Source organism: Nerophis ophidion, linkage group LG08 (assembly GCF_033978795.1).
Source record: "Nerophis ophidion isolate RoL-2023_Sa linkage group LG08, RoL_Noph_v1.0, whole genome shotgun sequence".
Taxonomy (NCBI): Eukaryota; Metazoa; Chordata; class Actinopteri; order Syngnathiformes; family Syngnathidae; genus Nerophis; species Nerophis ophidion.
Window position 1 is genome coordinate 44,574,369 of NC_084618.1, and position 72,089 is coordinate 44,646,457.

Consider the following 72,089-nt stretch of genomic DNA (forward strand, 5'->3'; position numbering starts at 1 on the left):
TATGAAATTGCATTAATGCATTTCCAACAATCGATTATATTTGTCTTTGCTACACTCATTCCAATACATGTGCTTAGATATTTTTGTCCCTCCTCTTCCGGGGGCTTGTATACATTATTTATGTGTGCCCATATTTTGGTGTTACACCTCGTGAACTCCATCCATCCATCGATTTTCTACCGCTTATTGCTTTTGGTGTTGCGGGGGGCGGAGTACCCGGAGGGAACCCACGCAGTCACGGGGAGGACATGCAAACTCCACATATAAAGATCCCGAGCCCAGGATTGAACCCAGGACTACTCAGGACCTTCGTATTGTAAGGCAGACACACTATCCCCTCTTCCATCGTGATGGCCCCTCGTGGACCCCAATATGAGTATTACCTATCTCTCGGAAATGCTTTTTTCATTTTATTTTAGTTTTTTCATTGCAACATGAAAGTGTTAATATGCGAGCAATACGACACCATATTGGTAGAGCTATACGTTGCTGCGTCTTAATGGGGGAAATTCAGGGTGCAAGTGCAACAGACTTTGATTAAATTCTGATGTATTTCAACTTGTGTTGTGAAATTATTATTTTTTTAAGCCAAATTCATCCCACATTTGAACTTGTGATCATGCATAATCACAAATTGTTGAATATTATTCGAATCATTAACTCAAGTTTCTCTCACTTTGCTACATTTTTTCACATTTTGTGAATGTTGGATTTAAATATGAATGTTAAACCTAGATGTTTTAACGTCTCGGCAAGTGCAAGGCTAATATTTAGAAAATATGCAAATTTCTCACTGTTCCCGCGCCTCTCAGCCCGCAAAGACACGCCCACATCTCTGCCTGTAGCGCAGTGAATGCGGAAGTACATGTAGAGCGAAACACGGCAGATAATTAATGATATAGAAGGCATATAACGATGCATGTCGTGGACAAGTTTTTGTTCCAAACCGGTGTGTGTACATGGGGTGTGTGGTAAAGAGATGAAAATTGACGTTTCCGCCTTGAAAGCGATCAGACAGGAGTGAGCGCTTTACTTCAGACCAACGAATGTCGTTGAAGAAAATAACTCCAACATGTGCATTTAGTTGTGCTACTTCATGATTGTGTCACCTGAGAACATTAGTTTGCTGGAAACTATTGCGGTAGTGTTAAATTGTCACCAGCGCTTTAAATTCTGATATTAGTATCTTAATCTTGTCTTCAATGGACTAAAGCAGTGGTTCTCAACCTTTTTTCACTGCAGTCATGCCAGCCGCACTTAAATCTGAAATGTGCCTATACGTTAGACATTACGGTAATTGAGCTAGTAAATTCATATAAAATATGTAAAGCACTGAAATAAAAAATATAAGAGATGTATCTCAACCAACTCATATAGGACTATCATCCTGTAATGTTTGGGGTCAATAGGTCACATGACCTGGAAGCTATTGAGCTAAAAAGTAATAAAAAAAAGTAATACATTCATATAAAATATGTAAAGCAATGAAATTGATATATAAGAGGTTAATCTCAACCAACCCATATAGGACTATCATCCTGCACTATTTGGGGTCAATAGGTCACATGAACTGGAAGCTATTGAGCAAAAACGCTAATATTTACACGAATAAATGTATATAAAATGTGTAAAGCAATGAAATTGAAATAAAAGAGGTGTATCTCAACCAACCAATATAGGATTATTATCCTGCAATGTTTGGGGTCAATTGGTCACATGACCTGGAAGTTATTGAGATAAAAAGCTCATATTTACAGGAATTAATTCATATAAAATATGTAAAGCATGGAAATTGAAATATAAGAGGTGTATCTCCAGTAGCTCATATAGGAATATTATCCTGCATTGTTTGGGGTCAATAGGTCACATGACCTGGAAGCTATTGAGCAAAAACGCTAACATTTACAGGAGTAAATTTATATAAAATATGTAAAGCAATGAAATTGAAATAAAAGAGGTGTATCTCAACCAACCCATATAGGATTATTATCCTGCAATGTTTGGGGTCAATTGGTCACATGACCTGGAAGCTATTGAGCAAAAACGCTAATATTTACAGGAGTAAATTTATATAAAATATGTAAAGCAATGAAATTGAAATAAAAGAGGTGTATCTCAACCAACCCATATAGGATTATTATCCTGCAATGTTTGGGGTCAATTGGTCACATGACATGGAAGCTATTGAGCTAAAAAGCTCATATTTACAGTAATGAATTCATATAAACTATGGAAAGCATTGAAATAGAAATACAAGAGTTGGATCTCCAATAGCCCTTATAGGACTATTATCCGGCCACGTTTGGGGTCAATAAGTCACATGACCTGGAAGCTATTGAGCTAAAATGCTAATATTTAAAGAGATATATTCACATAAAATATGTAAAGCATTGAAATTGAAATAAAAGAGGTGTATCTTCACTAGCCCATATCGGACTATCACTTTGCACTGTATGGGGTCAATAGGTCACATGAACAGGGAGCTATTGAGCTAGGACAAATCACCACTCACACACACATCTTCATACACACAACACCACCACACACACCGATTATATTTCTATTTCAATGCCTTACATACTTTATATGAATTTATTATTGTAAATATGAGCTTTTTAGCTCAATAGCTTACAGGTCATGTGACTTATTGACCCCAAACATTGCAGGATAATAGTCCTTCAAGAGCTATTGGAGATACACCTCTTACATTTCAATTTCCATACTTTACACATTTTATAGGAATTTATCTCTTTATAAATCAGCGTTTTTGCTCAATAGCTTCGAGGTCATGTGACCAATTGACCCCAAACATTGCAGGATAATAGTCCTATAAGGGTTGGTTGAGATACACCTCTTATATTTCAGTTTCATTGCTTAACATATTTTATATGAACTAATTCCTGTAAATATGAGCTTTTTAGCTCAATAGCTTCCAGGTCATGTGACCTATTGACTCAAACATTGCAGGATAATAGTCCTATATGGGTTGGTTGAGATACACCTCTTATATTTCAGTTTCATTGCTTTACATATTTTTAATTAATTTATTCCTGTAAATACGGGCTTTTTAGCTCAATAGCTTCCAGGTCATGTGACCTATTGACCCCAAATAGTGCAGGATGATAGTCCTATATGGGTTGGTTGAGATACACCTCTTATATTTCTATTTCAATGCTTAACATATTTTATATGAATTTATTCCTGTATATATGAGCGTTTTTGGTCAATAACTTCCAGGTCATGTGACCCATTGACCCCAAACAGAGCAGGATGACAGTCCTATATGGGTTGGTTGAGATACACCTCTTACATTTAAATTTCCATGCTTTACATATTTTATATTCATTTATTCCTGTAAATAATAGCATTTTTGCTCAATAGCTTCCAGGTCATGTGACCTATTGACCCCAAACATTGCAGGATAATAGTCCTATAAGAGCTATTGGAGATGCACCTCTTATATTTCTATTTCAATGCTTTACATATTTTATATGGATTTATTCCCGTAAATAATAGTGTTTTTGCTCAAAAGCTTCCAGGTCATGTGACCTATTGACCCCAAACAGTGCAGGATGATAGTCCTATATTGGCTAGTGGAGATACACCTCTTATATTTCAATTTCCATGCTTTACATATTTTATATGAATTTATTAGCTCAATTCCTGTAATGTCAAACGTATAGGCGCATTTCAGATTCAAGTGCGGCTGGCTTGACCGCAGTCTTTTTTCAATGATGTACCCCCTGGGAATTTTTTTTTAATTCAAGTGCCCCCTCATCAGAGCAAAGAATTTTTGGTCAAAAAAAAGGGATAAAGAAGTAAAATACAGCACTATGTCATCAGTTTCTGATTTAATAAATTGTATAACAGTGCAAAATATTGCTCATTTGTAGTGGTCTTTCTTAAACCATTTGGGAAAAAATAACTAAAAATAACTAAAAACTTGTTGAAAAATAAGCAAGTGATTCAATTATACATAAAGACTTTTACACATAGTAGTAATCATCAACTTAAAGTACCCTCTTTGGGGATTGTAATAGAGATCCATCTGGATTCATGAACTTAATTCTAAACATTTCTTCACAAAAAGACATCTTTAACATCAATATTTATGGAATATGTCCACAAACAAACTAGCTGTCAACACTGAATATTGCCATACTTGCCAACCCTCCCGGATTTTCCGGGAGACTCACGAAATTCAGCGCCTCTCCCGAAAACCTCCTGGGACAAATTTTCTCCCGAAATTCAGGCGAAGCTGGAGGCCACGCCTCCTCCAGCTCAATGCTGACCTGCCCGATGACGTTATAACTGTAGAATGATCGAGGGCGAGTTTTTGGTTTCTTATGTGGGTTTATTGTTAGGCAGTTTCATTATCGTCCTCCCAGCGCGGTTAAACAACACACAACAGCAGTCCTAATTTGTCTACCTAAAGCAGTTCGTCTGCCGAACAGCAATGTGTTTTGATACTCTTAAACAGGACAAATACTGCCATCTATTGTACATGCATATGGTTAGAAAAACAAGGATGGAATATTCAACCCTCAACTCAACAATGAGTAGATGAGTGTTATGTGTGTGTAAATAAATGAACACTGAAATTCAAATATTTTTTTATTTATATATACATATATATATATAATACAATAAAAATAAATATATATATATAGCTATAATTCACTGAAAATCAAGTTCTTATATTATATATATATGAAATACTTGACTTGGTGAATCTATGAAAATAGCGGTAAATATACTCCTCACTTCTTAACCACGCCCCCCACCTCCCGAAATCGGAGGTCTCAAGGTTGGCAAGTATGCATTGTTACATATCTTTTCACAGCTTATGAACTTACATTCATATTTTGTTGAAGAATTATTCAATAAATATATTTATAAAGGACTTTTGAATAGTTGCTATTTTTAGAATATTTCTAAAAAATCTCACGTACTCCTTGGCATACCTTCAAGTACCCCCATTTGAGAACCACTGGACTAAACGCTGTATGGTCTTATCAATGAATATGATGTCACAATTTGGCAAGTGGTTCGAAACATGCCGCCTTTCTTTCTTACAGTTACTCCACTCGATTTTCAGCAAAATTGAAATCATTCTTTGGTTGAAGACATTTTATTTTCAACAAGACTCAATGCCGTCAGAACTGAGGAAATGAACCACACAAAACATGAATATACATCCCATGAAATGACACGTTTCATATACTTCTTGTATAGAAAACCTCTTTGGCCACATCAGCTGTAGGGGAATAAGGTAGAAATCTTCTTAACGGCAACTTTGTGACTTCTCTGAAACACATTAGTCAGACATCCACCATCTTTTGTTGCTCTCTGTGTGCCACACCTACTCTTGGCCGCCCTCTCGGAAACGGCACAAAAAAAAGTCCCCCTTATTTACAAAGTTGCATGAATATAACAAATTTGCATCAACATACATTCACTGTGTAGGTATTAAGTTGGATGTATCTATTTGTATTATTTGCACTCTAATTAAATCAATTAATTTACATGTATTCTATCAGGAGCTAGTTATTCTTCCATCTCACTGCACATCCCTTCCACATCAAGGCAGTCAGGTGTGGGCGTGTCTTTGTGCCCTGGGAGGCGTGGTAAGTCGGATATTTGCATATTTAGATTTAAATTTCACGAGCCTTTTAGTTCTTAAGATCAAATTTAGATGCATTAATTTCTACTTCGAATGTGAAGAAAATGTGCTGAATGTAAGTTAAACGTAAAAAATATACATTTGACAAAAGTCAGCAAAATGTGAGAATACATAACCACTCGCTATACATTATGCCTGAATTATGATCAGGATGTACATTGTATCTAATCAAATTGCCAATTTGATGAAGAGGTATCTTAAACGTACCGATCGTTGCTTGTGAATAGAGATGCCCGTCCCTATAGTAAGTGTGTGTATGTACATTTGCATGTTTGTTATTCAGTCGTGTATGTGTGAGTGCCAAGAGTCCTCACAAATTGTATTTTGCTTAATTAATTGTAGGTAACTGAAAAGAAAAATGCGATTGCATTATTTTTATAAGATAGAGATATGATGGAATAAACACCAAGTTCATTAGTCACAAAATGTAGAAGGAGAGTAACAATGAGTAATTACTCGCAGTCCATTCTGACATTACCAAATTAGCGCCGATAAACAATTAGTGGACAAACTTAATTTTATCTTTAATTGTTCAAATCGGCTAAAGCAGCTTCATGCCTGCTTATCTTTACATTGGGGAATCTGAACACTGCAGTCAACCATTTGTAGTCTGCCTGTGATTGGTTAAATGTTGCAAATGGTGGGATAGGAAGTATTGTCTATAATCTATAAATTACAAAATTAAAAGACAATTAAAATCAAGTAAAATGTGTCAAAGAAAAACATTTATTCCCAAAGTCAATGTTTTTTTCCAATTGTACATACTAACCTTATGTAGAACTACGGCAAACATTTCTGGAAAAATACACCTACATTATAAGCATTTTACACTTTCCATTGTCACTTTTTGCTTCAGCACTTGTCAAGTGTTCATGAGCAGATTTTTTTAAACTCAGTTATTCATGTGTATTTTTGTCCCCTTATTAAGGAAGACATTTGTAGAAGATCCGTTTGGTTGTATAAACTATGCATGGACAAGCCTGCGATGCCTTTTAAGGCCGTGTAAACTGGAAAAAGCTTTGTTACAGACAGCACAAACATACGGCCTCTCGCCAGTGTGAGTCCGCATGTGCAACGTGAGAAAACACGACTGGACAAAACCTTTTTCACAGACGCCACATTTAAAGGGCCTTTCTCCGGTATGGTATCTGCGATGGATCTTAAGTTCTGCGGCAGATCTGAAAGACTTGTCGCAGTCGTCGCACTTGAAAGGTCTTTCGCCTGTATGAATCAAAGTATGCCTCACAAGAGCATCTTTACCGAAAAAACCCTTTCCACAGTGCTCACATGGGAAGCGCATGCCTTTGTGGTGGAAGTTATCGTGTTTCAGGAGGCATCTCCTTGAGGTGAAGCTCTTCCCGCACTGAGCGCATGCGAATGATGGCAGGGCTTTATCACTCAGCGGTTCGCCAGACTGATGCACGCGCTCGACATGCCTGGTCAAAGTGATGCCATGTCGGAATTTCTTGCCGCACTCCCAACATAGGAATGGATACGCCTTGGTGTGTTTTTTCTGGTGCTCCAAAAGGTCGGAATACGATCGGAATCTTTTTGTGCAGTGGGGGCACTGAAACGGCTGGTAGCCAGTGTGTTTCCACTCATGTCTGATGAACCGCTTTAAACTGGCAAACGTTGTCTGGCAGTGGGTGCATGTAAAAGGCTCGGTGGGATTATGGACGTCAATGTAGTGCTTATGCAGCGACTTGAACACGGGGAAGTTCTCGTCACATTGGTTGCACTGGAACGGCGTGTGCGATTCCTTGTGCATGGACAAAGCCTCCGAGTCACGCACAAGTTTCATGCACACCTCGCAGTAGAGCGGGTTGTGCGTTTGCTTGTGGGAGTCTAATGTTGATTTGTACTTGAAAGCCTTGTCGCACTCATTGCAACGAAAACAGTGCCTAATGTCATCGGGTTGATCGGGGTCCACCTGCTGCTCGTTGTAGCAGATGTTTCGTAAATGAAACCTAAACGTTTGCTTGCACTTGAACTCCACACTGCAGTGAGGACAGTAGAATGGACCGTCTAAAATACTTTTTGTGTCATCTGGGCTGTTTTCTCCCAGTTCTTTGGCAGACATCTTTTCTTCAGCGTGTGAGTAATCAGAGTGGTCTGCAGCCAATTCTTCATTAGCTGGATCACAAATACGTATGCATGACTTGTCGTCTTCTTCACCGGTCACATCCTTGTCTGTCAGGGCTTCAATCGGATTTGTCCCACTTTGACATTTGTGTTGCTGTAAGTACCGATGACTCTTGTAACTTCTTTGACACAGTGTGCAAGAGTAATGTAGCTCTTTTGAGTGCTGAGTCATGTGGCGCTCCATGAATTTGACATTACTCAGTACTTTGCCACAGACTTTGCAAGTTCTCTCATCCAGGTCATTGCTTTCAGCTGGGTCAAGGGACCCCGAGAACCTTCCAGGGCTGTGGCCACCACTGTCGGCAGGTGTTTCAGATTTTCTCCACTGGGACAGAAGGCGCTTCATCTTGAGCCCACGGTTCTTTCGCATTGGTCTTTTTAGCAAATCAATATCTGGATCCGTTGCACCAGCTGGCATTTGGAAGTCTTCATCGTCAAGACGTTTTTTTTTCCTACCACGTCTGTTTGGCGTTTTTCCTATGTTGTCAAGCACTGTCACTTTCCCATCCTCCCCAATGATCAGAGTTTCAGAAAGTTGTTCATGGTGGTCGTCCATTTCACAATCAACGCCATCTGTGCCGACATCCGCTTTCCCCTCATTACTGATTCCCAACCACGGCGTTTGCAGATTCTCTTCAGAAAAGGCCATTTTGTTCTCAGACTCAACCTCCATCTCTTTGCCAACTGTATAAACAAGGCGACTCTCTGTATCCGTTCCTGTCTGCTCATTGACGATTACAACTCTTTTTGCTGGAGGAAGACACAAGGCGGACAAGATGCCGCTATCAACCTCGCAAGAATCTGCAAAGAAGAACAGGGTAAAATTAACGTTCATATACAGTATATAATCCAAAACGTAGGAGCCTGCACGCTGGTATAAACTGGATATTAAAGAAAATCACAAGTCTTTATCCCTTGAAAAGCGGTAAAAAGTGTGATCACACAAGTACACCAATGCAGTAAAATACCACTTAAAATTCAGCAATTTTTGGTTGGTAACACCTAAAAAAATCTTGTCTAAAGTGAATATCAAGTTAGGCTGTCCCAGCACTTGAGTTAAAGGTCCGATAACACGCTGAAAAAAAAGTTAGTTTTGGTCTGTAAGAGAGGTGGGAATCTTTGGGCACCTCACCAGTTGAGTAAAATTCAGGGGCTACAATACATTATTAAATCGATTTATATATCTATAATTATTATATTTTAAAATGCAGCTGAGATAAGCTACAGCACCCCCCGCAACCCCAAAAGGGACAAGCGGTTGAATATGGAGTAATGGATTATTGTATATCATTATATACTCTACAGTTGTGATCAAAATTATTCAACCCCCACACAATTTTGGTGTTTTAGCAAGTTGGACATTTGTTCCTTATTTTGTTTATAGTCATATCAAATAAAGATGTGTCAAATAGACAAATGCAACTTAAATTGTAACACTGTATTTGACAAAATACCAAAAAACGACATTTTTCTTAATATCTCATTGACAAAATTATTCAACCCCTAGTTACATGCATCTTTAGTACTTAGTAGAACACCATTTGGCAGTAATTACATCCAAACGTGATACATAACCGGACACAAGCTTCTTGCAACGATCTACAGGTATTTTAGCCCATTCCTCTTGGGCAAAGGCCTCCAGTTCATTCATATTCTTGGGCTTGCGTGCTGCAACTGCCTTCTTAAAGTCCCACCACAGGTTTTCTATAGGATTTAGGTCTGGCGACTGTGAAGGCCACTCCAAAGTCTTCCAGACTTTCTTCTGCAACCACTCTGATGTTGATTTGGAGGTATGCTTGGGATCGTTGTCCTGTTGGAAGGTCCAACGTCTCCCAAGCCTCAGCTTCGTCACTGACTTCATGACATTTGCAGCTAATATATCCTGGTAGGAAATAGAATTCATAATGCCTTGAACGCGCTGGAGATTCCCGGTACCTGAGGCAGAGAAACAACCCCAGAGCATGATTGACCCCCCCACCATGCTTAACAGTAGGCAAGGTGTTCTTCTCTTTGTAAGCTTCATTTTTTCTCCTCCGCACATAACGATGATTCATAGGCCCAAAGGGTTCGAGTTTAGTCTCATCACTCCATAGAACAGTTTACCAAAACCTTTGGGGTTTGTCCAGATTATTTATGGCATACTGGAGTCTATTTCCTTGTGCCTGGTAGTCAGAAGTGGGGTGCGCCTGGGAGTTCTGGCATGGAGGCCTTTATCTCGTAGTGCGCGCCTTATTGTCTGGGACGAAACCTGCAATGTCCTGTTGTAGTTCCTCAGCTGTGACCCGGGGGTTTTTCACCACTGTGCGCACACAGCATCCTCTTTCTACCACGCCCAGGTAGTGTTTCCACTGTGCTTTTAGCTTTAAACTTGCGAATTATGCTCCCAACTGTGTCTCTTGGAATGTGTAATGTCTTTGGTATTTTCTTATATCCATATCCTTTGTTATGAAGAGAAATTACCTCCTCTCTTGACTTCTTTGACCACTCCCTGGACTTCACCATGTTGCAAATACACCATTGACCATCTACAAGAAGCTGAGCGTCACAGTCTTTTTCAATCAGTTTAATTGTTGCTCGTTATGGTTCTAATCACATCTACAGATGTTTCCAACACCTGATTGAAAAGACCTTATTCAAATTCTGTTCTTAAAGAGTTATGATCTTCAACGGGTTGAATAATTTTGTAAATGAGATATTAAGAAAAATTTCCTTTTTTGTATTTTGTCAAATACAGTGTTACAATTTAAGTTGCATTTGTCTATTTGACACATCTTTATTTGATATGACTATAAACAAAATACGGAATAAATGTCCAACTTGCTAAAACACCAAAATTGTGTGTGGGTTGAATAATTTTGATCACAACTGTATGTATTACATTAAATTAATAATACTGTGTCTAAAAAGCTCCTCCTTTGGCTACTCGCACAGCATATTATACACACACACACACACACACTATATATATATATGTATATATATATACCGTATATATATATGAAAATCATATGAAAATGGCGGCGCGCATGGACGCGACGTTTCAGGCTCTCCCCTTAGGTGCATTGTTTTTATTGTTTTTATATAGTTTATTACTAGCCCAGTCAGCAACTTGCTGGGCGAAGGTTATGTACAGCCGAAACGATTTGTTGGAGATTGGATTGCGGTCTGAGCAGACTATTTCGGTGGATTTTACAAGCCGACACAACATCCCAGAGGAGTTAGCACGTAGCCCTGGAACTCCATGGCTACTGTGCCCGGCGAGGAGGAGGCGGAGGCGAAGACGCCGTGGCCGAAGGGGCGGCGTGTTAGCCAGACTAAAAATGAACCCAAACAGACCACCGATACCAAGTCTATTCCTGGCTAATGCGAGGTCGCTCGCTCCTCATGGTGAAGAGAACAAGATGGACGAGGTGAGGCTCCGTGTAGCACTAAACACTGTGATGGACAGCTGCGCCCTATTGTTTACGGAAACCTGGCTAACGTCCTCAATACCCGACGCTAGCATGGAGCTAACCGGTCACACAGCACACAGACAGGACAAAAACGCAGTGTCTTCCGGCAAGCGGCGTGGGGGTGGACTGCTAACCTACCTAAACAACAAGTGGACTTCTGATTCAAAGGTAGTTAACAGCCACTGTTCCCAAGATCTGGAATATTTTACAGTTAAATGCCGACCCTTCCATCTAGCCAGGGAGCACTCTGCTGTCCTGATCACAAACGTGTATATAGCTCCCGATGCTAACGCTAGCACGGCTGTAGCTCTGTTGCACGATACAATCAGTGCACAACAGAACAAATATCCCGACGGCATCCACATCATAGCGGGGGACTTTAATCATGTCGACCTGAAAAAAGTGCTCCCCAAACTTCACCAGCATGTGAAGTGTGCTACGAGGGGAGCTAACACACTGGACAAAGTCTATTCCAACATAAAAAAAGGATATAGAGCCAAACAACTTCCCCAATTAGGCAAGTCTGACCACATATCCCTGCTCCTTTTGCCAGCTTACACACCAATAAGAAAAAGTGCTCCTATCACAACCAAAACGGTCAAAACATGGCCGGAGGGAGCCATGGAACAGCTGCAGGACTGCTTTGATACAACAGACTGGTCAGTTTTTGAAAACCCAGACTTGGAGCAGTACACAGAAGCAGTCCTGGGGTACATCAAACACTGCATAGACACTGTCACAGTGGACAAGCGCATCCGAGTCTACCCCAACAGGAAGCCCTGGATGACAAAAACAGTCCAGGGCTTACTCAAAGAGAGAGACAGTGCCTTCAAAGCGCAGGACCTGGCACTCTACAGTGCTGCCAGAGCCAATCTGAAGAGAGGCATCAGAGAGGCAAAAGCCGAACATAGGAGGAAAATGGAAGCCCACCTGCAGAGCAACAACACCAAGGAGGTATGGAAAGGAATAAAAGACATGACCAACTTCAGACCCAGTAACCCTTCGGCTGACGTTGACGCCTCTCGAGCGGGGGAGTTAAACAGCTTCTTCGCCCGATTTGAGAGAAAAACACCTGCAGCCGTCACAACAGTTCCACCCAACACCCACAGCAGCTGCACCCTTATACTGGAGGAGCATGAGGTGAGACGCACGCTGAAGGCAGTGAACCCGAGGAAGGCTACGGGCCCAGATGGAGTCCCGGGACAGGTACTAAGAGACTGTGCAGACCAGCTGGCCGGAGTATTTACGAAGATCTTCACCCAGTCCCTCTCCCAGGCCGTCATCCCATCATGCCTGAAGACCTCCACAATAATCCCGGTGCCGAAGAAGAACTCTGTCAGATGTCTGAATGACTACCGTCCAGTTGCACTTACACCTATAGCTATGAAGTGCTTCGAGAAGCTGGTACGGACCCATATCACCTCAGTCCTCCCTCCCGAGCTCGACCCACACCAGTTTGCCTACAGAGCCAACAGATCCACAGAGGACGCCATCGCCACAGCCCTACACTCCTCCCTGGGTCACCTGGAGACGGGGGGAAGCTACGTGCGGCTGCTTTTTGTGGCTTATAGCTCGGCATTTAACACCATTATTCCTGATAGACTGGTGTCCAAACTGTCAGACCTGGGTCTCTCGAACTCCATCTGCATGTGGATTAAGGACTTCTTATCCAACCGCCCCCAGAGGGTGCAGTTGGGTCGCCACATGTCATCAAGCCTGCACCTCAGTACCGGCTCTCCACAAGGCTGCGTGCTGAGCCCCCTTCTCTACTCCATCTACACATACGACTGCACACCTGCCCACTCCAGCAACTCCATCAAATTTGCGGATGAAACCACCGTAGTGGGGCTCATCTCGGAGGGAGACGAGGCTGCATATCGGGATGAGGTGGAGAAGCTGTCGGATTGGTGCAAAGTCAACAACTTGGCCCTGAACACCTCCAAGACCAAGGAGCTGGTCATAGACTTCAGGAGGAAAAAAACGGACATCCTGCCCCTGATCATCAGTGGTGACTGTGTGGAGAGGGTCTCCGACTTCCGCTCCCTGGGAGTCCACCTGGCCAACGACCTATCCTGGAGCACCAACACCACGGCTACCATCAAGAAGGCACACCAGAGACTGCACTTCCTGAGAATACTCAGGAACAACCACCTCTCACAGGAACTGCTGGTGTCCTTCTACCGGTGCTCCATTGAGAGCATCCTGACCTACTGCATCTGCGTGTGGTTCAGCAGCTGCACGGCCGCAGAGAGAACGGCGCTCCAGAGAGTCATAAAGACCGCCCAGAAGTTAATCGGATGCCCCCTCCCTCCCCTGGCTGACCTGTACAGCTCCCGCTGTCTCAGGAAAGCACAGAGCATCCTGAAAGACCCATTCCACCCCGGGCACAGCCACCTGGAACTGCTACCCTCAGGCAGACGCTACAGGGTGCTAAAAGCGAGCACCAATAGACTAAAAAATAGCTTTTACCCAAGAGCCATAGTAGCACTAAACAGGCACTGAGTGTCCATATGTCCATCATGTCCTCATGTGTAATGTTTAAATGTTTTTCTATTTTTTTGGACTACAATGTGAAATAATGTTTTATGTATGTATACATAGATACATCTGTCATCTCTATCTTTTTTATTTTTTTATTTTTTTAATTTATTTATTTATTTATTTTTTTTTTTTTTAATTTATACTACCATATTGTATATGCACCTTAGGAGGAGCTGCTCCAATTTCGTTGTTCTTTGAACCTGTTCATTGCAATAATGACAATAAAACTCTATTCTATTCTATTCTCTATATATATATATATATATATATATATATATATATATATATATATATATATATATATATATATTAGGGGTGTAACGGTACGTGTATTTGTATCGAATCGTTTCGGTACGGGGGTTTTTGGCGCGCGGGCGTATCGAACGAGTTCGGAAGCAGAAGTCTTTACAAGCTGCTCTGCTTTCTGCCTCTGTCTCATTATCACAAAAAACAGCGCTACCGAAAGTGGATTTAAACAAAACACACGATATTGACTGTCAGCATAACTGCGATGTGGACGTAAGTTTAATATATCCCAGATATACACACAGACTGCCATCTACAAAATGTACAAATAGTAAGAAGACAGTGGCGGCTTTTAAGAAGAGAAAGCCCAACTGGAGCAGCAGCGCGGAGCAAGTGTGACATCATGCTCGCTGCAGCTTGGCTCTTTCGTCAGGGACATCGACGGGCGGAACATGAGTCTCTAAACACGAGTACACTTTATAATAACACCAGAAAAAGATGCTACATTTCTTGTTTTTAATAAAAAAGGCATTAAAAGTTTATTGATAGTCGAAAAATTCTTAAATATATTACACAATAAGCTGCAAAAATTCACACTATGGCAAAACCATATACAAATATATCCATCCCCATCCATCCATTTTCTACCGCTTAGTCCCTTTCGGGGTCGCGGGGGGCGCTGGCGCCTATCTCAGCTACAATCGGGCAGAAGGCGGGGTACACCCTGGACGAGTCGCCACCTCATCGCAGGGCCAACACAGATAGACAGACAACATTCACACTCACATTCACACAGTAGTGCCAATTTAGTGTTGCCAATCAACCTATCCCCAGGTGCATGTCTTTGAAAGTGGGAGGAAGCCGGAGTACCCGGAGGGAACCCACGCATTCACGGGGAGAACATGCAAACTCCACACAGAAAGATCCCGAGCCTGGATTTGAACCCAGGACTGCAGGACCTTCGTATTGTGAGGCAGACGCACTAACCCCTCTGCCACCGTGAAGCCCATACAAATATATGTTAAAACCAATTTATAAGAATAGACTTGTTTTCAAATGTATGTTTACATTTTTTGTAGCCTTTTTAAAGAAAATCATTAGGGACGGCGTGGCGCAGTGGGGAGAGTGGCCGTGCGCAACCCGAGCGTCCCTGGTTCAATTCCCACCTAGTACCAACCTCGTCACGTCCGTTGTGTCCTGAGCAAGACACTTCACCCTTGCTCCTGATGTGTGCTGGTTGGCGCCTTGCATGGCAGCTCCCTCCATCAGTGTGTGAATGTGTGTGTGAATGGGTAAATGTGGAAGTAGTGTCAAAGCGCTTTGAGTACGTTGAAGGTAGAAAAGCGCTATACAAGTACAACCCATTTATCATTTATATAGCAGATTATGCAAACTATGCGATGACATCATGGTGATCACACCCATAAACACGCCGCCACAGGTACCTTGGCAGTTTATGGGAAAACCTGTCAATTATCTGCCAAACTAAACTTCAACATTACGACACGGCAGATTAATATGTAAATACACCAAGTGTGTATAAAGTGCACCCTTTGTGCAAGGCTGACAAAGTCCTGACAATTAATAGTATTCTTTATAACAATGGATTATTGTGTCTTAAAATATTCTCACCAACATCCTCCAACTGGCTGAGGTCTTTGTGAGTGTCCAACACGGTTTTGAGCCCCTCAGATGCAGTAAAAGACTCTAAGCAGTCTTTCAGAACTGAAGAAGAATCACTGAGCAAAGACGCGATCTGACAAAGAGAAGGCAACAGGACAATTTTTGAGTTTGATTTGAAACAACGGGGTCAAAACATTTCTCGAAAACTTGAAATCTCTTGAGCGGTTATGTTGATCACATTTTATAACTCCAACAAAAAAGGTCCAAACATTCAACCATTTAGTCATAAAAATACACCACATGTTGACAGTGTTATCAAACTCAAAACTTTGACCACATAAATCAGGCCTACTTGAAATGTTTCACACAGCTCAATGAGCTCTACACTGTAACTTTGGGTTGTTTGGTAGATAACTTAAGGTGACAGAAAAGCATGTCTGTAAAATGTATACAAGATTGGATGGGAAAGCCTCAACCAATCAACCAAAATGACATTGCAAAGCACGGGCAGGACTTGGGAGCTAATGCTGCATAAGTCATTGACCCTTATTTTTTTAATGATTATAAATGTTTTGGCCCTGCGACGAGAAAACATTCAAAAGGTTGATTTTAGGGCTGGGCGATATATCCATATACTTAATTTATCGCGGGTTCGTCTCTGTGCGATATAGAAAATGACTATATCGTGATATTCGAGTATACGTTCTCATGCAGTTGCTTTTAGCTGCTGGCATTACACTACAGGCTCTCCTCGCTCTTTCTAGTCTCTTCTTCTCACTGACAGCAAGTGCACCTTACATACGTCACATATAGTCACGTCATACGTCACATACTGTACGTATACGCCCTCGCGGAGCAGAAAGGTAGCAGACTGGGTAACGTTAGCTGTGATGTTAGCTGAGCCGTGCGAGTGGTAATACGAGAGAAAGAAGGAGCGAATCTAGTAACAAATGAAGGAAGAATTAATTCCCAAGAAAAACAGCAGAGGGTTCATCGTCTGGCGGTGGTTTGGCTTCAAGTGGGAATATGTCGAACAGACAACCGTAATTTGTCAAGTGTGGGGCAAAAGCGTTGCAATAAAAAGTAGCATTACTGATAATATGTAGCATCATTTGAAAAATCACCTGCAAGTGAATGAAGACTGCTTACTCCACATGTCAACATCACCATTCGATGCCACATGCACACACCATCAAAATGCCAAGGCAAACATTTCCACATGAACACCGTATGAAAAAAATAGTGATTTTTTTTAGCTGTGATTTCCTTCTCTGCATGAAAGTTTAAAATGAGCATATATTAATGGAGCATGAACATGAATGTTTTCATGTAGACACATAGAATCATCATACTGCTGTGATTATATGTATCAAGTGTTAATTCAAGGCTAAGGAAAAATATCGAGATATATATTGTGTATCGCGATATGGCCTAAAAATATTGCCCAGCCCTTTATTACCTTTATTACCATAGCATTATGAGCAACACCCATAGGGGATGCCACAAAGGTAATTTCCATGGTACGTTTTTGATAGTTTCACAAGAAATATAACCTACCTGATGAAGAGACTGACTTGGCAGAAGCTTTTCAAGTCTGGAGAGAAACAGCCACATCAATGTCTGGATTGCTTTGTCATAGGTAGGGCCAAAGTCTTCAGGAAACACATCCTGCATGCACAGATGAATCACACGAACGATCATTTAGGAAAACCTTGTCAAATAAAGGACATTTACCTCAATAAAAATATACATTATAAACTACAATGTAACTATGTAGTTAACGTAAATTCCGGAGTGTAAGCCGCTACTTTTTTCTTATGCTTTGATGCCTGCTTATAAAATGGAGGACTAATTTGTGGATTTTTCTTTGCTGACGGCCATAGAGCAAATAGTTTTCATTTAACACATGCAAAGACACAAAATGGGTTGTTTGTCCTATGGCACCATCTTTAGGACAAATTCGCTCAGTGCAGGTGCAGCAGGTTGAATGCAGTTTAAAGCTTTGAACAGGAACTAGAAGTACCGTTGTGTCTTCTAAATGTCCATACCGTTTCTACTTCTATAGATTCTTCATTCATCACTCCAAGTACAGTATAACTAAAATAATTTTAAACCATCCAATGTCTGATGTCTATAGGAGTGTTTTCATGCATATTTGTACATGCTGTCATATATATATATATATATATATATATATATATATATATATATATATATATATATATATATATATATATATATATATATGTAGTCCTCCTCCACTCCCCTGTATCAGATTCACCTGTGAGGTCGTTAGCTGCATAAATACACCTGTCCACCCCATACAATCATTGAGACCCAAACATTCAGCATGGCTAAGAACAAAGAGAGCTGTCCAAAGACACCAGAGACAAAATTGTACAACTCCACAAGGATGGAAAGGGCTACAGAGAAATTGCCAAGCAGCTTGGTGAAAAAAGGTCCACTGTTGGAGCAATCATTAGAAAATGGAAGAATATCAATCTCAATAGGAGTGGAGCCCCATGCAAGATATCACCTCATGTGGTCTCAATGATGCTAAGAAAGGAGAGGAATCAGCCCAGGACTACGCGGCAGGACTTGGTCAATGACCTGAAAAGAGCTGGGACCACTGTTTCCATGGTCACTGTTGGCAATACACTAAGACGTCATGGTTTGAAATCATGCATTGCACGGATGGTTCCCCTGTTTAAACCAGCACATGTTAAGGCCCGTCTTAGGTTTGCCAGTGACCATCTGGATGATCCAGAGGAGTCATGGGAGAAAGTTTTGTGGACAGGAGACCAAAATTGACCTGTTTGGTCAGAATTCCACTCTGCGTGTTTGGAGGAAGAAGAATGATGCGTATCATTCCAAGAACACCATCCCTACTGTGATGCATGGGGGTGGTAGCATCATGCTTTGGGGGGTGTTTTTCTGTTCATGGGACAGGACGACTGTACTGTATTAAGGAGAGAATGACTGCAGCAATGTATTGTGGGATTTTGGCCAAAAACCTCCTTCCTTCAGTCAGATCATTGAAGAAGAGTCGTTCGTGGCTGGATCTTCCTACATGACAATGACCCAAAGCACACAGGCAGGAAAACCAAGAAGTGGCTTCGTAAGAACCATATCAAGGTTCTGGAGTGGCCTAGCCAGTCTCCGGACCTAAATTATATTGAAAATCTTTGGAGGGAGCTGAAAGTCTGTGTTACTCAGCATCAGCCCAGAAACCTGACTGATCTAGAGAAGATCTGTGTGGAGGAGTGGTCCAAAATCCCTCCTGCAGTCTGTGCAAACCTGGTGAAGAACTACAGGAAACGTTTGACCTCTGTAATTGCAAACAAAGGCTACTCTACCAAATATTAATGTTGGTGTTCAAATACTTATTTTCAGCTGTATCACACAAATAAATTGTTAAAAAACAATCCATAGATTGTGATTTCTGAATTTTTCTTTATAGGTTATCTCTCATACAGTGGACATGCACCTACCGTGAAAATTTCAGACCCCTCCATGATTTCTAAGTGGGAGAACTTGCAAAATAGCAGGGTGTTCAAATACTTATTTTCTTCACTGTATATTATATATATATATATATATATATATATATATATATATATATATATATATATATATATATATATATATATATATATATATATATATACACACTTAATTACTTAGTGTGGACTATTATGGCAAAAGTAATAAACACAATTATTTTTGTTTGATATTCTAAACTTGATTAATTAAACGATTATTCATTAATTTGTAAACATTAGTATTTGTTGTACCACCAAAACTCAACTTAAAATAAAGTTTTAAAAATACTGGATATAAATTAGTAACTAATAAACCACAAAAAGTAAAATAATACATTTAAAGAACAATAGCAATATAAAAAAAACAATAACACTTAGCTTTTTCTATTTTGTTTTTTTAGATTTAGTTTACCACGTTAAGAATGTCTAGCATTTTGTGTAAAAAAATAAATAAATGTAATGAAATGTTTGTTAAATGCAAAAATCCTCACATTTAGTGGTGCAATACATCTTTGGACATTTTTTTTTTTACCAGATTAAAGCACAAACCTTTTATAAATGTGTCAAAGGGTGCGATTACTACATTATGCTTGTGCAAGGTACTTTTTTGAAACCTTTTTGTTTTGTCAGCACTGTTAAACTGGATGTAGCGCACTACGCTATTATTGTGACGGGGGGAGTGTGTTGTGCTGTTCTCATCATGACAAATAAAGCGGTGACTCACTTCAGGCTGTTGAGAAAGAAAAAAAAGAGAGAGCGCCTCTCAAGTTGTCACCACGGATCCTACATCAATGATGTCGTTCACCACAAGCAGATGAGATGTGTTGTGGTTGTATGGATTGTTCTGGTTAGCTTTAGCTTTGTAGTTTAGTCGCTGTTTCAAGTGGCCTTTTCGACATTGTTTAGTTCAGGACGGCCAGCGTTTGAGTGTGTCGGTGATTAAGGAGCGCTATGGACACGGTCACAAGCTCTGGAATTTGCAGACACAATGCGCATTAATAGTTTTTTTTCCATAATTATGTTTTCAAAATCGTGAAAAGCCATAATCGAAATTTAAATTTGAATAATTGTCCAGCCCTATCATGCCGAACAAACTAATGCAGCGGCTTGGTGGCTGCAGTGAGCGAGTAAAAGCTCCATCTATGACCTTTTATTAATGAACAATATTAATAAAAACTGCTTTGACATCATAACTGCTCACTAATTACTTTATAAGAATACAAAACACATTAAAGTTCCTACTTACAAAATAAAGTCAATCGGAACACTCCCAACACTGGTTATCTCGCCATAAAACTGTGTGTGTAACATTCAGGTCTACATAAATAATAAAACTTAAAAACTGCAGTTTATTGGCCGACAAAGGATTATTGACTTACAGGAGCAGCTCCACATGGTGTATGGACAAACAGTAAGCTGCTTAGCCACCTCTGTGACATCTATTTTTACCGGTCAGCAAACTAAGCATCGAAAATGAGAATCCACATTTAAAAATTCAGACGATTCCAGGAGAATCAAAATGTAAGACTAAGTTTCCATCAATGCCCGATGCCAAACCCTAGATCTGAAATGTAATTTCTTTGGGGAATAAAGATTAAAAAATATAGTTCTTTAATTTTTATGGTAATCAAACATGTAAAAATACATCAATATCATCCAATAATTTAGCAAATTCGCCAATTTTTTATACATTTCTTGATTCCTAAGTTCTATAACAGATCACTACCAAGGAATGTTAAAAACACATAAATGAACAGGGCATTATCTTCTTTCAAGCAAAACTGAATACCTGCATAAGCATATCAAAGAAAACTTACTTGATAGAAGTTCTTTCTTTCTTCAGAATCTCGCAGAAGATTTCGCACCAGGCCCATAAAATGAGAGTCACAAATATCTAGTGCTGCACTATCAGTCTGCAAAAGGAGGAGATCAAAAATACAAATCATTAAAGAAATTCAGGTTGGTAATTCAGTGCGGCCGTTGAATCCCACAATAGGGCAATTCCTTCTATGATATTGTGCAGGAAGGAGTGTTACAGCAGATCATTCTTCCCCATAGCCATAAGAAATTATAACGCACACACACTTGCGAATAAATTGTATAGACTAAGGTAGGGCTGTTTTTTTATTCAATCATGATTTTGGCTGCCACGATCAAATGAGATATTAACATCTTACAATCTGTTGTTAAAATCTGCGATATTAACATCTAAAAAGCAGACCATCAAATCAGATCATATCAAGCACTTGCACAACCGCAGCAGCTGAGAATTGCTCTTTGAAAAGTGTGCCTGTCCATGCCAGAGGCCATTGTGTAGGGGAAGGAAGGGTTTTGATGGTAGCAAGGAGTGTATATTGTAGCATCCCGGAAGAGTTAGTTCTGCAAGGGATTCTGGGTATTTGTTCTGTTGTGTTACGGAGCTGATGTTCTCCCGAAACGTGTTTGTCATTCGTGTTTGGTCTAGGTTCATAGTGCGCCGCATACATGTAACAGTGTTATAGTTGTTTATACGGCCACCCTCAGTGTGACCTGTATTGCTGTTTATCAAGTATCCCTTGCCTTCATTTATGTTTGTGTAATAGCCACATACATTGTGTGACTGGGCCGGTACGCTGTTTGTATGGAGGTAAAGCGTACGTCACAACAGGTTGTAGAGAACGTTAAAGGCAGTGCTCTTAAGGCACGCCCCCAATATTGTTGTCCGGGTGGAAATCAGAAGAAATTCGGGAGAATGGTTGCCCCCGGAGATTTTTGTGAGGGGCACTGAAATTCGGGAGTCTTCCGGGAAAATTGGCAAGTATGCCTTCAGCTAGTCCTATACCCCAGTCTAACAGACACCACACCTTAGTCATAGGGGACTCCATCATCCAAACCAACTATAATTAGGGGTATTTCCAGGGCCCGAGCATCCAACATTGAAGCTAATCTTAAGGAGCTCAGCCGCACCACTAGCTACGCGAAGATAGTTGTACACGTCGGCTCCAATGAAACGATGATGAGACAGTCAAATATTATAAAGAGGAATTGAAATCCAGGACTTGAAATCTTGATGGAAAGAGGTCTCTGCATCGAGTACTTATCTCTGCCCCCCCCGCTTGCAAGAAGCATTGACGAGAGGTATAGCAGATTAGTCTTGCTTAACAAGTGGCTGGATAGTTTTGGTAGAGAACAAAAAGTACCCATGATTGTCACACACACACTAGGTGTGGTGAAATTATTGTCTGCATTTGACCCATCACCCTTGATCACCCCCTAGGAGGTGAGAGGAGCAGTGAGCAGCAAGCGGTGGCCGCGGCCGGGAATCATTTCTGGTGATTTAACCCCCAATTCCAACCCTTGATGCTGAGTGCCAAGCAGGGAGGTAATGGGTCCCATTTTTATAGTCTTTGGTATGACTCGGCCGGGGTTTGAACTGTAATTGGCCCTCTTTCTGTGGCAAAACAGGGCTTGCGGAGGAGGGATTGCCTTCACCCTAAGCAGGACAGCGCCATCACTCTATCAAGAAACATGGATTACTAGTTGAGTCACACTTTACTAACTACACTAGAGCAAGATCGGACACAGGCAATTACAGTGCCTGTCAGCACGGGTGAGGAGTCAGTTAAGCTAAAATTAACCAGCGCCAGGCTGGAAAATTCCTGCACACAAAGCATTTCTAATAAAATAATACATGACTGTTTTTTCTTTCGTGACTGTGCACATGTATTCTACTGAAGTGGCAAATTATTAATCGTTAAATCTATCGTTGCACCAAGCAAAGAATCTCAAGATACCCACCATAACAATTCTGAGACGTGATTTAAGGTGCAACATGCGAAATAGACATAATATTAGTACTAAGGACAGCCCACTACCTACAGGGTTTCCACAAAGGCTGGGTACATGGTTAAAAATGCATCATTTGCAAAGAAAACTATTCTATTCAATTCTATCGTTGATAAATATAAGAAAATGGATGGATGTATGTATTTAACTTCATCACTGAACAACACAAAGTCTTTATTTAGTAAAAATGGATATTTTCATCCAAAGTATCGGAAAATATCTGTACCCAGACTTAATGGACACCCTGTATAATATGGTCATCTTAAATATCACATCATTGCCTCCCAAAGTGCTATTAATTAATGACGTAAATAGAGACAAAAATCCTATCATTGGTGTCAGTGAGACTTGGCTACTAAAATCAGATGAATTTATTCTACTTAACGAGGCATCTCCTACTAACAATTCATCAATCAAACTTTATTTTTAAAGCGCTTTTCATACATAAAAGAAATGCTACGCAAAGTGCTGTAGAGTTAAAAACAATACCCCAGTGACCCATACCCCCCAATATCACATACATACGCACAGACACAGATACCAAACACAAACACACACACAACATACACACATATGCAACTACCATATTTCCTTGCATTGCCGCCGGGGCGCCAATTAATTTAAAACCTCTTCTCACTCCTGCGCTTACCAAAGGCATGCGGTAAAAGTAAGCATGTGCTAATTATTTTAAAACCTCTTCTCACTCTGGCACTTACCAAAGGTATGCAGCAAAAATTTAAGAGTGATGTAAGCTTGGACCTTAAATCCTACTGAATAGCTCTTAATCTTCTTCCCATTATGCGATTTCAAATTACCGGTATTGAAATTAGCCTTCTCCATTTTGAAAATGATGACAGGGGAAGTGTCACGAGTTTGACCAGGCGATAATACTAAGCATGCTCTAATTATTTTGGGAAGCGAGTTTGACCCGGCAGTAATTCAAGGCAGGCGCATACTATATGCCCTGCGGCAATTCAAGGAAATACGGTATATGGACAAACGATTGCATGGCTGAGTACAGAGGAGACATGTGAGTAAACATTATCACAGGAGCCATCTGCACCAGGAGGTCATCAGACCAAGGCCACCAGGACACTGACACAAAGCGCCCTATAAGCACGGCCGATAACCCCTGAGGCAGATGGCTCATCTGAGGAACGTTGGAAAATAAAAATAATACAACTTGTAAAATAGTAAGAACCATTAGAAGAGATAAAGAATAAAATACAAGCAAGATATATGAAGAGAAATAGAAAAAAATAAATTAATATACATTAAATAAATAAATAAAAAAAAACATAAAATCTTGCATAACTAATAGGATAAAAAGTAAAATACAAATGACTTCAATAAAATAATTAATAACAGGTTAAGGCCAAATCAAAAATGTGGGTCTTAAGTCTGCTCTTAAAAACATGAACGTTCTCCGCAGCCCTGAGATCCTCTGGCAAGCTGTTTCATAGACGGGGGCCATAATGGTGGAGGGATGCCATCCTGTGATTTTTTGAATAATTAGTAGATGAGTGCCGGAGGATCTCAGGGCCCGGGAATTTTTCCAAGATGGCGGCACCCGGAAGGGCTGTGACATCGAGGAGCTCCTCCTAAAGATGGAACATTTGGCAGAAATACCGGACAATTCTACAAACTTTATGGCTGGCTCACATCGTGGTCACTCCGTGATCACGTACGACCGCCAGACACTTCTGGATGTGGACATATCGGGCCGTTTTGGACTGATAGACGCGTGCTTGCTAGACCTGCTAACTGGCACGGGAATACGTCGACGGCTATATCCAGCGGCCTGTGAAGCAGGGGAGTATAGTAGCAGCGGGGGCCGTCTAAGGAGCAGACGCCAGCGGTGTGATCGGAAACGCGGATGCCGAGCGGGGCTAAAAACAAAGCAGAAGGCTAATCCCCACAGAACACCACTTCCCTCCATCCTGAAGCCGGATTTAAATGGAAGATGCGAGACTACTGGTCTGGGTAAGGAGTCAGTTAAATTAGAACAAGTTTTTTCTGCTTTGAGTGTTTCAGAGTTGGACATGTGTTTTACTGAGGTGGCTAACTATGATGCGTGCAGTTTATCAAAGCAACAAACAAACAATCGGAAAATTCCCGTCGTATCAATTCCTAGATATGGTCGTAATTATACTAAATGCACTGGGCATAATAAACACAACATTATTAATATTGCTACTACGGATAATTTGATCAAAAATTCCCTAAAACAGCCCACTGCCTATAATATAGGTTTTTTAAACATAAGATCATTGTCTCCCAAAACGTTGTTAGTTAATGATATCATCAGAGACAACAATCTTAACGTCATCGGTCTCAGCGAAACCTGGCTTAAACCAAACGACTTTTTTGCGCTAAATGAGGCTTGTCCTCCTAACTTTACACATGCGCATATTGCTCGTCCTCTGAAAAGGGGTGGGGGGGTCGCACTAATATACAACGAAAACTTTAACCTTTGTCCTAACATAAATAATAAATATAAATCGTTTGAGGTGCTTACTATGAGGTCTGTCACACCGCTGCCTCTACACCTGGCTGTTATCTACCGCCCCCAGGGCCCTATTCGGACTTTATCAATGAATTCTCAGAGTTCGTTGCTGATCTAGTGACACACGCCGATAATATAATCATAATGGGGGACTTTAATATCCATATGAATACCCCATTGGACCCACCGTGCGTAGCGCTCCAGACTATAATTGATAGCTGCGGTCTCACACAAATAATAAATGAACCCACGCATCGCAACGGTAATACGATAGACCTAGTGCTTGTCAGGGGTATCACCGTTTCCAAAGTTACGATACTCCCGTATACTAAAGTATTGTCCGATCATTACCTTATAAAATTCGAGGTTCAGACGCATGTTGGGCAAACTAATAATAATAACTGCTATAGCAGCCGCAACATTAATACGGCCACAACGACAACTCTTGCTGACCTACTGCCCTCGGTAATGGCACCATTCCCAAAGTATGTGGACTCTATTGATTACCTCACTAACAACTTTAACCACGCCCTGCGCGAAACCATTGATAACATAGCACCGCTAAAGTTAAAAAAGGCTCCAAAAAAACGTACCCCGTGGTTTACAGAAGAAACTAGAGCTCAGAAATTGTTATGTAGAAAGCTGGAACGCAAATGGCGCACGACTAAACTTGAGGTGCACCATCAAGCATGGAGTGATGGTTTAATAACTTATAAACACATGCTTACCTTAGCTAAAGCTAAATATTACTCAAATCTCATCCACCGTAATAAAAACGATCCTAAATTTTTGTTTAGTACGGTAGCATCGCTAACCCAACAAGGGGCTCCTTCCAGTAGCTCCACCCACTCAGCTGATGACTTTATGCAATTCTTTAGTAAGAAAATTGAAGTCATTAGAAAGGAGATTAAAGACAATGCGTCCCAGCTACAACTGGGTTATAGTAACACAGATACGATTGTATATATGGCGGATACTGCAAATATCCAAAATAGTTTCTCTTGTTTTGAGGAAATAAAATTAGAGGAATTGTTACAACGTGTAAATGGAATAAAACAAACAACATGTTTACTTGACCCACTTCCTGGGAAACTGATCAAGGAGCTCTTTGTATTATTAGGTCCATCAGTGCTAAATATTATAAACTTATCACTTTCCTCGGGCACTGTTCCCCTAGCATTCAAAAAAGCGGTTATTCATCCTCTTCTTAAAAGACCTAACCTCGATCCTGACCTCATGGTAAACTACCGACCTGTGTCTCACCTTCCCTTTATTTCAAAAATCTTCGAAAAAATTGTTGCGGAGCAGTTAAATGAACACTTAGCGTCTAACAATCTATGTGAAACCTTACAATCCGGTTTCAGGGCAAATCACTCCACGGAGACAGCCCTCGCAAAAATGACTAATGATCTATTGCTAACGATGGATTCTGATGCGTCATCTATGTTGCTGCTCCTCGATCTTAGCGCTGCTTTCGATACCGTCGATCATAATATTTTATTAGAATGTATCAAAACACGAATTGGTATGTCAGACTTAGCTCTGTCTTGGTTTAACTCTTATCTTACTGATAGGATGCAGTGCGTCTCCCATAACAATGTGACCTCGGACTACGTTAAGGTAACGTGTGGAGTTCCCCAGGGTTCGGTCCTTGGCCCAGCACTCTTCAGCATCTACATGCTGCCGCTAGGTGACATCATACGCAAATACGGTATTAGCTTTCACTGTTATGCTGATGACACCCAACTCTACATGCCCCTAAAGCTGACCAACACGCCGGATTGTAGTCAGCTAGAGGCGTGTCTTAATGAAATTAAACAATGGATGTCCGCTAACTTTTTGCAACTCTACGCCAAAAAAACGGAAATGCTGATTATCGGTCCTGCTAGACACCGACCTCTATTTAATGATACAACTCTAAAATTTGACAACCAAACAATTAAACAAGGCGACACGGTAAAGAATCTGGGTGTTATCTTCGACCCAACTCTCTCCTTTGAGTCACACATTAAAAGTGTTACTAAAACGGCCTTCTTTCATCTCCGTAATATCGCTAAAATTCGTTCCATTCTGTCCACTAAAGACGCTGAGATAATTATCCATGCGTTCTTTACGTCTCGTCTCGATTACTGTAACGTACTATTTTCGGGTCTCCCCATGTCTAGCATTGCCGATTGTATTGTACCATATGTCCCAGCAAGAAATCTGCGTTCAAAGGATTCCGGCTTATTAGTGATTCCCAAAGCCCAAAAAAAGTCTGTGGGCTATAGAGCGTTTTCATTTCGGGCTCCAGTACTCTGGAATGCCCTCCCGGTAAAAGTTCGAGATGCCACCTCGGTAGAAGCATTTAAGTCTCACCTTAAAACTCATTTGTATACTCTAGCCTTTAAATAGACTCCCTTTTTAGACCAGTTGATCTGCCGTTTCTTTTCTTTTTCTCCTATGTGCCACTCTCCCTTGTGGAGGGGGTCCGGTCCGATCCGGTGGCCATGTACTGCTCGCCTGTGTATCGGCTGGGGACATCTCTGCGCTGCTGATCCGCCTCCGCTTGGGATGTTTTCCTGCTGGCTACGCTGTGAACAGGACTCTCGCTGCTGTGTTGGATCCGCTTTGGACCGGACTCTCGCGACTGTGTTGGATCCATTATGGATTGAACTTTCACAGTATCATGTTAGACCCGCTCGACATCCATTGGTTTCCTCCTCTCCAAGGTTCTCATAGTCATCATTGTCACCGACGTCCCACTGGGTGTGAGTTTTCCTTGCCCTGATGTGGGCCTACCGAGGATGTCGTAGTGGTTTGTGCAGCCCTTTGAGACACTAGTGATTTAGGGCTATATAAGTAAACATTGATTGATTGATTGATTGATAGGCTAAAAGCAAATCTGAGAAATAAAAAGGTCCAATACCAAAAAAAACATTTATAAACCATGAGAAGAACCTTAAAATTGATCCTGAAACACACAGGGAGCTATGCAGAGATTTTAAAACTAATGTAATGTGAGCCCGCCTTCTGGTAATTTTGGAGTAATTGCAAAGGTGTAATAACTTATTTAGGGAGACCAGAAAGCAGGGCGTTACAACAATCTATATGCATGCAAAGAACTCAGTTTCCCATTTGGCAACTCTATCCTTTAGCCATGCCCCTTCTAGTAACATACTTCTGGTGTTGTGACCTCTGTCAACATCTGTCACGTACCTTCTCGCTGGCTACTAATTAGTGCAGAACAATTATTTTTTTGATTTTGATTATGGCTTTTCACGCACATGAAAATAAAATGATCGTAAAAAAATGTAATTAAATAAACGATTAATGGGCCGCAAAACGTGCATGCAAATTCCGGAGCTTGTAACGGTGAAATGGATGAGTGAACGTATGAGTGTCTCCGAGAAGTTTGGGGTCTCAACCATGTTAGTACTTTTTATTTGACACAGCGCTAATCAATAATGACTAAACACAACAAAAAAGGTAAGGCATATGATTTTCGCGTTGAAGTAACCGCGGACGATGTCCCATAAGTCAGCCCAGAAACACGTCCTGAACTAAACAATGTTGAGGCAGCCACTTAAAACAGCGACTAAACTACAAAGCTAAAGCTAGCAAGAACAATCCGTGCACGCGCACACACACACTCTTTACTCGTCAAGCTGAGAACAGCACAGCACATTTACCCCTTCACGATAACAGCGCTGTGCGCAACATCCGGTCTGATTGCGCTAGTACCTTAAAGTACCTTACACAAGCATTATGTACTCAAAGCACTTATTGATACATTTATATAATTATTATGCTTTGACCTAAAATATTGGTCAAAATTGTCCAAAGATGTATTGCACCAACAAACAGGAGGATTTTTGCATTTTATTAACAAATATTTTGATTTGACAACAAAAAGCACACATTCTATGGTGGTATAATTGGCGTAAAAGGTAAAAAAACGGAATTATAAACAATTAAAATGGAAAAAATTAAAAAGGTACTGTTTTTTTATATTTTATTGTATTTTAATGTATTGTTGTTTCTATTATTGTACTTGTTGTGGTTTATGTGTTATTAATTTATATTGTAATTAAAATTTTAATGTAGGTACAATAAATATTAATGATTCCTCCCACCTTCAATGACATGCACCTAGAGATAGGCTGATTGATAAAACTAAATGGTCCCTAGTGTGTGAATTGGAGTGTGAATGTTTTCTCTGTTGAAGCTGTGATGAGGTGGCCATTTGTCCGGAGTGTACCTTCCGCCAGAATGCAGCAGAGATAGGCTCCAGCCACCCAGGCGACCCCCAGAGGGACAAGCGGTAGAAAATGGATGGATGGATGGTTTTCAAATTAATGAATAGTTTGTGTAATTATTGTAAATACAACATCAATCAAAATAATTGTGACTTAATTTTTTTTTTGCCATAATCGCCCAGCCCAACTACTAATAAATGTCCTCCTTTGACTCATGTCCTTACACGCTATAATATTTCATTAAACGCGGAAGTGATATTGTGACGCAAAAATGGACGTTTAGAACAGCGGATTTCTGTGTTTTGGAAGACTTATGTCTGCACTTGACTTTGTTCTGTCAGATTTTTTTATTTGTATTTAATTTTACACAAAGTTATATAAAATAACTCACAAAATCACACAATAATGTATTAACAAGTTGGTGTTAACACCCACCTCCACTTTCCAAAGAGTTTGGAGGTTTTGCATTCGATCAAGGTGTGGTTGAATGATCTGGAAGTTGGCAGTCTCCTCTGAGCGGCAAAGCTCCAGGATAAGCTGTAATCAAAACATATGAGAAAAAAGCCTGTAAATCATTGCTACTTACAAATGTTCATCCTTTTTAATAACCATACAAATGATTTAGTTCCAAGTTAGGATATCTGTGCAGTGGCCACAACGCTAGTACCGGCTTAATTACTAATGCTACGTGGCAGCAGTGGCAAGCTGTGCAGACTGTTCGCAGTTTCCGTATAATCATTTGGGTGGCAAGTTCGTTTTTTTGCCGGTTGTTCTACATACCTTGTTCGGCTGGATTTCCATGTCCGCCACACAACTGACACTGAAATAGCGTTTTTTCTTTATTAAAAAAAAAAAAAAAAAAAAAAAAAAAAAAGTGTAATCTTTCGAGGATAGCAGAAGTAACGAGATTGCCCAAAAAATTATGAACTAATTCAGAATTGCAATAATAGGTTATCGTACCGATAAAATCTTACTGCTAGACAACCTTACACACCATACTTTTTTGTCAGCACCTCCTTTGCTAACCTTAATGTGAGTGAATTTCACTATTCTAAACATTTATTATTGTAGCAAAATGATTAAGGATTTTTGTTATTTCTGATTGTTTGTTAGGGCACCAAAAGGACTGCTTTGTGTGTGCGCCTGAGAGCAGCGCATACAGGAAGGTTTGGCTTGTCATGTTTGTTGTTTTGGCTCGGTACTAAATAGATAGTTGATACATCAATCACCTCCTTGTTATGTTTGTTTGATGTACAGTACTGTATAGCACTTTTAATTGTGTTCAAAGTGTACAAACCTTCACCAAAATACAGACGCTTGTCGAGGCTGAAACCCATTATTCCTATTTAAATTGTTTCTTATGAAGAAATTTGTTTCACTAAATGGACTGATGTTTAAGGATAGTCTGTTTTTGTCAAAACATATTTTTAATTTGTTAATTTATTCTGTTATTATTTGTATTAGCTTCTTTGTGTTCTCTCCTGAACAAAACGCAGTTGTATCATCCGCAAATAATACTAACTTTAAATCTTTTGTAACTATACAAATGTCATTTGTACAAAGATTTAACAATTATTCTGCTATTATAATGAATAATTGACAATTTTTTATCATTTAATGTTGCTGTTATATTGTTCATCTGTGTAATAGAAAATGATTTCCAATATGGCTGAAAAAATTTGTATCTGGCTCTATATCATTCTCCAAATCCTGTTTTTTATGATCTTTGTTGCAAAAGTTTTTCAGTTCCATATTTTCTTGTTCAACAATCTTTGATGTTGTTTCAACAATCTCTATAAGTGTAGGTGGATGCACTCCTAATTCTAGGTCTCATTGTTTAGTGGTCTCTTAGTACATAGTAGTGTTGGTGTTGAAATTAGGTGTTTGTTTTCCGTCAGACTCCATTAAAATTGTCGTTGTGGAAGCACTGTAAACTTTAATATTTGTCCAGGTCCTTGATGTCACGGACAACACGTACTCTTGCTTCTGGACCTCCATTCAGCTTCATTTAGATTTTACAGTTGGCGCTCCAAGTTCACAGAATTTTTTCCAGCTTTTTCATGTAGCGTTGCTTTCTCTGCGATTTCAGCATTCCTTTTTGTGAGATGCTAATTAATGTACACATTTGTTCCCTTCAGCTTCTTTCCCTGTTTAAGCAGTGCCATTTTAGATTTTCTGTTTACAAGTTTCATGAGGATGACTGGAGTGGTGGTGTCATTTCTTCCATTTAGTGGGATGCATGTTTTGATGCTGGTGCCTATCCCATCCCCGTGATCCCAAGAGGGAAAAGCGGTACAAAATGGATGGATGGATTAGCACAAGTTAAACAATAACAAGAACAAATCCAGGGTTTTCCGCAGCGCTTTGTTGTTAAGGCGGCCGCCCTAACAACAAAGAGCCACCGCCTAAACTTAAGTCTCAGCAAACTGCTCCGCTTAGTTCTGCCTCTGCCTTTGTCAGTACGTCTCTGCAGCGCCCAGCATTGTCCCAGCCACAGAACCATTTGATTGGTAATACGAAGAATGGTAACAGCCAATCAGCAGTGCGTATTCAGAGCACATATAACAGCCAATCAGCAGTGCGTATTCAGAGCGCATGATCAGTGATCCTGCGGGGGGGCGTGCCGGAAGGTGTTTAGCAGGTGAGCATAAGGCAGCGGACTCTACCAAAATTATAATAAACACCTCCCAGTCAACTTCTAGTAACAACACTTTGAGACCGTTGACGCTCTAGAAACATAAGCGGCAGCTCGGCTCGCTCGCAGTCCTTGAGGCGAAAGCTAATTAACTTTTAGCGTAACATTAGCTCATTTAGCGATGTGTGTGCGTGCATGTGTGTGTTTTACAGACAGCAAAGCCCTGTCTGTATGAGAGAAAGACAAGCATTATAGACCTACAATTAACAACCAAGTTAGTTCACTTTACCTTTTTCTGTGTTGATTGAGCTGTGTTGAAGCAGCAAAAAAGGATATTATGTTGAATGGAGAGTTTCCTGAAGCTGTCTCTGATAGTTGATATAATAATGTAACTGCATCGTAAAACCTACATGAACTCCTTGGTGTTCAGGGATAAATAGCCTCTCCCATTGCTATTGTACTGTTTTTTCAGCTATAGTTATATTAATCCTTATTAATGTAGCAGCCTAGTTTTGAATGGCAGGGTCCCTGCTTTCACATGTTGAGAAAAATATAAAATTTACATAATAAAAATCAACTACAGGCTTACCAGATGCTGTAATAAATTAAGCATGAGTTGTATACATATATAAACATGTGGACCCACTTTTAACTCTGTTTTTCAAACGCTTATTGCAAATGCTTGCTTTCAATAAGTCATTAATTTGACTTAGCAAGTCATTATTTTTGTCATTATTTTGACTAAGTAAGTCATTTTGACGCAGTAAATTACTACATCAAAATATTGACTTACTAAGTCATAATAATGACATACTTAGTATCTCAGGTAACTAGGACTGTTTTGTTTTTACTTAACGGAAAAAAAAACGAGATTAGGGCCGGGCAATATATATCGATATACTCGATATATCGCGGGTTTGTCTCTGTGCGATATAGAAAATGACTATCATGATATTGTTTTATTTAATTTTTTTTGTCATGAAAAAGGGAGGTTTTTTGGGTTGGTGCAGTAATTGTAAGTGTATCTTGTGTTTTTTTATGTTGATTTAATAAAAAATAAAAAACACAAAAAATGTATATAACATTTTTTTTTAAATGTATAAAAAATTCTGCAGCCCGGTACCAATCGACCCCGGTGGTTGGGGATCACTGGAAAAGACTACTTTAATTGCTACATATTAGCATTACTGATAATATGTAGCATCATTTGAAAAGTCACCTGCTAATAACTAATAAATACAGTTTTGGTAAATTGACTAAGTTGTGATTTCCTTCTCTACATGAAAGTTTATAAGTAGCATATATTAGTGCAGTATGAACAAGAATGTTTTAATGTAGACACGTAGAATCACCATACTGCTGTGATTATATGTATCCAGTGTTCATTCCAGGCAAAGGCAAAATACTGAGAAATATATCGTGTATCGCGATATGGCCTAAAAATATTGCGGTATTAAAAAAAGGCAATATCGCCCAGCCCTACTATCAAGTGTTAATTCCATGCTAAGGCAAAATATCGCAATATATACCGTGTATCGTGACATGGCACAAAAATATCGAGATATTAATAAAATGCCATCTCGCCCAGCCCCACATTAGAGAGACTTGTGATTTCATGCACGTATTTTTGCTGTATTTATCTGGCACAAGTGGAAAGCCAGTCTCTGAAAATAATGCCTAAATTAAACAGGTCCGTAGTGCAAAAAAGGTTGGGGACCACTGGCTTAAAAGGATTGGAAAAATCTAAAAAAATAAAAAAGATATGTTGTGTATTGCGATATGGCCAAAAATATTGAGATATTAAAAAAAGGCCATATCGCCCAGCCCTAATCGAGATATATATATATTGTATATCGCCATTCAGCAAATGGAGCGGAAAACACAACCAAAAATTGTAGGCTTCTTCACGCGACGAATGCGGCCTACTTCGCCGCAGTCTGTAGTCTATTGCCCCCCAGGCTTTAGTGGCAACAGGCCGAGTTACACCGATCCTTACACCCACCCAGCCCCTTCCCCTGTCTGTCCGCTGGAGAGACACCACGTTAACTAACACATTTTCTGGGGGGAAACACTGACCACCAACATGATGTACTGTATCATCTAAAAGCAGGGAAGTCTTACCAACACCTGTTTATTTTTTTTTAAGTCTTAAACAAGTCATGATGTGTGCAGTGCAAGGCAAAATGTAGTTATGTCATCTTCTTTTAAACACCCGACAGATCCATCACTGATTCTATTTATTACAAGTACACTCAGCTGGAAATATTTATATCAGGCATGCATGTGAGCACAGGGTTTTCCCTCAATGTATTTGATTGCAATGGTGCACCACGCCACACCTAACAAAATGAAAGTAACAGTGTATTGTAGCATGGAGAACAAAGAGTCTGACACTTTTTTTTTTTTAGCATTTGTTGCCAATTTTATGATAACAATGAGCTCAATTCTAGCAAGTATTTCCTCCGTGGACACGTCTGCCTCCATGCTTCATTCCTTGACACACAACACTTGTTCATTCTCCACCGATACGGTGTGTTCACCATGGAGCGACAGAAGTAAGGGTCTCTAAACACAAGTACAGTCTTCAAAAACACCAAAAATAGATGCTTGATTTGTTGCCTGTTATTTTTATAAAATAAAAGAGTGGCTTAAAGGCCTACTAAAACCCACTACTACCGACCACGCAGTCTGATAGTTTATGTATCAACGATGAAATCTTAACATTGCAACACATGCCAATCCGGCCAGGTTAAATTACTAAAGTGCAATTTTAAATTTTGCGCCGAAAAATCCTGCTGAAAACGTCTCGGTATGATGACTCGTATGATGACGCCTGCGCGTGACGTCACGGATTGTAGAGGACATTTTGTGCCAGCATCGTGCCCAGCTGTTAAGTCGTCTGTTTTCATCGCAAAATTCCACAGTATTCTGGACATCTGTGTTTGTTAATCTTTTCAAATTTGTTCAATGAACAATGGAGACATCAAAGAAGAAAGCTATAGGTGGGAAGCGGTGTATTACTTTAGCAACACAAACATAGCCGGTGTTTCATTGCTTACATTTCCGAAAGATGACAGTCAAGCTTTACTATGGAACAGAGATGTCAAGCGAACACGGTTGGATTGAACGACACACACTAAGTACAGTGTATTATGCAGCGATCAATTTGACCATTCTGTATTCTGAAGGCAATCTATGTCTTGTGCTACTCCAGCATCAATATCAGCAGCGTCCTCCTGACCGTCACTGTCGGGTTCAAAGCGGTATGGGTCTATCCCTTGTTGCGGTTGGGCCTGGCCGAGTCGTCCTGCCACCCCCACGGCTGCCACGGCGCATCTCACAGCGTCTTCCCTATCTGAATCACTCCCACTGCCCCCTAGTCTTTTTTTATTTTTTTTTCTCTAGTCCTTCACTCTCACTTTCTTCATCCACGAATCTTTCATCCTCGCTCAAATTAATGGGGAAATTGTCACTTTCTCGGTCCAAATCGCTCTCGCTGCTGGTGGCCATGATTGTAAACAATGTTCAGATGTGAGGAGCTCAACAATCTATGACGTCACACGCATATCGTCTGCTACTTCCGGTACAGGCAAGGCTTTTTTATCAGCACCAAAAGATGCGGACTTTATCGTCAATGTTCTCTACTAAATCTTTTCAGCAAAAATATGGCAATATCGCAAAATGATCAAGTATGACACATAGAATGGACCTGCTATCCCTGTTTAAATAAGAAAATGTCATTTCAGTAGGCCTTTAAAGCAGTGGTCCCCAACCACTGGTCCGGGGACCAGTACCGGCTTATGGCTCATTTGCTACCGGGCCGCAGAGAAACATTAAACCATCTATAAACGACTGCATTTTCTCCAACTTAACTTTCGCCTTTCCACTCATCGTAGGAAGTTGACATTTGTTATATATTTTTTGTAACATTATATAATGCACATTAATGAACAAATAAAATATAATACTGACATTGTAACCAAAGGCTGATTTCCATCTGCATCTCATTGCAAAGAAATAAGCCCAGGGCTCCCATTAATTCAGCATTAAAAGTAGGGCTGGGCAATATATCGATATACTCGATATATCGCAGGTTTGTCTCTGTGCGATATAGAAAATGACTATCGTGATATTCGAGTACCGGTATATGTTCTCTCACAGTTGCTTTTAGCTGCGGTCATTACACTGCATGTGTTTCCCACTCTTTCTTCTCTCTCCTTCTCACAGAGACTTAAACCAAGCGCACCTTCTTACACACGTCACATGTGCAACGTCATACGCCCTCCCCGAGCATAGAGGTAGCTACAAGGGCAACATTAGCTGGGTATCTTAACGTTGAGGTGCGAGTGGTAATACGAGAGAGAGAAGGTGCCAATCTGGAAACAAATGAAGGAACAATTAATTCCCAAAGAAAAACAACACGGGGTATATCGTCTGGCGGTTGTTTGGCTTCAAGCGGGAATATGTTGAACAATGATGCGGCAAAAGCGTTGCTACAAAAAGTAACAGCAGTGCTTTTTGATTTCCTAATATGCAGATCATTTTTATTTGACACTTATTGAAACATCTTGTGTGACATCATGCACAAAAGTGCACTATATTTGTTTTATACTATTGTCGTGGCGTTCTGTATAAAAAGTGCACTTTAATTTAGTGTTGTTTTGATATGTCATGTTTGTGAGATCATGCACACAAGTGCACTATTAGCTTGTTTTAAAATGTCTCTGACAATCTTGCACTTTGTTTGGAAATGACATGAATGTTTGTGCATTGCTTAATAACTGTTTAATACATACAGTTTTGCCAAATTGATTTAGTTGTGATTTCCCTCTCTGCATGAAAGTTTAAAATGAGCATACATTAATGCAGTACAAACAAGAATGTTTTAATGTAGACACATAGAATCATCATACTGGTGTGATTATATGCATCAAGTGTTCACTCAAGGCTAAGGCAAAATATTGCAATATGTATCATGTATCGTGACATGGCCCAAAAATATTGAGATATTAATAAAATGCCATATCGCCCAGCCCTACATTACAGAGACTTGTATTTTTCATGCACGTATTTTTGCTGTATTTGTCTGGCACAAGTGGAAAGCTTCAATTAAACAGGTCCGTAGTGCAAAAAAGGTTGGGGACCACTGGCTTAAAGGATTGGAGAAATCTCCCCCCCCAAAAAATCTCAACAAAGTACATAGTACAGCACAACCAGCAGCAAAAAAAAAAATATATATATATATATATATATATTACGTAAAAAAAATATGTATGTTAATACGATACTTAAATGTGTTTAAAATGTATATTCACGTTTTTGCCTTTAAGAATATATGGATTACAGCAAATCTTGCAATGACGTCATATTGATCGTGTCCCCCTAACTACGCCGCCACCGCCACAGGTATTTGGCAATTTAGGAGTAACCCTGAGAGCACATACCTTTTACATAATATATCATATCAAATATACCATATAAATCAATACAATGACTTAGCATGTTATGTAGATGTGCATTTAGTAACAATAGGAAGTGTTATTTGCGCACAAACGTATTTGAGTGACGGACCGGAAACATATTACGGAACGGAAACATATTGAGTGTTGCGCTACCGATGAGTGTGTGTATTTTATTAAAAAAAAGAAAAAGAAAAAAGACTCGATCGTCTAGTTTGTAATCAAAAGACAGAATGAACTGAGACACATTTAAGCAATAGGTCTTTTAATGCCACACAAACGCACCACAATGGAATGACATCAGACGGTAACTAGAGACCTGTCGGTCACAGCAAATGCTATCTTGCATCACAGCCACTTTATGGATTATTATATTACCTCAAAGTTTCACTGTTTTGAGTGGATTAATATTGGCCGGTAGATTAATTGATGGCGAGCAGGACGGTTAATATACGTGGTCGAGACTCGTCGTGAGTAAAGTGCTTTCACTTCAACCTGACACAGCGTGCGTGACTTTGAAGAGGAAATATTGTTGTTACAAACTTCCTTATTTTGTCAATTTTAATAACAGATTTTATCAAATAGCAGCGGCAGCGTGTCATAATTACATCGGTCAGCTGGAAGAAAAAAATCTCAAAAGAAAGATCGTTAGTTCAGAATCTTCTTGGTCCTCATGGACCGACCAATTTAGGACCCGGTGCCAAAAAATACTGGTACTCGGTATACATCCCTAGCCATGTGTGTGTGTGCCCTTCGAAAAGAATCTGCTTAAAGGCCTACTGAAATGAGATTTTCTTATTTAAATGGGGATAGCAGGTCCATTCTATGTGTCATACTCGATCATTTAGCAATATTGCCATATTTTTGCTGAAAAGATTAAGTAGAGAACATCGACGATAAAGTTCGCAACTTTTGGTCCCTAATAAAAAAGCCTTGCCTGTACCGGAAGTAGCAGACAATGTGCGGGTGACGTCACGGGTTGTGGAGCTCCTCACATCGTTTACAATCATGGCCACGAGCAGCGAGAGCAATTTGGACAGAGAAAGCGACGATTTCCTCATTAATTTGTGCGAGGATGAACAATTTGTGGATGAGGAAAGTGGGAGTGAAGGACAAAAAAAAAAAAAGAAAAAGAAAAAAAGGCAAGAGTAGTGGGAGCGATTCAGATGTTAGACACATTTACTAGAATAATTCTGGGAAAAACCCTTATCTGCTTATTGTGTTACTAGTGTTTTAGTGAGATCATATGGTCGTACCTGAAAGTCGGAGGGGTGTGGCCCCGGATGTGGTGACTGCCAGTGTCTTCGATGGAAGCCACGTTTCTCGACGAGGCAAGGCAGCCGGGCTGAGATTTCCCCCCCCCCCCCTCCTCCACGGTGTAGGCATCCGACGGTCGGGGGCAGCCAGTGGGAGGAGGCAAGAGAGTCCGCAGCGGCAGGAGGTACGACGCAAGCTTTCCACTCATAACTACGGTAAGAGCTGACTTAATACCACCATTTTCTCACCAAAACCTGCCGGATGACATGTGGTAGGGAACCATGTTCGCTTGACCGCTCTGCTCCATAGTAAAGCTTCACCGTCAGCTTTCGGGAATGTAAACAAGAAAACACCGGATGTGTTTGTGTTGCTAAAGGCTGCCGCAATACACCGCTTCCCACATACATCTGTCTTCTTTGACATCTCCATTATTAATTGAACAAACTGCAAAATATTCAGCAACATAGACGTCCAGAATACTGTGTAATTATGCGATTAAAGGCCTACTGAAACCCACTACTACCGACCACACAGTCTGATAGTTTATATATCAATGATGAAATCCACACATTGCAACACATGCCAATACGGCCGGTTTGGTTTACTAAATTACAATTTTAACTTTCCCGCAGAGTTTTTTGTTGAAAACGTCGCGGAATGATGACGCGTGCTTGTGACGTTATTGGTTGGAGGGGACATATTAACCCAGCACCACTTACAGCTAAAAGTCGTCTCTTTTCATCGCATAATTACACAGTCATTTGGTAATCTGTGTTGCAGAATCTTTTGCAATTTGTTCAATTAATAATGGAGACTATAAATAAGAATGCTGTTGGTGGAAAGCGGTGGATTGCAGCTGCCTTTAGCACCGAGACACAGCCGGTGTTTGTTTGTTGTGAAGCTTTAACACAGAGCGGTCAAGTGAAAATGTTTTCTACGTCAACCAGCATGTTTTTGGATGGAAAAATTGTGATATTAAGTTGTCTCTTACCGGAGACATCAGTGAATTACTGGACCTCCTCCTGCAGCAGCTGTCAAAAAAGGCGGCTGTGAGCTTGGCTCCTCCATGGCTTCCATCAAAGACACTAGCGTTCACCGCAGCCATCCGACTTTGAGGTATAACTTTACAATCTCACTAAAACACTATTAAAACAATAAGCAGATAAGGGATCTTCCAGAATTATCCTAGTAAATGTGTCTAATTTCATCTGAAACGCTCACACTGCTTTACTCTAACTTTCCTTATCCACAAATCTTTCCTCCTCGCTCAAATTAATGGGGAAATCGTCGCTTTCTTGGTCCGAATAGCTCTTGCTGCTTGAGGCTATGATTATAAACAATGTGAGGATGTGAGGAGCCCTCACACCGGTGACGTCACGCGCACATCATCTGCTACTTTCAGTAAAGGCAAGGCTTTTTTATTAGCGAACAAAAGTTGCGAACTTTATCTTCGATGTGCTCTGCTAAATCCTTTCAGCAAAAATATGGCAATATCGCAAAATGATCAAGTATGACACATAGAATGGACCTGCTATCCCCGTTTGAATAAGAAAATCTTATTTCAGTAAGCCTTTAAAGCAGACAACTTATAGCTTGGATCGGTGCTGGATCAAAATGTCCGCTACAACCTGTGACATCACGCGCACGCGTCATCATACGAGTCATCATACCGCGACGTTTTCAACAGGATACTTAGCGCAAAATTTTAAATTGCAATTTAGTAAACTAACCCGGCTGTATTGGCATGTGTTGCAATGATAAGATTTCATCATTGCTATATAAACAATCAGACTGCGTGGTCGGTAGTAGTGGGTTTCAGTAGGCCTTTAGAGAGAGGTAGTCTTCTTCTCCGCTGTGATACAAGTCTGCTTTGGTATATTTTTCCAGAAAGTCTGGTCTCATCACAATTAAAACTTGCTTTGGTACAATCTTCATCAATTCTTCAATACTTGCGAGTGACATCGCAAATAGTCTATTTTTTTTTTTAAATCCCCCGTTATTCCCTACTTCTTTTATCACACTGGTCTGTTGTCTTTTTGGAACTCATTAAATTGGCAAAATGGACCCAACTTGTCAAAATGCACAAAAACAGAAAACAGGCACACACGCTGAAGCGCTAAGTCGTGACTAATACTGACGAGTAGTGTACTGTACAGCGCAATAAGTGACATTGAGGGTTCTGCCTTTACAAAAACCCTGCGCAATGCGGCACAAAATGGCTGCAGGCAGGAGACTAAAATGAATGAATGAATGAATGGACACAGGCATATTTGGCTAGACCCAAAAGTTTGTAAATCGAAATGTTCACAAATAGAGGGGTTTGTCAATTGAGGTCCCACTGTATATGTTAAAGTGTCAAGTTGTGTCTGAGTGTCAATTAAACAAAGATAGCTCCATTAATTTGACTTACCCGAGCTCTTAGACCCAAAATAAGTTCAGCACGCTGTCTCGTTGAAAGAAGTTGAGGAACTATTTCAGTGACCATAAACACAAACTCCTCAAGCAGTCCATAGTCCGATACAATCTTGTGTTCTATGGTCTTCCAGATGGCTGCAGAGACGAGGCGAATTGGTGGAACCAGAAGGCGCAGAGTGGTGATTGGGAGAGAGGGACCTAAACGTGACCAAAAAAAATTACAAATCATTAATCCAGCAAACATAACTGTTTCGAAAAGCGACAAAAAACAGTTGTTTTAAAATGATTTACACATAAAATAATTTTGAAATCAATCAATAAAAAAGTTTAATGATTATTTCAGAAACAAAAAGTTTTTTTCATCCACAAACTCAAATAATTTGAACATGTGTCTGTATGCAGAGTTTTTTTAGTACTGGGGTCACCAACCTTTTTGAAACCAAGAGCTACTTCTTGGGTACTGATTAATGCGAAGGGCTACCAGTTTGATACACACCTAAATAAATTGCCATAAATAGCCAATTTGCTCAATTGACCTTTAATAAATAAATCTATATATATAAAAAAAATAGGTATTTCTGTCTGTCATTCCATCGTGCATTTTTTTTCCTTTTACGGAAGGTTTTTTTGTAGAGAATAAATGATGAAAAAAACACTTAATTGAACGGTTTAAAGGAGGAGAAAACAGAAAAAAAATGAACATAACATTTTGAAACATAGTTTATCTTCAATTTCGACTCCTTAAAATTCTTTACAATAAAAAAATTAATGTACTTGAACATTGATTTAAATTGTCAGGAAAGAAGAGGAAGGAATTTAAAAGGTAAAATGGTATGTGTTTAAAAATCCTAAAATCATTTTTAAGGTTGTATTTTTCTCTAAAAAGTTATAAGAAGCAAAATAAAACAAATAAATAAATTTATTTAAACAAGTGAAGACCAAGTTTTTGAAATATTTTCTTGGATTTTCAAATTCTATTTGAGTTTTGTCTCTCTTCGAATTAAAAATGTCGAGCAAAGAGAGACCAGCTTGCTAGTAAATAAATACATTTTAAAAAATAGAGGCAGCTCACTGGTAAGTGCTGCTATTTGAGCTATTTTTAGAACAGGCCAGCGGGCGATTCATTTGGTCCTTACGGGCGTTGGTGACCCCTGTTTTAGTACATGTTAAATCAAAAGTGTTAAATCAGAGGGGTTGAACAAACAAGAAGTAAAAATGTTTTATTGTGATTAAATTTGTGGGTCTGTTTATTCTCCCAGTTGGGACTAATAAAGACTCCTGTGAGTGCTTGCATGTCCGCATTCAGGGCAGGATTACACTGGTGCAGGATTACTGTGTCGCTGCAGCAGATAGTGAAAGTAGAGCCTGTCACTAAAGTCGCTGCTGTTTCTGAATGTTTTAAATTCAATGCTAAAGTTAAAGTATCACTGATAGTCACACACACTAGGTGAGGTGAAATTATCCTCTGCATTTGACCCATCCTATGGGAGGTGAGGGGAGTAGTGAGCAGCAGCGGTGGCCGCGCTCGGGAATCATTTTGGTGATTTAACCCCCAATTCCAACCCTTGATGCTGAGGGAGTTATTCCCATTTTTATAGTCTTTGGTATGTTTTGGCCGGGGTATGAATTTACTGAGCAGGTAAGTCATATTTCGTTAATTTTGTTCTTCTGGGCTGCACTTACTGGTGCAGCAAAGTCAGCTTTATTATCTAACTAATTGTGAAGATAATCGTTGACTAATCAACTATCAAAATAATCGTTAGTTTCATCTGGAGTCATACGCTCATGAGAACATGAACACTACACACACAAACTCAAGATTGTTTGAGTGTAAAATGAAGCGGCAGGACTGTTTAGGATAAACACACCTAGTGTAACTGAACACAAACATAATGCTAAAATGTTCTAATCATATTTATTACTACAAACATGATAGGTTTGATACCACGGGGGGGCGTGTGACCTCAGGGAACCTGCTTTTTTGCCATAACAGAATAGGATAAGGCATATAACACGGGGGCGCGTGTGACCTCTGGGAACCTGCTTTTTTGCCATAACAGAATAGGATAAGGCATATGTAGCACTTGGCTTCACTGTAACGGCGGTGGGAGACGAGGAAAAACCAGTGTGGTTTCCTTTAATGTTAATAAGGTTATAATGTTATGCAGAATTATATTTATTGCAATTTCATAGGCAAATTATACTATTTATAGTCAAAGTGTTGAGTGGGGGAGTGTTAAATATTTTTTTTCTTCCATGGGGGGGTTTAACAGTAAATTGCGAACCAATGCACCTGGGAATAGGTTAATTGGCAACACTAAATTGGCCTTAGTGTGTGAATGTGAGTGTGAATGTTGTCTGTCTATCTGTGTTGGCCCTGCCATGAGGTGGCGACTTGTCCAGGGTGTACCCCGCCTTCCGCCCGAGTGTAGGTGAGATAGGCACCAGCACCCCCCGCAACCCCAAAGGGAATAAGCGGTAGAAAATGGATGGATGGATGTTTTACATCAATTCAAGTACTTTTAAAAGCAGTGTCAATTAGCAATGCTGTAAAAAAGGGCACAATAACAAATAAGAAACGCACACGCAGAAACACGCACACAAAGACAGACAGGCAACAATGCGGAGGTATCATAAGATTAAAAATATACAATGTATTAAACAGCCAACATTTTAAGAATGAATCAAAGATACAATTCTACAAATTGAGTCTATTAGAGTGCTAAAATAGCCAAGAGTTAATCAATAGTCAATATACCAGTGTGGAGATTTTTTAAAAATCACAAAATGTTTTTTAAACTTTATGAGAGTTAGATTTTGTGTTTTGTTGTCGCTATTTTAACATAAACAAAGATAATTATCTTTAAATGGACAAGATTTTAATAGTAATTAAAAACAATTTAACAGCTGAATGAGCAGCACATTTACAGTAAAAGTTCATATTTATGAATGTAATAGTCATTTTTTTGTTAGTGAGCACATGCCTAAAATAACAAGCGGCATTTAGAAGTCCATGGAAAATTTAGACTATGTCTCCCGGCTGGCCTGGGAACGCCTCGGGATTCCCCGGGAAGAGTTGGACGAAGTGGCTGGGGAGATGAGCGTCAGGGCTTCCCTGCTTAAGCTGTTGCCCCCGCGACCCGACCTTGGATAAGCGGAAGAAGATGGATGGATGGATGGAAAAATTAGAGCCAGTAAATATATGTACACTTTATTATCCGGCTAATCATTAAGATGACCGTTGACTAATTGACTATCAAAATAATCGTTAGTTGCAGCCCTACAACACAATAATGTTCACTTTAGTGTCTTTCAACGTTTGCTTTCTAACAAGCAGTGTACTCCACAGTTGACATGTTTATCTTTGTCTGGAATATAATGTTCTTCAGAAAAGTAACTAACCGACAGGCTAAAGCCTCCACGCGACCCCCAGAGGATGGATGGACTGGGGATTTATCAAGTAGTTTTTCAGTTTCCTTATATTTACCACAAACATTTTTGGGATACTTACAGCCGTGCACCGTGCTTTGGCCGCATCATCACCCGCAGGCTCTTGCTCGCTTTCAAAACGAAAGTGGCACGCTATGACTTTCTTACTTCCACCAAAGAGGTTATGTTTTCACCAGGATTTGTTTTTTCTGTTTGTTAGAAACATAACTCAAAGCGTTATGGTTAGATGTTGATGACATTTTTCAGGAAATGTCCAAAAAATCCAAAAACAATTCCTCCCATCAACTTCGAACACACTTCATTTCCTGCTTATGGCGTTCCAAACGCCCTCTTTGGCGCCCGTACTGGGCAGAGGATTCTGGGAGCTGTAGTTTATTTTCAGACCGAGCAAACACTTAAGTGCCAGAAAAAACTATTATAAACTTTTGTTTCATACAGTCAGGTGTCACGGTATAAGTGTCAAGACTCTGAAATCAAAATACCGAGCTATCTACAAAACCCTTACACCCCTACTTACTTACTTTGATATCAGTCTTTACCTTGTAATAAATATACCTGCTTCATTTTATTCCATCTAACTCGTATTTCTTACATTGTCTGAATTAAACCGGCATTCTCCATTTCTTTACCTACCTTATTGAATTAATCTTGGCTTGTTTTTTGTCTACCATCGATGCAATTCATACTTTCCAGTTCTTTCAATTTGTAAAGCAACTATACTCACTATCTCTTCTTTATACCAAAAAGTTCTATTTTGGTTTAATCTGACAACATGACATTCTCCCAGTTCTCTGCTGTATCATCCGTGTATCCATTTTGGTATAAACTCAACTCGTCGTGTTTGGAAGAAGATAGAATACTGAGTTGCATCCCAAGAACACCAGACCTACTGTGAACCATGGGGGTGGAAACATCATGCTTTGGGGCTGTTTTTTTCTGCTAAGGGGACAGGAAGATTGATCCGTGTTTTGGAGTTTTCATAGTTTGCTTAACAGTAGTAGAATATTCTTACATGCGATAAGTGACCAGACGTCCCAGATCAAAACTGGGAATATAATCCCAGAGAAGGGGGAAAAAAGGGGCCCCGTGCTGTTTTTCTTGGGAATTAATTCTTCCTTCATTTGTTTAGAGATTCGCACCTTCTTTCTCCGCAACAACCCACTAGCATCACAGCTAACGTTAGCCATGCCGCTACCTCTCCGCTGGGTGAGGGGGTATACGTATGAATGTGCACCTGCTTGTCTGTGAGGAGACACAGGAAAGAGCGAGGAGAGTGTAATGCCCGCAGCTGCATGAGAACGTCTACTTGAATATTACGATATCGTCATTTTCTATATTGCACAGAGACAAACCTGCGATATATATCGTATATCGACATATCGCCCAGCCCTACCAGCCCGGCATCTTTGTTTTCTACCTGTTAACTGTCAGTGTAGGCTGCTCACCGGTTCCTCATCACTACTTCAAAATGGCGGCAAAATTGCTTGTGTCACAGCAGCCAATGCTACCTCTACTTGTAAGATGTCTATGCTTATAACGTCATTGCAAACAAAGCAATCTGTTGCGTCCACTGCAGTTCGCTACAATATTCATACTTTTTGTCAAGTGATTTTTTTTTTTAAGCAGGTTTGCATGAGGTACCTACACATGACGTTACATTAGTGAATGTATCACACACAGTAACGTAACGTTAGACAGCGGTCAGCAGCACCGCATATTTATGCCACCTACAAAAAGACATACATGGTCAAATAAAGGTCAGTTAAAATGTATACTATATTAAGAATGTGTGCATATTGCTTAGGGCCCTGACATCTAAAAAGTACAACCCTGTTCATTGTATTTATGTCTTTCATGTGTATGCACACATAAACACACATACAATATGAGATGAGATCAATGAGATAAGGTAAGAACAGGATAGAAACTGCCGTGGAACTAGTTACAATGCAATATGCCATGGAAATACAATGTTAACACTTTTTTGCAAATGAGTACAGTTGCACTTATTTTATCAAATGTATTTATTCTGTAAAGGAATGAATTAAATGTTGAAAATGACTGGTTAACTGCAATGTCAGCACTATTTTTTCCCTTGCAATTTCAAATGCACTGGTTTTAAAGGCCTACTGAAACCCACTACTACCGATCACGCAGTCTGATAGTGTATACATCAATGATGAAATCTTAACATTGCAACACATGCCAATACGGCCGGTTTAGTTTAAAAAATTACAATTTTAAATTTCCTGCGGAGTTTCCTGTAGAAAACGTCGCGGAATGACAACACGTATGATGACGTGTGTTTGTGACGTTATTGGTTGGAGGGGACATATTAGCCCAGCACCACTTACGGCTAAAAGTAGTCTCTTTTCAACGCGCAATTACACAGTATTTTGGACATCTGTGTTGCTGAATCTTTTGCAATTTGTTCAATTAATAATGGAGACGTCAAATAAGAATGCTGTTGGGGGAAAGCAGTGGATTGCAGCTGCCTTTAGTACCGAAACACAGCCGGTGTTTCTTTGTTTGTGGTGAAGCTTTAACACAGAGCGGTCAAGCGAACATGTTTCTCTACGTCAACCAGCAAGTTTTTGGATGGGAAAATTGTAATATTAAGTCGGCTCTTACCGGAGACTTGAGTGGACTACGCGACCTCATCCTGCAGCTCAAAAAGGCAGTTGTATTCTTGGTTCCTCGGCTTCTCTCAGAGACACTGGCGTTCACCACAGCCATCCGACTTTCAGGTATGACTATAATCTCACTATAATACTATTAACACAATAAGCAGATAAGGGATTTTCCAGAATTATCCTAGTAAATGTGTCTAATTACATTTGAAACTCTCCCACTGCCGCCGCCTGGAGCCGTTGCCTTTTCTTTTTTTTTTAAAAATTAGTGCTTCACTCTAACTTTCCTCATCCACGAATCTTTCATCCTCGCTCAAATTAACGGGGAAATTTGTCGCTTTCTCGGTCCGAATTGCTCTTACTGCTGGTGGCTCACATTATAAACAATGTGAGGATGTAAGGAGCCCTACCACCGGTGACGTCACGCGCACATTGTCTGTTACTTCCAGTACAGGCAAGGCTTTTTTATCAGCACCAAAAGTTGTGAACTTTACCGTCAATGTTCTCTACTAAATCCTTTCAGCAAAAATATGACAATACCGCGAAATGATCAAGTATGACACATAGAATGGACCTGCTATCCCCGTTTAAATAAGAAAATCTCATTTCAGTAAGCCTTTACTAAATAAATACACCGTTTTAAAAGCATACACAATCTGTGTAAATATATTAGTCTGACTCGAAACTCAAAATGCAGGACTTGAGACTTGACATGAGACTTTCCAGTCTTGACTTGAAGGCAAAGACTTCAGCCTTACTTGTGACTTGCAAAACAATGACTTGGTCCCACCTCTGTCAATATGTCACTCTTACTGTAAATGAATTTCGGCTCAGAATATCGGTTATCGCCCAAATTCACTACTAATAATCGGTATTGGTTTAAGCCCTGCCTGAAAACTATATCGGTCGATCTCTAATTAATAATATCTCCTTAGTAATGTTGTAAGCATTTCACCAATTTCGCGCACTTTGCAAATTATACGTAATTTCCATTGTGCGCAAGCAATTTGCATATCGCAAGACGAGACTTTGTTTGAAAATGGCGCGACCGTGCAAATGGATGGTTTGAGGACGGCTGAAGAAGAATTTGCGGAACTCTGCACAGAAAGCTACATCGAACAGAAGAAGAACAGCAAAACAGTCTCCCAACACTGCGTAGATGGCATCAAGGGTTAGGGTTAGTAGCCAGAACTTCCAACACAATCAATATATAACTGGAAGCAATTTCCAAAAGTGCCAAAAAGATTGTGCATTATACAAATTGTGCATTATACAAATTGCGCCCATTGATTTGCAAAATGTGCACCACACATTATTCAAATAAATAGGTGGAAGCAATTTGCAAAAAGATTGCGCATTATACAAATTTGCAAAATGCGGTTGCACATTTTGGAAATACCGTTTTTCCTTGAATAGGCATGTAATATGCGCCTGCCTTGAATTACTGCCGGGTCAAACTCGCTCCCCAAATTTATTAGCGCATTCTTACTTTTACCGCCGGGGCAAAGTCGTCACGTCACAAGTGACGCTTCCCCTGTCGTCATTTCCAAAATGGCGGATGAGGGTTTTTTTGCTTTTGCTATGTGTAAACCAGGGGTCTTGTTCCACAGCCATACAGATCACACTAATGATTGTGATATAAAACAACTTTAACACTCTTACTAATATGCGCCACACTCTGTGAACCCACACCAAACACATTTCGGGAGAACATTGGCTCTGTAACACATTATAAACAACATAAGAATTACCCAGAATTCCAATGCATCCATGACTCTTGGCTATATCATACACCCCGCTAGCACCAAACCACGCCTCCCCCCCCCACCTCTCCCCACCGTCCTCTCTGTGCGTTGGTTGAGGTGGCCAGGGTTGGGGGCGCGTGTATGATATAGCCAAGAGTCATGGATGCATTGTAATTCTGGGTAATTCTTATGTTGCGTTTATAATGTGTTACAGAGCCAATGTTCTCGAGAAATGTGTTTGGTGTGGGTTCACAGTGTGGCGCATATTAGTAAGACTGTTAAAGTTGTTTATATCACAACCATCTGTGTTGAACAAGTATGCATTGCAATCTCACATGACAAGCAGCGATATGCATGCGTCTGACCGGCGCGCAGATAGCATGGTATAAAGGTGGGCGCGGTGACATGTTGTAGAGCAGTGGTCCCAAACCACCGGGCCGCGGCAAGATTTTTTTTTTTTTTTATCACACTCAATTTTTTACTGCATGCCATTGGTAAGCGCAGGGGTGAGAAGAGGTTTGAAAATTATTAGTGCCTGCTTACTTTTACCACATGCCTTGAATAAGCTCAGGAGTGAGAAGAGGTTTCAAATTAATTAGCACCAAGGCGGCTATTCAAGGAAATACGGTAGCTCACATTGGTAGTGTGCCTACAACAGTAACAACTAAAAGCGCCTGTGGCCAAAAATGGCACCCGGGCCAATTTTTGGACATTCTGCGACACCGTCCATGTATTTTGCCTTTTGAAATGAACGAGCCCAAACGCTATATTCTTATGATACCTGAAAATAAGTAAGGATATTACCACACTCGAGGAGGTAAAACATGTCTGTTGAAACACAACTTGGACGTAAATGAATACATATTTGAAGTATGGTTGCCTGTTGCTAATCTTAGCAACTGGCGTTAGCTAAGGCGGAGGAGTATTTATAATTTCAACATTTCTGCTGCGCTTTGAGGCGAACAAGAACTACAACGGTGAAGAGTGTGCGACGTACCGAGGGTGGATAATGTGGTCGCGGCGACAAGATGTGCGGACTAAGAAATGCTCCAACTATTCAGCAATATGCGCCAGCAATGCTATTCCCGCGCGCAGACAGCGGTGCGGCCTAGTTAAAGTAGCTCAAACTAGCTCAACTAGTCCGTGTACTAGTTGCAGTACTCACCGGCTTGCTCGGAGACTCCTTCATCCATCCTGGCGGCCCTTTTCACATCACACCGCCGCGGAGGGAGAGTTGCAAGTGCGGCTCAGGCCTGCACTTGAAAGTGGAAATGAGCCCAAACCTGAAAGACCGTAGGAACGAATCTTTGTGCGTCAAAAAACGCCTTCCCGTGCGTTCCGCCCGGAATAACATTCCGCCGGACATCCGCTGAGTTTAACAGTTCCGTGTCATACGCAAATGGCTTTTGGTTATCAAACAGCGTTATACAGAGCAGTGCTTTCCAACCTTTTTTCAGTGATGTACCCCCTGTGAACATTTTTATAATTCAAGTACCCCCTAATCAGAGCAAAGCATTTTTGGTTGGACAAAAGAGATAAAGAAGTAAAATACAGCACAATGTCATCAGTTTCTGATTTATTAAATTGTATAACAGTGCCAAATATTGCTCATTCGTAGTGATCTTTCTTGAAATATTTGGAAAAAAAGATACACATATTACTAAAAACTTGTTGAAAAATAAACAAGTCATTCAATTATGAATAAAGAAAATGGATGGATGGATGGATTTCTACACATAGATGTAATCATCAACTTAAAGTGCCCTCTTTGGGGATTGTAATAGAGATCCATCTGGATTCATGAACTTAAAGGCCTACTGAAACCAACCACTACCCACCACGCAGTCTGATAGTTTATAAATAAATGATGAAATATTAACATTGCAACACATGCCAATACGGCTTTTTTAGTTTACTAAAGTACAATTTTAAATTTCCCGGGAGTTTCGTTTGGGAAACGTTGTGTAATGATGACGTGTACGCAAGACGTCACGCGTTTTTAGGAAATATGAGCGCTGCCCACACACACAGCTAAAAGTCGTCTGCTTTAACGGCATAATTACACAGTATTTTGGAGATCTGTGTTGCTGAATCTTTTGCAATTTGTTAAATTAATATTGGAAAAGTCACAGTAGAAAGGTGGAGTTGCGAAGCTTTAGCCTTTAGCCACACAAACACACGGTGATTCCTTGTTTGAAAATCCCGGAGGTGAAAATTTACTATGGATCAGAGCGCGGTCATGCAAACATGAATCTAGACCAAATGTCAAACGGCAGGTTTTGGTGAGGAAATTGTGGTTAAAAAAGTTGCTTCTTACCGGAGAAAAGCTGAGCTTGAAGCTGCCGTCGAGTCCCCTGAGACATTGGCGTCAAGACACCCGTGGACGTAGACCTCCGACTACCAGGTAATATTAAACTCACTAAAACGATAGCAACACAATAGAAAGATAAGGGATTTCCCAGAATTATCCTAGTAAATGTCTCTAAAAACATATGAATCCGTCTCAATGCAATCGCGGTTTTTTTTTTCAACTCTTTTTTTTTTTTCTAGTCCGTCGCTATCAATATCCTCAAACACGAATCTTTCGTCCTCGCTCAAATTAACGGGGAAATTGTCGTTTTCTCGGTCCGAATAGCACTTTTTGTTGGAGGCTCCCATTAAAATCAATGTAAATATGTGAGGAGCCATCAACATGTGACGTCATCGTCTGCGACTTCCGGTAGAGGCAGGGTTTTTCTGTTAACACCGAAAGTTGCAAACTTTATCATGGATGCTCTCTACTAAATCCTTTCAGCAAAAATGTGGCAATATCGCGAAATGATCAAGTATGACACATAGAATGGACCTGCTATCCCCGTTTAAATAAGAAAATCTCATTTCAGTAGGCCTTTAATTCCAAACATTTCTTCACAAAAAAATAAATCTTTAACATCAATATTTATGGAACATGGCCACAAAAAATCTAGCTGTCAACACTGAATATTGCATTGTTGTGCTTTTTTTCACTGTTTATGAACTTACATTCATATTTTGTTGAGGTATTATTCAATAAATATATTTATAAAGGATTTTTGAATTGTTGCTATTTTTAGGATTTTTTTTTTTTAAATCTCACGTACCCCTTGGCATACCTTCAAGTACTCCAGGGAACGTGTACCCCCATTTGAGAACCACTGATATAGATCAGTGTTTTCCAACCTTTTCTGAGCCAAGGCACTTTTTTTTCCATTGAAAAAAATCCGGAGACACACCACCAACAGAAAATATAAAACAAGTAAACTCCGTAGCCGATATTGACGATAAAATAGTTCTCTCAAACCATAACCAATAGGGCTGCGATTTGATTCAATATTGATTCTTGGGGTCACGATTCGATTGAACATCGATTTTTTTTTTCAATTCAACTCCATTCTCGATTCAAAAACGATTTTTTTCCCGATTTAAAAGGATTTTCTATTCATTCAACACATAGGATTTCAGCAGGATCTACCCAAGTCTGCTGACATGATAGCAGAGTAGTAGATTTTTGTAAAAAGCTTTTATAATTGTAAAGGACAATGTTTTATCAAATGATTGCAAAAATGTAAATTTGTTTTAACTATTAAACGAACCAAAAATATGACTTATTTTATCTTTGTGAAAATATTGGACACAGTGTGTTGTCAAGCTTATGAGATGCGAGGCAAGTGTAAGCCACTGTGACACTATTGTTCTTTATTTATTTTTTATAAATGTCTAATGATAATGTCAATGAGGGATTTTTAATCACTGCTATGCTGAAATTATAACTAATATTGATACTGTTGTTAATACCATGAATTGATTAACGTGGACCCCGACTTAAACAAGTTGAAAAACTTATTCGTGTGTTATCAATTAGTGGTCAATTGTACGGAATATGTACTGAACTGTGCAATCTACTAATAAAAGTATCAATCAATCAATCAAAATAATATTAATTTTTGTTTCACTACTTTTGGTTTGTTCTGTGTCGTGTTTTTGTCTCCTGTCAATTGCTCTGTTTATTGCAGTTCTGAGTGTTGCTGGGTCAGGTTTGGTTTTGGAATTGGATTGCATTGTTATGGTATTGCTGTATATTGTTTTGTTGAATTGATTAAACCATAAAAAAAACATTTTCTACCGCTTATTCCCTTTCAGGGTCGCGGGGGGCACTGGCGCCTATCTCAGCTACAATCAGGCGGAAGGCGGGGTACACCCTGGACAAGTCGCCACCTCATCGCAGGGCCAACACAGATAGACAGACAACATTCACACTCACATTCACACACTAGGGCCAATTTAGTGTTGCCAATCAACCAATCCCCAGGTGCATGTCTTTGGAAGTGGGAGGAAGCCAGAGTACCCGGAGGGAACCCACGCATTCACGGGGAGAACATGCAAACTCCACACAGAAAGATCCCGAGCCTGGATTTGAACCCAGGACTGCAGGACCTTTGTATTGTGAGGCAGACGCACTAACCACTCTTCCACCGTGAAGCCCTTGTAGATTTAAAAAAAAAATAAACAAAATTGGGGTTTTTTAAAATGACAATCGATTCTGAATCGCACAACGTGAGAATTGATTTTTTTCCCACACCCCTAATAACCAACCACGCATCACTATAGCTCTTGTCTCATCACATCACGCCGTGACTTATTTCGATTATTTTTTCGCTGTTTTCCTGTGTGTAGTGTTTTAGTTCTTGTCTTGCGCTCCTATTTTGACGTTTTTTCCTCATGTTGGTATTTTCCTGTAGCAGTTTGCTGTCTTCCTTGAATGCTATTCCCCGCACCTGCTTTGTTTTTTTCAATCAAGACTATTTAAGTTGTGCGGACGTTATCCGCCTTTGTGAGGACATTGTTAAATGTCATGTCATACACGGAGGCGCCTTGTGGACGCTGTCTGCGCCACACGCTGTAAGTCTTTGCCGTCGTCCAGCATTCTGTTTTTGTTTACTTTGCAGCCGGTTCAGTTTTAGTTTCGTTGTGCTTAGCCTTTCCTAAACTTCACTGCCTTTTCTTAGCGGCACTTGCCTTTTATTTATTTTTGGTTTAAGTGTTGGATAAATTTTTACCTACACGCTGCCTGCATATTTTGATTACGACAAACACTGTTCCCGACGTCTGCAAAACAATTAGCTACCTACTGCTACTGATATGGAAGAGTATTACACGGTTACTCTGCCGAGATCTAGACAGCACAGACACTCAACAACGGCACATTTGCAGATTATAACTATATATATATATATATATATATATATATATATATATATATATATATATATATATATATATATATATATATATGCATTAAGTTAAAAAGTTTATGTACCAATGATTGTCACACACACACTAAGTATGGCGAAATTTGTCCTCTGCATTTGACCTATCCCCTTGATCACCCCCTGGGAGGTGAGGGGAACAGCGGGCAGCAGCGGTGCCGCGCCCGGGAATCATTTGTGGTGATTTAACCCCCCATTCCAACCCCTAATGCTGAGTGCCAAGCAGGGAGGTAATGGGTCCCATTTTTATAGTCTTTGGTATGACTTGGCTGGGATTTGAACTCCCAACCTACCGATCTCAGGGCGGACACTCTAACCACTAGGCCTTTATATATATATATATATATATACATATATATATATATATATATATTGCAAAAAAAGTTTTTAATCCAATTAGGTGAAATTAGATAATCTCCCATGCCACACCAGACTGTATCTCATGGCACACAGTGGTTGAAAAACACTGATATAGATAACTATAACATTCAAATACTACCCCTTGTGTGAGAAAACTTAATATTGAATATGTTCATTTCTGTGATGAAAAATGTTCCAACAAATATATGAGGGCAGTTTTAGTGAAATAGTATTTTCCGGGCACAGGTCATAGACAATATATCCTAAAGGGGTTTACAAAAGTTGAGCTAAGGAAAATGAGGACATGCTATATTACATACCCAATTCTTTCCAAAATTAAAGAAAGACAATTTCAAAGTATGAATCGAATATACCCTTCAAAGGATTTTTTGAAACTTAAATTTAACATGGAGGTTGAAGGCTGTTATATCTGTGGAGCTGTAGAGGATGTCAATCATCAGTTTGTGGAATATGAGAGTGTACATGTGTTTTAGGAGGAGATCAGAGATTGGCTGAAAAACAAGGGTGTGGAGATGTCCCCATTCACTACAGAAGAGATCAAATTTGGTATTTTTATAAACGAGTGTAACATAGAAATGTTTATCAACATCATTATGCTCCAGGCAAAAACATTTCTACATAGATGTCAATTTATGAAAGTAAGGCCTACATTTTCTAATTGGCTTAATGGTTTACAATAATCAATCAAATCTTGGAGAATGATTAAGTGTACAAAAGCCCTTAAATTGATATCTTTGTTAAAAACATTTAAAGTGATTTAGGTAGCCCCTTTTGTCTATTTTTTTTTAAATATTTTGTATTATTATTATTTATCAATATTTAATACACTATCTGTATTTGCATTTGTTTTCTTTCCTTGATATTGAAAGTGCTTTGACTTTTGTGTGAATTTTAAATGTATGTTTGTTGTTCAATAAAAAAATTAAAAAAAGATAACTATGACGAAAAACATGGAATTGTTTATTTTTTTAATGACTTATATTCGCAACTGTATTTGAGCAAACACGAGTTGGGACATGTCTGTTTGCCCTACTTGCAAAACTATATACATTCCTTTTTAATTCATTAATCCCTTTTTTAAATATTGTTAAGCTTATGGTAGAAGTGGACATCCATCCATCCAGTTCCTACCGCTTATTACCTTTGGGGGCGCTGGTGCCTATCTCAGCTACAATATACGTTTAAAAATTATTTTACACAGTAAAAAGTGGGGTGTTTATTACATAAATACACTTGTATTAATGTTATGGACACTCAAATGGCATCCAATTCCAAAAATAACCTTTGTATAAAATTATATTGAGAGAAGACTAATGTCCATATATCTTCTTCCGCTTATCCGAGGTCGGGTCGCGGGGGCAGCAGCCTAAGCAGGGAAGCCCAGACTTCCCTCTCCCCAGCCACTTCGTCGAGCTGTTCCCGGGGGATCCCGAGGCGTTCCCAGGCCAGCTGGAAGATATAGTCTTCCCAACGTGTCCTGGGTCTTCCCCCTGGCCTCCTACCGGTTGGACGTGCCCTAAACACCTCCCTAGGAAGGTGATCGGGTGGCATCCTGACCAGATGCCCGAGCCACCTCATCTGGCTCCTCTCGATGTGGAGGAGCAGCGGCTTTACTTTGAGTTCCTCCCGGATGGCCGAGCTTTTCACCCTATCTCTAAGGGAGAGCCCTGCCACCCGGCGGAGGAAACTCATTTCAGCCCCTTGTACTCGTGATCTTGACCTTTTGGTCATAACCCAAAGCTCATGACCATAGGTGAGGATGGGGATGTAGAGCGATCGGTAAATTAAGAGCTTTGCCTTCCGGCTCAGCTCCTTCTTCACCACAACGGAGCGATACAGCGTCCGCATTACTGAAGACGCCGCACCGATCCGCCTGTCAATCTCATGATCCACTCTTCCCTCACTCGTGAACAAGACTCCTTGGTACTTGAACTCCTCCACTTGGGGCAGGGTCTCCTCCCCAACCCGGAGATGGCACTCCACCCTTTTCTGGGCGAGAACCATGGACTCGGACTTGGAGGTGCTGATTCTCATCCAAGTCGCTTCACACTCGGCTGCGAACCGATCCAGTGAGAGCTGGAGATCCAAATGAAGACTAATGTATCTAGGTTTATTTTCACAAATATCTGTGTCCTTTTATGTTTTTATACTGTGAAATTGTTCATATTGATATACTTAAGTAATGCTATATTGTTTACAAACTCAGGGAAAAAAAACATTGGACACAGAAGGTGCCGATTTTGATTTTGTTGAGTTATTTCACAAGGCATAATTGCATTATTTGGATGATATTATATATCCTTATATTGTTGGATCATGCCTTGTTAAATTGTTCAAATATGTTTTTGTTGTTTTTGCCTAAAATGTTTGTCTTGTGTCTATTTTTGAGTATAATTATAATCAATTAATTAAATAGACATTACTGGTCCTATATTTACTTGTTATCAGGATCGATAACAAATAACCGCATTAACACACTTTGTTTGCAGTGGCGTCACTATAGACCTAATTCAGGGGCTTAATATAAAGTAAATAAAAAGTGGTCAGAATATGAGTGTAAATAAATTACGTATAACCTGCCATTAATAAAAATATGATGATCTTATGAATGTTGTTACAATGTTGGATACTTGTGTAAGACAATGCCAAAGCATCAAAACATTAGGTCCATGCATTTGGACTTGAGCTTACATGCAGTTTTTGATGCCTCTGGCAGTCTTTTTCTTAAACAGTGCGTCATTTGTGACATCACAGATTGACGGACGTACTTATGTGGGCATTATGTGGGCATTTCTGCTTTTATTCCTTCTCGTTTCGTGACCTACTGCATGCTCTAATGACTAAGAAATACATAAGTCTGTGTTTAATTGTCATTTTACACGGAACTGTTTTGTCAACATACAGTAAGTACAAAGTTGTATTAGCTGCTAAACTCAGAGAAGAAAAACATAAGAGAAGGAAAAAGTAAAGTATTATTTTCATCTAATCGTGGCATACGCACAATATCTTTGACATGCAGTGAAATTAACGCTAGCTTTTTTTTTGCTGATTGACAATAGAGACTTCATTATGTCTCCCTGCATGCAACAGTGTGCCATGTAGGTGAAAATGAACATCATAAAAAGCTCAAAGAGGATAAAATGGGCACTGTTATTTGCAATTAATTTTCCCCTTATTTCTTGACTATCACATTCGACCAGCATTAAAGATAAATAGTTTTTAGTTTTCATGAAAGCTACAGTAGGGAAGGGATTCATATGGCCCTATTCTTTGGGGGTTTTCGCGCCACAGGAGGACGGCAAGTTAATAATTTTGCAATGCAGTCTAATGAAAATGATGGAAAGCGCCACATGGTGTGGTCAAAGTTGTAATTTCCGCAAAACTAATTTCGAGATATTTAACAATCAACTGCCATTGGGAAGAGCTAGACGAAGTGGCTGGGGCGAAGAAAGTCTGGGCTTCCTTGCTTAGGCTGCTGCCCCCGCGACCCGACCTCGGATAAGTGGAAGAAGATTGATGGATGGATGGACTGCCATCTGGCGGCGAAAGTGGATAGTGCACCCCTTAATCCCCGATTCGTCACCTTTCAACTGATGGGACCATATGACTTCCCTTCCAACTGGAGAGTGGTCATTGTTTGTGTGCTGTTACAAAATTATTCTTCCTGACTAGCCTCGGACGGTATTTTTAAAAATGCCTCAAAGGCAACAACAGGGGTTAAAGAAGGTAAAGTGCAAATCAAACTCAGAGATAAAAGTATAATGTGAGCCCTCTTATTTCATTATGGTATCTATATATCACGTGAATATTATTTAGTTCAATGCAGCAGGCAGGATGTTTTATTGTGAAGCTCGTGTGGTGGGTTTTGGGCGCATGCAACGTGTGACAGGACTGTCAGAGAGACAAAGTGTAAAAAAATAATTGTCTCAGAAAGGTAGCGCACGTTAAGAGTTGTTCTCTGTGTTATTCTTTTGCCTAATTATTTGATCTACTCTTTTTGTATTTTGAATGCCTTTCATGTGTTCTGTGTACAGCGTAAGTGTCTTAGAAGTTAATGAAAAAATCTCGGCTTACATCAGTGTTCAGAAACGGAACTCGTTCACCTGTCCTGCCAACGACAACAACCAACATTTTATACAAAATGGATGTATTGTAAGTAGGGGTCCATCTCTACTTCCGTTTGGGGGTCCTTGGCCTGGAAAACGTTGAAGAGTCCTGTTGTAAACATCAAAGCCGTCTCCTTTGTTAGTACGGTGACTTTGCTTGCACTCCGTCGAGGACTACAACACTATTTATTGGACCAAATCAATAAATCTGTGAAATGACGTCATGCATCCCAGCATAGGCCTACACCAGGCCAAATCAAAGCAACGCCATATTTGCAGGAACAAACAATATACTTAGCCAAGCAGAGAGGAGACAATGACATTTTTCAAAAAAACTCAAAAAGATAACACAAGTTGTTTACAGCCATTAAACATGTTGATAGTGATAACTTCATATCAGATTCGGAATATAATGCTTTCTACGCTATGATATTGTGTATTTTCATACCTGTCATCAGGGCCGCCGTATAGGTGATGACAATTCTAAGGGCCCATAACCAGCTAGGGCCCACACAAAGCCCCTAGTAGCCTCTAAGACAGTGGTCTCAGTCACGAGACGTTACTTTGCGCCTACCACCTAAATATGGAAGTTTAATGTGTAGGGACGGCGTGGCGCAGCGGTACAGTGGCAGTGCGCAACCCGAGGGTCCCTGGTTCAATCCCCACCTAGTACCAACTTCGTCATGTCCGTTGTGTCAATCAATCAATCAATCAATGTTTATTTATATAGCCCCAAATCACAAATGTCTCAAAGGACTGCACAAATCATTACGACTACAACATCCTCGGAAGAACCCACACCGCGACACCTGTCCTGAACAAGACACTTCACCCTTGCTCCTGATGAGTGCTGGTTACCATCTTGCATGGCAGCTGCCTCCATCAGTGTGTGAATGGGTAAATGTGGAAGTAGTGTCAAAGCGCTTTGAGTACCTTGAAGGTAGAAAAGCGCTATACAAGTACAACCCATTTATCATTATTTATTTATAATGTTAGTGCAGTCCGCAAGTTTTATATGAATGCCGCTTGACAGCGTTGTGTTATTTGGGTCCAAAATAGCTCTTTCAACGTTTTGGGTTGCCTACCCCGCGCTAGTGAAAAAGTAGAAAATGAGTGAAAGCGACAGAAACGTTGCCATGGACACGTGGGGTTTTTTTACGTGCCCGGCTGCAGTCACACCGCGACACCTGTCCGTAATTAATAACAGTCCCCGATAACCTTGACCAATTCAAACCGTTATTAGTTTTTTTTTATCGATTAATTTGCATTGCCTCACACCATGAACACTACATATATTTCTATATGATGCCGGATAGCCTCCTCTCTGAGCTGCAACCTTATCGTGGTAGAGGAGTTTGCGTGTCCCAATGATCCTAGGAGCTATGTTGTCCGGGGGCATAAAGCCCCCTGGTAGGGTCTCCCAAGGCAAACAGGTTCTAGGTGAGGGATCAGACAAAGAGCAGCTCGAAGACCTTTATGAAGATGAAAAACCATGGACCCAGATTTCCCTCGCCCGGACGCGGGTCACCGGGGCCCCCCTCTGGAGCCAGGCCCGGAGGTGGGGCACGATGGCGAGCGCCTGGTGGCCGGGCCTGTTCCCATGGGGCCCGGCCGGGCACAGCCCGAAGAGGCAACGTGGGTCACCCCTCCAATGGGCTCACCACCCATAGCAGGGGCCATAGAGGTCGGGTGCATTGTGAGCTGGGCGACAGCCGAAGGCAGGGCACTTGGCGGTCCGATTCTCGGCTACAGAAGCTAGCTCTTGGGACGTGGAACGTCACGTCACTGGGGGGGAAAGAGCCTGAGCTAGTGTGCGAAGTCGAGAAATTCCGGCTGGATATAGTCGGACTCACTTCGACGCACAGCAAGGGCTCTGGAACCACTTCTCTCGAGAAGGATTGGACCCTCTTCCACTCTGGCGTTGCCGGCAGTGAGAGGCGACGGGCTGGGGTGGCAATTCTTGTTTCCCCCCGGCTCAAAGCCTGTACGTTGGAGTTCAACCCGGTGGACGAAAGGGTAGCCTCCCTCCGCCTTCGGGTGGGGGGACGGGTCCTGACTGTTGTTTGTGCTTATGCACCAAACAGCAGTTCAGAGTACCCACCCTTTTTGGGAACACTCGAGGGAGTACTGGAAAGTGCTCCCCCGGGTGATTCCCTTGTCCTACTGGGAGACTTCAACGCTCACGTTGGCAACGACAGTGAAACCTGGAGAGGCGTGATTGGGAAAAATGGCCGCCCGGATCTGAACCCGAGTGGTGTTTTGTTATTGGACTTTTGTGCTCGTCACAGTTTGTCGATAACAAACACCATGTTCAAACATAAGAGTGTCCATATGTGCACTTGGCACCAGGACACCCTAGGCCGCAGTTCAATGATCGACTTTGTAGTTGTGTCATCGGATTTGCGGCCTCATGTTTTGGACACTCGGGTGAAGAGAGGGGCGGAGCTTTCTACCGATCACCACCTGGTGGTGAGTTGGCTGCGATGGTGGGGGAGGATGCCGGACAGACCTGGGAGGCCCAAACGCATTGTGAGGGTCTGCTGGGAACGTCTGGCAGAGTCTCCTGTCAGACAAAGTTTAAATTCCCACCTCCGGAAGAACTTTGAACATGTCACGAGGGAGGTGCTGGACATTGAGTCCGAGTGGACCATGTTCCGCACCTCTATTGTCGAGGCGGCTGATCGGAGCTGTGGCCGCAAGGTAGTTGGTGCCTGTCGGGGCGGCAATCCTAAAACCCCTTGGTGGACACCAGCGGTGAGGGATTCCGTCAAGCTGAAGAAGGAGTCCTATCGGGTCCTTTTGGCTCATAGGACTCCAGAGGCAGTGGACAGGTACCGACAGGCCAAGCGGTGTGCAGCTTCAGCGGTCGCGGAGGCAAAAACTCGGACATGGGAAGAGTTCGGAGAAGCCATGGAAAACGACTTCCGGACGGCTTCGAAGCGATTCTGGACCACCGGCCGCCGCCTCAGGAAGGGGAAGCAGTGCACTATCAACACCGTGTATGGTGCGGATGGTGTTCTGCTGACCTCGACTGCGGATGTTGTGGATAGGTGGAAGGAATACTTCGAAGACCTCCTCAATCCCACCAACACGTCTTCCTATGAGGAAGCAGTGCCAGGGGAATCTGTGGTGGACTCTCCTATTTCTGGGGCTGAGGTCGCTGAGGTAGTTAAAAAGCTCCTCCGTGGCAAGGCCCCAGGGGTGGACGAGATCCGCCCGGAGTTCCTTAAGGCTCTGGATGCTGTGGGGCTGTCTTGGTTGACAAGACTTTGCAGCATCGCGTGGACATCGGGGGCGGTACCTCTGGATTGGCAGACCGGGGTGGTGGTTCCTCTCTTTAAGAAGGGGGACCGGAGGGTGTGTTCCAACTATCGTGGGATCACACTCCTCAGCCTTCCCGGTAAGGTTTATTCAGGTGTACTGGAGAGGAGGCTACGTCGGATAGTCGAACCTCGGATTCAGGAGGAACAGTGTGGTTTTCGTCCTGGTCGTGGAACTGTGGACCAGCTCTATACTCTCGGCAGGGTTCTTGAGGGTGCATGGGAGTTTGCCCAACCAGTCTACATGTGCTTTGTGGACTTGGAGAAGGCATTCGACCGTGTCCCTCGGGAAGTCCTGTGGGGAGTGCTCAGAGAGTATGGGGTATCGGACTGTCTTATTGTGGCGGTCCGCTCCCTGTACGATCAGTGCCAGAGCTTGGTTCGCATTGCCGGCAGTAAGTCGAACACATTTCCAGTGAGGGTTGGACTCCGCCAAGGCTGTCCTTTGTCACCGATTCTGTTCATAACTTTTATGGACAGAATTTCTAGGCGCAGTCAAGGCGTTGAGGGGTTCCGGTTTGGTAACCGCAGGATTAGGTCTCTGCTTTTTGCAGATGATGTGGTCCTGATGGCTTCATCTGACCGGGATCTTCAGCTCTCGCTGGATCGGTTCGCAGCCGAGTGTGAAGCGACCGGAATGAGAATCAGCACCTCCAAGTCCGAGTCCATGGTTCTCGCCCGGAAAAGGGTGGAGTGCCATCTCCGGGTTGGGGAGGAGACCCTGCCCCAAGTGGAGGAGTTCAAGTACCTAGGAGTCTTGTTCACGAGTGAGGGAAGAGTGGATCGTGAGATCGACAGGCGGATCGGTGCGGCGTCTTCAGTAATGCGGACGTTGTACCGATCCGTTGTGGTGAAGAAGGAGCTGAGCCGGAAGGCAAAGCTCTCAATTTACCGGTCGATCTACGTTCCCATCCTCACCTATGGTCATGAGCTTTGGGTCATGACCGAAAGGATAAGATCACGGGTACAAGCGGCCGAAATGAGTTTCCTCCGCCGTGTGGCGGGGCTCTCCCTTAGAGATAGGGTGAGAAGCTCTGCCATCCGGGAGGGACTCAAAGTAAAGCCGCTGCTCCTCCACATCGAGAGGAGCCAGATGAGGTGGTTCGGGCATCTGGTCAGGATGCCACCCGAACGCCTCCCTAGGGAGGTGTTTAGGGCACGTCCAACCGGTAGGAGGCCACGGGGAAGACCCAGGACACGTTGGGAAGACTATGTCTCCCGGCTGGCCTGGGAACGCCTCGGGGTCCCCCGGGAAGAGCTAGACGAAGTGGCTGGGGAGAGGGAAGTCTGGGTTTCCCTGCTTAGGCTGTTGCCCCCGCGACCCGACCTCGGATAAGCGGAAGATGATGGATGGATGGATGGATGCCGGATAGCACTGCAGGAGTCACTTTTTTGCGCTCGCTATCCTGGTACTTTTCCGGCTATTATCCACCGACCGCCGTGTTGCTGTAGGGAGGGAAAAGCGGAACGACACACATTGCGGAAATAACATTATTCTCCGTGCGTCAGCAAAATACAAATAGATTCCACAACCCCAAAAATGTCTTTTTCAAAGCCTGCAGTGAAGAGAAAGGTTAGTGATATACAAAGCCAAGAAGAAAACTGTTTTCCTGTGATGAGGTGGCGACTTGTCCAGGGTGTACCCCGCCTTTCGCCCGAATGCAGCTGAGATAGGCTCCTGCACCCCCCGCGATCCCAAAAGGGACAAGCGGTAGAAAAAATGAATGAATGGAAGTTTTACAGTTTGTTTGTGTTTAATACAATGTCTAAATGAGAGGTGTATACTTGCTTGAGCACTTAGGGCCCGATTTACTAAGAGCCAAATAATACAGGCTAGACAGTGTGTGCACAAAAATAAAATAGGTGTACCATGAGTGGGCGTGTTGCATGTGATCTAAGATTGCATGTGCAATTAAAAAGTGGTGCAGACTGCCTTATTTAAATGACAATTTTGCGTGCATAGGGGGCTTTAAACACAAAGACACTTGATCATGTTTCTGCACATAATTTTATCATGCTCCTACCTGTGCAATGTGTTGAACAAACAGCACACATCCATAATCTTAACACCCTTTCTGAATCGCAATGAGACAAAATAAACATTTCATTCTGTGTGCAAGGCTGTGGGTCGCATCGCCAGTGCATTTGTACGTCTGGAATGAGTCAAATGCAGAAAAATGCACAATGAAAGAAATATTTTCTTGTTAGAGATACAGTATATTATGGTAATATATTTCCCGATTCCCAAATAAAAAAAGGAACCACATTACAATTAATTTTAATCAGCTTCATAAATCATCTAGCAGCAATAAAATTAGAAAACTATATAACTGAATATACGATATATACATTTTTTTTTTCTGCCGTCTAAAAACAGACCTGGGCAAATTAAGGCCCGGGGACCACATGCGGCCCGTTGAGCTTTTCAATCTGGCCCGCCGGACATTCCTAAATCAATTTTTTAGATCTTTAAGATGAAAAGTGTAGCTGCCATTAAGATGTGCAGTGATGTTTTCTAATGACCGTAAGTCTTCAACTATACTAAGTATTTCAATGCTTGGAATTTGCGCTTGTGGATGATATACTAGTTACTATGCTCATCTAATTAGTTGCTATGGTCATCTAATTAGTTACTATGCTCATCTACATCACAGCAGCTCAGACGTGGCACCAAGCAGTGTGAGCGAGAAGCGTTTCCACAGACGCGGAAGGAGATTTTCACAACAAAGTTCGAAAGCTTAGTGATATAAACAATAGAATATGGTACAATAGAAAGTACTTTATTGATCCCTGGGGAAATTCAGCAAATATCAGATGTATCAGATTTTAGGTGGGTTTATTTTAAACCCTTTGCGTTCATGTTTCACTATTTGTTGCATTTGTGTTGCGTTTCACTTGATTGTAAAATGTTGATCGAAAGGGGGTGTAATGTTCATGTGTTGTCAATATTCAGTGTTTTATCCTTTGTAGAAAAATAAAAAATTCCATTATGTTCTTTAAGGCGGTCTGTCATAACGTGTTTAGCATTCAATCAGACATTATTGTGAGGTTTTGTATTACTGTTCCTAAAAATCCGATATACCGGCCCCCAGACACATTTTTTCTCTAGATTTGGCCCCCAAGTCAAAATAATTACCCAGGTCTGGTCTAAAATGTTGGCACACGCGCATGACGGAGGATCTGCGGGATCTGTGCAGCGCAGCACAGATCTTGTAGCCGTGTGAGCAACTGTCACTTCTATCCATCCATCCATTTCCTACCGCGCATTCCCTCCGGGGTCGCGGGGGTCACTGGTGCCTATCTCAACTACAATCAGGCGGAAGGCGGTGTACACGCTGGACAAGTCCCCACCTCATCGCAGGGCCAACACAGATAGACAGACAACATTCACACTCACATTCACACACTAGGGCCAATTTAGTGTTGCCAATCAACCTATCCCCAGGTGCATGTCTTTGGAGGTGCGAGGAAGCCGGAGTACCCGGAGGGAACCCACGCATTCACAGAGAGAACATGCAAACTCCACACAGAAAGATCCCGACCCTGGGATTGAACCCCAGATTACTCAGGACCTTCGTATTGTGAGGCAGACGCACCAACCCCTCTTCCACCATGCTGCCCTGTCACTTCTAATACGTGCTAAATACAACACTGAACAGTGATCGCAAAACGGTGATAAATCACATATTTGCACATGTTAAATTATATTTGCATCTTCTCCTCCCAGTATGTGGGCGTTTAATGATCAGCACATATTTTGTATATTAATGTAAACACAGAGACGCAAAATGGATTGCACGCCTTATTCCGCCCACTTACCAGACACAATCCATGTTGGTAGATCAACTTTGCGTGTGCTATCAGGTTAACACATGCTTTAGTACTAAAACAAACTTTAGTATATCCGGCTCTTATAAGCATTGTATATTAGGATATGGTATATGTCTTTTTAATTTAGACGTTGAAACGTTCAACTTTCAAATTAAAACAATAAAATCACGATCATGCGTTGTTTTGATAACATTTCACTTCAGTTACTGAAAACCTAACTTTACAATGAAAATAGATGCCCACCATGTTTTCCGGTCGAGTAAATACACTGGTGGTTGTAGATGTTCTACCAGAGAAAGCAGTTTTGAACTGCCAAATTGGCCCAGCAGAGGGCGCCAGCGCTGCGCCTCAGGCAGAGTCGTGCATCAAGAGAGTATGGCCAACTCGGTTTCATACCATCTCCTCATTGATTGGTCATAAGTCATTCACGTGACCGCAGGGCGCCTTGTTTGAATTCAACTCTTAGCTGGCTACAGCTGAAGCTATGCGTACACTCCACCCTCCTCCATTCACATCCCATCTCCCCGGATTATAAACAACTCAAATGTACTTCTAATGTATATACTTGTTCTTATGCTATGTGAACTCACTATGTTCTCTGCTGGCTGTACATATCCTACTGTAAGACCTACACTGTTTCAATGTCCACATTTCTCTGTTGATGCAATTGTTGATGACTGAAGTTCTGATATCAACCAAAGCTCCCCACCCACCCCCCGGATTGTAAATAATGTAAATAATTCAATGTATATACTATGATGATTAACTTGTGTGATGACTGTATTATGTTGATAGTATATATTTGTACCATGAATTGATTAACGTGGACCCCGACTTAAACAAGTTGAAAAACTTATTCGGGTGTTACCATTTAGTGGTCAATTGTACGGAATATGTACTGTACTGTGCAATCTACTAATAAAAGTATCAATCAATCAATCAATTGCTTTTAAAGTGTTTTATATTGCCATGTAAGCAAGCATATAGTTCACATAGTCCTACTATTATTTTATGTTTTATTGATTTTCATGATTACAAACTACCAAGCAAAACAACAATCAATTATGGATTGAACATGGCAAAAGATGGTGTGTGTGTGTGTGTATATATATATATATATATATATACACACACACACACACACACATATATATACACACACACGTGTGTATATATACATACATATATATACACACATACATATATCTTCCAGGGCTTGAGCGACAGGGGCTCAGTCCTGAGTGCGTGGCCGCCTAGCGGGCGCTATCACGGACACATTTTCGGACATTTACAGCCTGGATGAAAATATTGAAATAAAAATTTCTGGACCTGATTATATATATACACAGTATAGCGGTAGCGTGACCGTGCCAGCAACTTGAGGGTTGCAGGTTCGATCCCCACTTTCGCCATCCTAGTCACTGCCGTTGGGTCCTTGGGCAAGACACTTTACCCTCCTGCTCCCATGCCACCCACACTGGTTTAAATGTAAAAATTAAATATTGGGTTTCACTATGTAAAGCACTTTGAGTCATGAGAGAAAAAGGGCTATCCATCCATCCATCCATCCATTTTCTACCGCTTATTCCCTTTTGGGGTCGCGGGGGGCGCTGGCGCCTATCTCAGCAAATATAATTCACTTCACTACACACACACATTAAGTACATGTGTACATATTTACTCAAACATATACACACACAAAATACATATCTTAATACATGTAAATGTGTATATACCAATAATCTCTCCTATTGCTGAGGTAGTTAAAAAGCTCCTGGTTGGCAAGGCCCCGGGGGTGGATGACATCCGCCCGGATTTCCTTAAGGGTCTGGATGCTGTGGGGCTGTCTTGGTTGACAAGACTCTGCAATATTGCGTGGAAATCGGGGGTGATACCTCTGGATTGGCAGAACGGGGTGGTGGTTCCTCTCTTTAAGAAGTAGAACTGGAGGATATGATCTAACAATCGTGAGATCACACTCCTCGGCTTCCCCGGTAATGTCTATTCAGGTGTACTCGGACTCAGGAGGAACAGTGTGGTTTTCGTCCTGGTCGTGGAACTGTGGACCAGCTATTTACTCTCGGCAGGGTCCTTGAGGGTGCATGGCAGCTTGCCCAACCAGTCTACACGTGCTTTTTGGACTTGGAGAAGGCATTCTACCGTGTACCCCAGGAAGTCCTCTGGGTAGTGCTTAGAGAGTATGGGGTATCAGACTGTCTGATTGTGGCAGTCCGTTCTTAGTATTATCAGTGTCAGAACTTGGTCCGCATTGCCGGCAGTAAGTCAGTCTCACTTTCAATGAGGGTTGGACTCCGCCAGGGCTGCCCTTTGTCACTGATTCTGTTCATAACTTTTATGGACAGAAGGTCTACGCGCAGTCAGAGCGATGATGAGGGGATATGGTTGAGTGGCTGCAGGATTAGGTTCCTGCATTTTGCAGATGATGTGGTCCTGATGGCTTAATTTGGCCAGGATCTTCATCTCTTACTGGATTGGTTCGCATCCGAGTGTGAAGCGACTGGGATGAGAATCAGCACCTCCAAGCTCAAGTCCATGGCTCTTGCCCGGAAAAGGGTGAAGTGCCATCTCTGGGTTGGGGAAGATGTCTTGCCCCAAGTGGAGGAGTTCAAATATCTCGGAGTCTTGCTCACGAATGAGGGAAGAGTAGATCATGAGATCGACAGGCGATTGTTGCGGCATTTTCAGAAATGCAGACACTGCATAGATCTGTTACAGTAAAGAAGGAGCTGAGTCGTAAGGCAAAGCTCTCAATTTACGGTATGATCTACGTTCCCATCCTCACCTATGGTCATCAGATTTCGGTTATGACCGAAAGGACAAGACCACGGGTACAAGCGGCCAAAATTAGTTTCCTCCGTCTGGTGGCGGGGCTCTCTCTTAGAGATAGGGTGAGAAGCTCTGTTATCCAAGAGGAGTTCAAAGTAAAGCTGCTGCTCCTCCACATCGAGAGGAGCCAGATGAGGTGGTTTGGGCATCTGATCAGAATGCAACTTGGACGTCCGACTGGTAGGCCACAGGGAAGACCCAGGACACGTTGGGAAGACTATGTCCCCCAGCTGGCCTGGGAACGCCTCGGGATCCCACGGTAAGAGCTGGTCGAAGTGGCTGGGGAGAGGGAAGTCTGGGCTTCTCTGCTTAGGCTGCTGCCCCCGCAACCTAACCTCATGTAAGCAGAAGATGATGGATGGATATACATATATACACACATATCTATATACATCCATCCATTTTCTACCGCTTATTCCCTTCAGGGTCGTGGGGGCGCTTGTGCCTACCTAAGCTACAATCGGGCAGAAGGTGGCGTACACCCTGGGCAAGTCGCCACCTCATCGCAGGGCTGACACAGATAGACAACATTCACACTCACACACTAGGGCCAATTTAGTGTTGCCAATCAACCTATCCCCAGGTGCATGTATTTGGAAGTGGAAGGAAGCCGGAGTACCCGGAGGGAACCCACCCAGTCACGGGGAGAACATGCAAACTCCACACAGAAAGGTCCCGAGCCTGGGATTGAACCCAGGACTACTCAGGACCTTCGTATTGTGAGGCAGACGCACTCATCCCTCTGCCACCGTGAAGCCCGTCTATATACATAAATATATAATTATATACACACACATTAATTTGTTGAAAGTGTACTAGCTGGAGTACGTTTAAAACTATATTTTCACGTAACAGTTTGGTTTATTTTGTCAGGAAAACTAACATCACCACACATGCTACCGGGCACAGCCACCCACTTCCTTTATGCACGACTCTGGCTTGATCGGTCATTTTTATTAGTGTAAGGTTATGCTAAGGATGTTTATTTAATTTCCACATTTGAGGAATATCTGTAGTGTATTGTGTAAACATGTTGACACTGAATTTTTTATTTAGTGGAAAGGACAACACATACTTTTGTAATGTTTATTCTTACATGGAGAAATCAGAAAAAAGAAATAAAATGAAGGAGAGAAAATGATTCATAACACCTATCCTCAACCAAACTACCGGAGCTCCTCTTTCTTCAGGACGTTTTGTCTATCTAACTGCACATTGTTGAGAACATGTGTCAAACTCAAGGCCCGGGGGCTGGATCTGGCCCGTCACATTTTATATTCCCCGCGAAAGCCTGGGCACAATGTGTCAATAAAGCACAATATCTTTTCTTACTAAATGTTTACATTCTTTCCGTTTAGAAAGAAAAAAATTAACTTGGCGCATGAAATTGCAAAGATTCACACATTCCAAACATTTTTTGTTAAAATAAAAAGTAGTACTTACTGTAAATATTAGCTGGATTTTTGATTGCAAAGCAAGTTATCCAGGAAATTGTACACTGTAAAATGCTAAAGGATTTTGCGGTTAAAAAAAACCCTCCAAACTACAGCAGCTGAGTTACCAAAACTTTACCGTAAAAAAAAAAAAAAGTGGTATTTTTTTTTTGCTTTTACAGTAATACACCGTAAAAGCAACTGTAGATTGTTGAAGGTAAAAAACTGGTAGCTCAGAATTTTACAGGAAAAAAACCCCGTGGTAACCTTTATCCATTTACGGAAAACACCATGAAAACAACCTTCGGTTTCACAGTAAAAAAAAACACAACGGCAGTTTAGTCACCAGAATTTTACACACACAAAGTGTTTTTCCAATTTTCAGTAGTATGCAGTGACACCACCAGACTTTCATGACAACTTTTTGGCAACTGAGCTGCCATTTTCTATCCCTAAAATCTACAGAATTGATTTCTTTCAGTGTACGTAAAAAAATAACCATAATAAAATGCATAGACAATTACCATGAGGTGAATCCTTATACATGAATACTCATGTATTTTTAACTGATAGAAGCAATGTGCCCCTCAATGATAACTAGTTTGTCAGCCCTGGTATAGAATGTGTTGCGAGGGCAGTCTAAGTTTGACAATAAAACATCTGAGGCCTTGGCAGAATGTGATGTGGTCCACAAGACCAAAAGTGAGTACCGGTACTCTGGCATCACATCTTGACTTAGCTTGCCAACGAATGCACAAGTTTTTTGTGCCTATTCATGCTGTAGCTCTTTGGGAAAGCCTTGAGGCAAATGTTGCAGACAAACGGCTTCTTTCCCGAGTGTATCTTGGCATGCGAGTTCAGTAAACCAAGAGTGACAAAGCCCTTTTGGCAGATCTCACATTTGAATGGTCTTTCGCTAGTGTGGAACATGAGAACATGCTTCTTCACCTCAACTGCGGACAAAAAGGACTTGTCACACTCAGGAACATCGCATTTGAAAGGTCTCTCTCCCGTGTGAATCAGTGTGTGTCTTTTGATGGACGAGGCAGAGAACGTCTTGCCGCAGTAGGAACAAGTGTGGCGGAACCGTTGTTTGTGGTGCTTCCTCTTTTGGTGCAGTGTCAGCGCTCCTTTCTCTTTGAAGGACGCATTGCACTCGGTGCAGATATGTTTCTTCTCGTTTTTCGACTCGCTGTGGATGAAATGCAGGTGCCGCAGCAGATTAGACCTCTGCGAGAAGGTTTTTCCGCACTCGGCACAGAGGTAGGGTTTCTCCCTAGTGTGGACTCTCTGATGCGAAACGAGATCGGCGTCGTTTCTGAATCGCAAACCACAAAGCGCACACTGAAACGGTAGGTGGCCCGTGTGCTTCCACTCGTGCTTGATTAGAAAGCGAAGACCGGGGAAGATTTTCGAGCAGTGGTTGCACTTAAAGGGTCTGCTGATCTTGTGGAAGTTTTCAGCGTGTCTGAGCAGCGGCTTAAAAAGAGTGAACGT

The 72,089-nt window shown here is 41.2% G+C and overlaps 2 protein-coding genes across 6 annotated transcripts in view; both read right to left on the bottom strand.

Annotated features, from left to right (window-relative positions):
* Positions 1-6,386: 6,386 nt before the first annotated feature.
* LOC133557822 (zinc finger protein 420-like) lies at positions 6,387-50,764 on the bottom strand. The gene is made up of 7 exons (XM_061908644.1): positions 50,555-50,764; positions 41,560-41,762; positions 30,234-30,335; positions 21,047-21,142; positions 17,245-17,355; positions 15,697-15,820; positions 6,387-8,626 (listed from the first exon to the last, which is right to left on the bottom strand). Exons 1-7 carry the CDS (start codon positions 50,580-50,582, stop codon positions 6,648-6,650), a joined length of 2,643 nt encoding a protein of 880 aa, XP_061764628.1. The 5' UTR covers positions 50,583-50,764; the 3' UTR covers positions 6,387-6,647.
* Positions 50,765-70,231: 19,467 nt separating this feature from the next.
* The window catches only part of LOC133557823 (zinc finger protein 345-like), a 22,925-nt gene continuing 21,067 nt past the window's right edge, over positions 70,232-72,089 (bottom strand). For all 5 annotated transcript variants that reach the window (XM_061908648.1, XM_061908646.1, XM_061908645.1 and 2 more), the window contains one exon: positions 70,232-72,089. This exon is cut by the window's right edge. In XM_061908648.1, the coding sequence (XP_061764632.1) occupies positions 71,328-72,089 (762 nt within the window). In that variant the 3' untranslated portion in view covers positions 70,232-71,327.

Bases quoted from the DNA above. Each gene is read 5' to 3' on its own strand.
- LOC133557822 (XM_061908644.1), bottom strand. From the start codon at position 50,582: ATGGATGAAGGAGTCTCCGAGCAAGCCG. The intron at 17,356-21,046 runs GTAAGTTTTCTT...CTGTGCATGCAG, and splicing joins AAAGAAAGAACTTCTATCAA to GATGTGTTTCCTGAAGACTT. The intron at 15,821-17,244 runs GTAGGTTATATT...TCTCTTTGTCAG, and splicing joins CAAGTCAGTCTCTTCATCAG to ATCGCGTCTTTGCTCAGTGA.